We start from the raw sequence: 72,089 nt of genomic DNA, 5'->3' as shown, positions 1-72,089 counted from the left end.
TGACTAACGACTAGCATATGTATAAGTGTATGCGTAGGTTACAACTTCGTAACAATACAACTAAAAAAACAACACTTCATCGGTATCAGTATGTACTGTACATTTAAGTATATTATACTCGTAGTATAGTATCTGAATAATACAATTTTCATTCATGCTTATACTGTATAAGCAGTAACAGTTTAACCCATTGTTATGCACATCAGCATAAGAATATACAGTTTTTAATGTTAAAACACACCGTAAACTCCATACAAGTAAAGAGTTCACTTTATTATCTGACTTGTGACTGTATAATGTAACATGAGAGTGTCATTTAACTGAATATACATATGAATGCATTCCTCCCACACACATCTAACACATGTTAACACGCATCACAACTGTGTCCCTTCGGGTGGCACGTACTTTGTATGGAGCACCGAATCACCTGTACATTTTTATATTTATTATGTAACTAGTTAACAATGTCATACTTATAATTTTTAATGATTATATAAGCAGAGGTTGGCCCAAAATCAGTTTTATCCCTTTTTCATGCAGAATTTTACGAATTAATAGTTGAACTGGCTAAAAAAATGAGAAAAATACTGTTATGTGTTTTATGTAGACGTGTGTGTGTATACTGTGTGTCGTGTATTTTGTGTGTATAGAATTTCCCCTCGCATTTTTCGCATAGGCAGACGGACGGATTACGAAAATCTTCAGCTTAACCAATAAAACTTGGGACTTCTTATACTGGCAGCAGACCCAAGAAAGTATCATTTTACACGAGAAAATTTGTAGTTATACCTTAATACACTAGAGTGCAGACGTCTGAATATTTTCTTTTAAAGGGGGAACAGAAGTTTTTATGGTATAAAAAGGATATGAAGTAGCTAGTAATTACAGTCTGAAAAGATGAGGTTAGATGCCGATAACATCTACAACGATACACGTTTTATATGATTGCGTTTTATTCAAGCGGAAATAGGAAATCATAAAATAATATCTCCAAGGGCGATTTTCTTGTCAAAAGTACGAAATATTCTTCTATTGACATCTCTATTAAGCATAAAATCTCTCTCTTGTTACATAACACCAGAAAAACAAGAAAATTTTCCTAAAAAACTCGTCGTTTTTTCTTCCTGCTTCAAGTATATCCAGCGATTTTTCCCCGAGGCCAATTGTTTTAAATAATAAACAAATGAAATTTTCCGATCGTCTGCGCCAGTTTCGTTTAACATACGGGGTGGCCCAAAAGTGGATTAACCGACAAAGTTTAATTATTTCGAAGTTTCGTAGATGGGGGCGTTTAAGAGAAGAATCGAAATCAACTCAATTCAATTAGAAACTGTCGTTTTCTTACTCTTGATGTTGGTTAACCGAGGACCACCCTGTATTGTCTACAATTATAATTATTAAGAGTCTGTGTTTATCAGGAAAGCCAACAGAAAATAGTCTTTCTGTAAAGTTAAAAGTTGAGAATTAGACTCAGAAATTTGTAATTTCATAATTAAAATTTAGAAAGGCAAATTTTAGAAAGGGAAAATTAAAAAAGGGAATTTTAATAAGAGAAAATTAAGAAAGGGAATTTTAGAGGGGAAAAGTTAAAAGAAATTTGAAAGGAGAGAGAAATTTCAGAAGGGAAAAATTAAGAAAGGGAATTTCAGAAAGAAAAAATTAAGAAAGGGATTTTAGAAAGAAAAATTAACAAAGGGATTTTAGAAGGAAAAATTAAGAAAGGGATTTTAGAGGGAAAAAAATAAAGGGAATTTTAAAGGGGAAAAATTAAGAAAGGGAATTTTAGAGGGAGAAAAATAAAGGAATTTTAGAGGGAGAAAATTAACAAAGGAGAATTTTAGAGGGAGAAAATTAAGAAAGGGATTTTAGAAGGAAAAATTAAGAAAGGATTTTAGAGGAAAAAAATAAAAAGAATTTTAGAAGGGAAAAATTAAGAAAGGGAATTTCAGAAAAAAAAAATTAAGAAAGGGATTTTAGAGGGAGAAAATTAACAAAGGGATTTTAGAAGGAAAAATTAAGAAAGGGATTTTAGAGGGAAAAAAATAAAGGGAATTTTAAAGGGGAAAAATTAAGAAAGGGAATTTTAGAGGGAGAAAAATAAAGGAAATTTTAGAGGAGAAAATTAACAAAGGAAATTTTAGAGGGAGAAAATTAAGAAAGGGATTTTAGAAGGAAAAATTAAGAAAGGGATTTTAGAGGAAAAAAATAAAAAGAATTTTAGAAGGGAAAAATTAAGAAAGGAAATTTTAGAGAAGAAAAATTAAGAAAGGGATTTTAGAGGGAAAAAATTAATAAAGGGATTTTAGAGGGAAAAAATTAAAAAGGGAATTTTAGAGGAAAAAAATTAAGAAAGGGAATTTTAGAGGGGAAAAGTTAAGAAAGGGAATTTTAAAGGAAAGAGAAATTTCAAAAGGGAAAAATTGAAAAAGGGAATTTCAGAAGGAAAAAATTAAGAAAGAGAATTTTAGAGGGGAAAAATTAAGAAAAACAAATTTTAAAGGTGAAGAATTAACAGTAATTTTAGAAGTGAAAAATTCCAGAAAAGAAATTTTAGATATAAAATCGTTGTTTTCTAAATTTTTTCTAATTAAATGGTAACAGAAAATTTCTTAAACTGAAAAGTATAATAAAATTTTCGTATATTTTAATTAATATAAAATTATAGGAAACAAAATAAAACTTTTAAAATTGTAGTTTCCCCACCTCCTTTTTAATCTTATAATAGCATTTTCTTTTTGTTTTATTTAAAAAATTTTTGAAATTATTATTATAAAACCGAAAAATAAGTTATTCGTTTTGATGTGTAAAAATTCTGCGAAATGATATATTAAATAAAAATTGAAATCTTTCTATTTTTATGAAAGATTAAGTCATTTCTAAAATTAAATATTAAGTGAGAAGAAAGGGCCTTTCCCTTTCTATTTCTCGTTTTCTATTGTTAAATTTCCTATATTCTGTTATTAGAAAGCATTTCACTTTCACTGTTTCATTATTATTATTATTATTATTATTTTAATTTCGGACAGATAGGTAGAACAGCATTTTCTCTCTTGTTTTCTTCTAAAATTCAGAAAAATATTTAATTTTCCATTAAACAGAAACAAAAAAGTTACCTTATAAAAATATAAATAAATTCCTGTTTTTCTCTTACTTGTTGTAGCAAAACCTCTGAACGACGACCCTGACAAACACAGGAAAAATGGCCGTTGTTCGGAGGTGTACGTTGCTTGGAAATTATTATTTTACGCGCATTTTTGCGAAAAAAGTTTCCTGAAAAAAATGGCAGCGTTTATAGGTGTCCGCCATTACAGGTTCGACTGTACTTTTCTGGTTAGAGGAGTTTTTCAAAAATATTCATTTTTAGTAGTAAAAAACAGCATTTAAAACATACTACCACGCATTTGTGTGTGTTTTTGCAAATTAAAACCTGTCCGCTTATATAATTAGCTTCATTAATTTACTCGGTATTTAAATCAGTAACTTTATAGCCTTAAAATTGGATTTAGAAAAGGCACAAAAACAAATAAAACTGTTAAAAGTTAAAGATTTCAAGGCGATAAACACATTTATACACGAAAAAATGAAATTTTTAACGTGTAAAGACGTTTGTTACTCTAAAAAGGTGTGACGTCTAGATCGGCAGATAATGCGCCTACACTGTATAGTACATACGGGGGTTGGCATGCCAGTTGAAAGATAATTAACTTCAGTTTTATCGTGCATACCTGAAAAAATCTCACCCTTAATCATTAATTCATAACTACCAATCTCTCGCCGCCATTTTGTTAGTGTTAAAACATGGTTGCCTGCAACGGAATTTAAGTTATTCCTGTTTTTAATAACCCTCCCTTATCTGATGGTAAATAATTAAGTTATAAAATTACTACTTGTTGAATGGGTAGTGGGCTTTTCGACATGGTGGGTGTAACAGTTTAAGTATGCCCCGCCAGCTCAAAGCGGTTATTCATTTAAGCTGGTGTATATGCATGTTGCATTGGGTTTGGCATCGTTACGACGGTTAAAAAATAAGTAACACTGGTTATGCTTGTTATTTATAATACGTTTAAGTGAATAACATCTGTAAAAGAATTATAGACAATCGGTATTTTTCTAGAAGAGTCGAGGTCATCTGCTTCTACACTTCTAACATTAATGGATTTTGTAGCGAACAATGGATTCTTGTAATGTATACAATACGTACGTTTTTTCCTATACCACTGTATATAAATTACAGTCTCGATTATTATTTATACTGAAAGGTAGCCTAAACAAGTTGTAACCTCAGTTACGTTTTTAATATAAATTACTTTACCGAATTTTTTATGCTGTAAGCTATAAGGAGCCCTTTCCCTCAATCAAGTGATGATATATGTAAAAATGTTAGACCCTAAACTGCATCCAGTTTAGCTTATGCCTCTGATTTTCAAGTGTACAAGTGACAGTAGTCTGTGAAACGTTTAATTAATAATAAGTACAAGCTGCACACTGTATGCTGCTCCTAACCGTGGGCAAAACACTTACGCCTTTGTCACTCTTTCCACGTCACTACATTCACGTTACACTTACTAAGAATTAGAAAAGAACGCTTCTGAACACAGCCAATAAGGATCAAAAATTGTAATTTTCTATTATAAACAACCAGCAAGAAAATCAGTCTGTAAGTTTCCCTCAGTTCCTGGTCACGTTATACAACGTGTTACAAAAACAAAATTTAAGAAGGAACGCAGGGGTGGCCCTGTAATCACCAGAATACGCAACAGGAAACAGTTGGATGCACAGATAATAAATGGCAGAGTGCAAGAACTTAAGTGACACGTGATGGTGTAAACACTCTCCCGGCTTGTCTGGCGTTCTTTGTGACACATAAATGAAAAAAAGGGGGGAGAGATCACTCACCTGCAACGTCACCGAAAATATGACTACGTGGGCGTAACCGATAGATCTTCGATATTATTGATTGGTTCTAGCAGTCAGTCAACTCGGTAATTTCCTCATTGTGTGGGAAAAGTCGTCTCTCCATTCAATCGATGAGTTAAAAGGAGTGGAAAGGACGATCTGACGGTTCCCCTGATAATCAGTAGGCCTCTTTTCTTCCTCCTAATGTATTTTCCGTGTTCGACTCCGAACTGTGACATGTGTTCCTGCAGACCAGCTCCTCTTGTCGCCAGTTGGACATGGCTTTTCACTACAAGCGACACATTACTGTTTTTTGGGCTACTTGTTGTGTTCTCCGGTCCAAGCGAAGACATGTGTAAAGTTTTACTGTTCCTTATCGTCCCCCTATTTTCGTTCTCATTCCTCCCACTGTCGCCACTGACTTGACGAATTATACTCGACGTCAATTGTCATCAATTGAGTTTATCTAGAGGGAGTGACAGCCGAAAAAAAGCGACATGTCAAGCTAGATGCCCTATTAGATAGAGAAACCGAGAGTGAAAAATTAGGGGAAATATTTCCTTACATCATATATTTTCTCGTGTTTTTTTACACAATAGAAACTTGTGTATTTTGGTTTCAATCCTAGCTGTTTTTCAAATTTCGCAAATGAAAAGAATGATGGAAGCAATAAATCGTGAGCGTAATCGCCAGCGATTCAGCTACAAATCGCAAAATCGCTAGCGATTAAGCTTGCGATTTTTAGCATAAAACTGACACCAGTAAATAGTGATTTTTATCGCTAGCATTTGAGCACGCGATTTCTTGTATAAAACTGACACTAGTAAATAGTAATTTTCTCGCTAGCGATTTCGCGATACATCGCAAAATCGCTTGCGAGAAAATCATTATTAGTGTCAGTTTTATATTCTCTCCAGATAAGTAATCAAACTACTATCCTTTATAAACTCGACTAAACTATATCAGCAATGAATAAATACAGCAATTTATCGCAAAATCGCTTGCGAGAAAAATCACTACCTTTTTTGGTTTACGTAACTCCTAGCGATTTGTCGCATAATCTCAAGCTGTTTAATTATTGTTTTGAACATTTAATTTTAGTTACTTTTGTACAGTACTTGGTATAAAGAGTAGTTTATTAATTGCAAGAAACTGTTTCTCTTTTACACCACTTTACAAGCGAAATAGCTATTTTTCACTCCATTTTATCTTTCTGTATTTACAGAAACATTGATAAATCGCTAAATCGCTAGCGAATTAATTATTCTACTACGCTTAATTTAGTCGCTTTTCCAAGTGACTCAATGTATGCGAGAAACTGCTTACTTTCTCGCCATTTTCTTGGTATTTTAGCGTTGCATTAACAAAAAATTCGCTAATTTTTGTAGAATTTCAAGCAAACTGCGACCGACTCTCGCTAAGCGTGGCGGCGATTTCTGGACTCCATACTTTATCAAAAACTCGATTGAAAAAAGAAAAAAATAGCAAGAGATTGTTGTACAGTCATAAAAGAAAGAGAAATTTAGTCTTCTTTCTAGTTTTCCTGCCAATTTAATAACTAGTTACTTACGTAAGAAGACATTTGGAGAAAGTTTGCTTATTTTAGTACTTCTTAAGAGAGCTGCCAGCTGCTTAATTTCAGCTGCTTCTACACTAGTTACTCGGCTTTGTCTTACTAGATTAATGCTTTAAAATAAAATAATGCCTCTACTAAACCTATAATTATGTATAATACATAGTAAATTAATCAAAACTTTAATGCAAGTAAACAGTTGAATGTTTATTGATCTTTACGGCGCGACTGTATGACGCCTACGTTTTGCACTGCACTTTCAAAAGTTTCATTAAATTCTTACTACACACGTTTATATAGACACACCAAGTATGAAAAAATAAAAGCGAGAAAATCGCAGATGTAACCAACGATAACTTTTAAATCGCGAAAGCACGTTAAATCGCTTCTACTTGAATTACCTAGCGAGTAATTTAATTTTTTCTAAGAAATCGCGCGAAATAAGTGTAATTAAGTAATATTTTCGCTTCCTAAGTTAATAGCTTCAGCAGGAATTCAAGCGAAGTGGCTAAATACAGAGATAATCGCGAATGGCAAGTGAAGCACAGGAGCGGAGATAAAGAGGGGCATAAAATATAAATTTATACATTTAAAAATATAATAATATTCAATAAACAATGTTTAATTTATTTATTTTTAATTTATTTAATTGGATTTTGTCCATATTTTTTTGTGTTTTAATTTGAGGAAGACAAACAAGTCGCTTGCTGACTTCAGCTTTATGCCAGTTTATACAAACAAACAAACATGTTTTTCTTTTATGCCATGCAAATATTTGCCGTAAAAAATGCCATACGTCACTAAATGATTTACGATTATTTACTTAAAATTTAAGAAGTTTTATGCATAAAATTGACCTTATAACCTTAAAATTATATAATTTATAAATGGAAAGAGTAAACGAGTGGATAAAACCACTCAAGTGTTGGTCGTGGTTCGCGATTGATAACGTAGAGTTTCAGGGTTATTTTCACCTTTTAACACTTAAATAGGGTCTAGTTTCCCTATAGAAAGTCCTACCCCTTCGGTAATCATCCACGTGTCGCATTATAGTGTACAAACAAACAGAAGAGATCCTATAAGTCTTACCTTAGGTACTAATTTAGTACCTTATACGTCCTTTGTCACGGATAATACAACTAATCTCAAAGTTTCATCGAGCAAAATTTAGTTTAAACTAATAAAATTTTAACTTTTATAACCCCTTATGTACTGGTTACAATACCAAATGTACACTACAATTTAAAAAAAGGAATAATTGTCACTTCATAAGAATGTAAAAGTTTTAACTTATCTCGTTCTACAAGGCTATAAAATAACTATTAAAAGTATAGACTTGATTATAATCAATTCTGTGTAAAACAAACAAAAACATGCACTTTTATTGTATTTTACGAACAGAAGTTCATTTATATAAAGTAAAAAGCAGTACTAGTTTGAGTTTTTATTAATATGGAAGTGCGCTTTACAACTACTGTTGCACTCACTGTAGATGTGCCGTTAACAATAGTAAATTGTGGAAAACAGTAAAATTGTGGGCAGTAGGAAAATGTAGAAAATAGTAAATTGTGGGCAGGAAAATGTATAGACAGTCGTAAATTGTGCGAAGGAAAATGTGTAGACAGTAATAAATTGTGCGAAGGAATATGTATAGACAGTAGTAAATTGTGCGAAGGAAAATGTATAGACAGTAGTAAATTGTGCGAAGAAAAATGTGTAGACAGTAATAAATTGTGCGAAGGAAAATGTATAGACAGTAGTAAATTGTGCGAAGGAAAATGTATAGACAGTAGTAAATTGTGCGAAGGAAAATGTATAGACAGTAGTAAATTGTGCGAAGGAAAATGTGTAGACAGTAATAAATTGTGCGAAGGAAAATGTATAGACAGTAGTAAATTGTGCGAAGGAAAATGTGTAGACAGTAATAAATTGTGGGTAGGAAAAAGTGTAGACAGTAGTAAATTGTAGGCAGTAGAAAATAGTAAATTCTGAGCGTGGAAAAATGTAGAAAGTAGTAGATTGTGGATGTAGAAAAATGTAGAAAACAATAAATTGTGGGCAGTAGGAAAACGTAGACAGTAGGAAACTGCAAACAGAAATACATTTATAAAGAAAACTGTAGCAAATTATAGTATAAAAAAGTTAAAAAATTAATGATAGAGAAAAAGCACAAAAATAGAATAAAATTTATCACACTGTTGCACTCTTCCAAAGAGATCGCAACAGTGTAACAAATTTTATTACAATGTTTAAAGTGTTGCAGTGTGTTTAAAATTTTATAAAATATTAAATTTAAACTAAAACACACAAAACGTGCTTTAAAATACAGTAATAAAAAATTTAACAAGAGAAGTTTAGTACAGACATTTCGCTGCATCATTCTCAATATGAGTAATTTATGGATCACGTGTATTAGGAATTTTAAAAGATTTACAGAATCAGGTAAATTTTTCAGTTTTTACGTTACAATTCATGCGTGTAACTTATATATTTCAAACCAGATTTGCATAATTAATTAACACAGGAAGCCTGAATAATAATAGCCCAACTATAATTTAAACTTACACTTTAAGGATACAAGAAACTATGCTGAGAGTTTAGTCTTAAAAACTTGAGGCCTGCAAAGAAAACTGCAATTCCAGACCTTCAGTTGTTTTGCATATTTGTAAATTTTTGGACGTGACGATGAAACTGCAATCCAAAGCTGCGCTTAGACTATGGCCACGTTATTTAATAGCAAGATCGGTGGAGGCAAGTAGATAAGTTGTGTACGAGTCACGATTTAGTCATTGAATGACCAGAGGCGCAAAGTGTTATGAAGAACAGGGACGGGCTTTTCTTGGTAGATCGTTGGAGGAGGCCTCTCTCAAATCCAATGGAGTAAAACTATCATCATAAAGGTGGAGGGAGCATAAATTTATGTTTATCAAGTAGTGGTGCTGTGATTTTTACGACACAGAGGTACCTTTATTATGATTTCGTAGTGTGAAATGCAGTAGTATCGTAAGATGCAGTTATGATACTACAAAATCCTTGTTTTCAATTGTAAGAGATGCGAGATACTTAAGGATTTTGCAGGTTTACCAGCAGTGAGATAGATTGAGGGCCTGTTTGTTGTAATTTACAAGGCACAGGCCTGTAAAACTAAGTGGCCAGGAACTTTGTAACAGAATAGATCTGATTGATTTTATGCAAATTTATTGTCGAATTTTAAATTCCCTGAAGGTATAGTGGCTAAAACCAATGAATACTGATAGTTGGTTCACGCTTCATCAATATACAGTTTTTTGGAGTTTTCTGTGTTTACGTGTGAATATTTAAATATTGGCAGTTTTTCCGTTTACGATTTTAATTATCAACATGCGAGATAAACAATTGTTTCCTCTTAACTTTTGCATGAAAGCATACATAAAATTTGCATATGAAATTTATCATGTAAATTTCGAAGGCCTCAAAATAATATTACACTTATCTCGGAATATTATCTCATTGACGTCATTTTCTAGACTGAAACACGTATTATAAATCAAAAGGGAATTAATTATTTGACATATATAATACGTTAAAAACAAATATATTTGGAAAACTGCCTGCATTGTGGCAACACATACCACAAAGTATAAATATGATTACACTTCGGAAAGGAAAATTTTGACAATCGGGCGTGGTAGGTTTCGCAATTTCAAATATTTTTTCTTAAAAGGGGGAAATTTGTAACCCTTTGTGTTTATAAATCGCACTCTTTGTATTCATTGCACACCTTTTATGCATATACTTCACAGTCCTGTCACAGGAGGACATACGCATCACAGAAGATTACCATAAAGACCATTTTTAAACTGACTTACCATACACATAAGGTAGGTGGGTCTAAGAATAAAATAGTGAAAACTGTTTGTAGTTTAATACGTAAAAACATTTAAAAAAACAGTTGTAACCAGGGTTTTAACTATTCGAAATGTGTAAACCCGTTTGAAAAACAATCAGAAAACACTCTTCACACACCTAGAAAAATGTGGAGAGATGTTTCTGCAGCTCGTGACGTAACACCAATTATTTACAACCATTTATGTAAAAACTGTTTCGACTTAGACACTCGCTCTGGGATATAACTTTACAACACATAATATAACCTTTACGATATCACAAGTAACTTCGGGCCATCCGTTAATAATGTGTACAGTTCAAGAGGGAGGGGGTCGCAAAAAGTACATCATTGTAAACAATAGGTCGGAGGGGTTCAACAGTGGCTCAAAAAAATGCACGCGTAAGTAACGGACTGCCATTTGTAGTGTGATTTTCTAGTGTGATTACAATTGTGCAGCTTACGACACTACTGTACAAGTATGTCTTTACTTTATAGGATTTTTATAATGTCACAACCTAAACAGTAGTGAGACTGTACTAAACAGTATCACTAATGTCTCGAGTCTGGTCAGTAGTGTCGCAAGGCTGAACAATACTGTCGCGAGGCTGATTCGCCGATTAGCCTGCGACACTAATGCTTATATGATTTATTATTTACAAAAATCAGTCAACAATTTAATTGGGGATTAAACTATTAAAAAATAATATATTTTTGCAATTTGTTTCGAATTGTGTCCCGTTCTATAAATCACAGCACCGGGAGGGATGGAAATGCAAATTTTTAAAAACGAAAGTAATAGAATTTTTACTATTTCTCCTCCCCCCTTTCATAACCGCACACAGCAGAGAATATAAGAGTAAAACGCCCATAACACTCATCATTAATGGAGGTGCCGGAAAAGGTCAAATCTCCCATTTCAAAGTAATTACTTTTAATCACAAAATGACAAGTATCGACAAATGGAAATTAACTGACTCGAATTATTCTGTCGACGATTTAAAATGAATATTTTATGACTCTATTAATGGAATTGCTGCTGGAGATGGAATTCCGAGAATGGCTCCGAAAAAAAGGTTAAAAAAAAAAAAGCAGTAATGGTGGGTAGGGAGGAGAAAGAAAGAAAGGAAAGGAGGAAAAAAAAAGAGGAAGAGGCTGCTGTTAAACTTGTTTATAGTATATTTTGGCGAGAGTAGAAAATAAATGATCGGGAGGGATTCCACAGATGGGATTTGCTTCTTCATCAATAACTGTCTTGATTGAGGCACTTGATGATCTTTTTGTTGCTTGTTTCGGCTTTGGCTTGATGTACAAGGATTTGATTTAGTCGATTTACTGTTTGTTGGGGATGATGTGGTTAATTTTTCTCTTTAATCTTTCCCTCTCGGTTGAATTGCTGCTGTACAGAAGTGTATACCGTTTGAAAAATGCTTTACGATAAAGTTTTCTCATCGAGATTTTTAGAGAAATTTGGATTTAAATGGTATAAATCGTGGCAAATTTTGGAAGTTTCTTTTACTAGACAATTTTGTATTTTTTAAATTAAACGTGATCTACAGTACATTTGCAAATATTTTCTGCTACTTACATTTATTTAACGTTAAAAATATAAATATTTTTTTTACAATGTCAGCACTATTTTTAACTCCTGTATACTTTCTGCACACTCTTTTGTGCACTTTCTGACCACTCCTGGGTATTGTTCAGTCTCGTGCACTTTTTACTCTCCTGTGTACTTTCTGCTCATTCTCGTGCACTTTTTACACACTCTCCTGTGTACTTTCTGCCCATTCTCGTGCATTTTCTGCCCAATATCGTACAATTACTACTCACTACTGTACTTATTTTCTAAAAATTCGTGTTTAGAAATTTACAAAAATGGCATATATACCAGTACATACTCTTTGTATAAGTTTCTTAAACATTATCTCGTTTTGCTTAAATCACAACCGAAACTTCCAAAACGAAAAAAAACGAAGGTCAGAAATAAAGATTGAAATAATTTGATATAATTTAAATAATAAGTTTCCATAACAACAGTCCATTTTCCCTAAAATTTAAGGACATTTTTTATACTTTCCCTACAGCACTATTATTATTATTATTTAATTATTCATAAATTTGAAAAGACGTAATATTTACTACACTTTACACACACAAAAAGAAAGAAATTCGGTTATAAAATTAGAATTCGACCGTGTAAAAGGAGGACAAATTAAAAAATAAATAAATAAATAAATAAAGAAACGAGAAAAAGGAAGGTTGACGAAAGTTAATAAAAATTTAATTTATTCCCTTCATTTGCATGTGTTCACTTTTACGGAAAAGTCTGCAAAAGGATATTTTTAATTACAGGCCTTTTTTTGATTTATCATATGATGTACATGATTATTGAATTTTTGATTACTGATGTAAAACGAATTTTTGGAGCGGTGCCATTTTTAAACGACTGAAAATTGTCGTGATTTAAAAGTAAAACTATAATTAAAATTGAGTTATGTTTATGGTTGACTAAGTCAATTTGCTCCTTCCAGCAGAATCAGAAAGTTGGCTGACTAAAAAAAAAATGGCGCCATTAAAATTAGTTCATTATCCACTTAACGATAAACTATAAAAATATAGGAGCGTCACTTCAAAAAGGTTTTATTTCAAATACACCAACAATGATCGGGCTAAATTTTAAATAAATGATTATAGATTAGAAATAAATTTGGTACTTGAATTAGGCGTTTCTTCCAGTTTAATCTAAATTAATTAATTAAATATTATAATTATTAATTCTAATAAGAGATGGCGCCTAACTCTAGGCCAAATTTATTTCTAATCTATAATCATTTGTCTAAAATTTAGCCCGATCATTTACGACAGTTGTTGGTGTATTTGCTTATGATATCGGGTTTCGTTTGATGTAGGTTTTATGAAAGCGTGACCGGGGTGAGGCCCAGGAGGCCCTCTTACCTTTGTAAATAAATAAAGCTCTGTGGTACAGGGGTGAAGTGGGTTTGCACGTTGTAATTCGGGCCTCCTCCAATAACGGCTTTAGTTACGCTACTGTGTGAAAGATAGTTCAGCAAAGGTATTCGTTACTCTTATTGACTATCCATTTGGGCAGGGCTAACAATTAACTTTTGAAACGTAGCAATTATCTAGTATCAAATTTACTAATTAAAAATAGATTTGGCCCACTCACGCATTTAATAAATGGTCACTGCTTGATTTTATACTAAAGTTTATAGCTTAACTGAGGGTTAGTTACAGAATTTTATGTAGTTTCCTAATAAAAAAAAACGAGGTCTGGATGTATGTAATTTGTACGTGTACGTTGGAGTAAAGAAAATTCTTTACTCCAAGTCACACTTATCCATTATCATCTCCCCAATCCCAACGTTTAATAGAATGAGAAGATTAAGAATTCCAGGATTAAACACAAGGGGGAGAGAGTATAACAAAAGCTTTTTATCTAAAATAATCGTGGTTAAGAGGTAGATGCTTCTTCGTGTCATTAGATACCAGGTGGAAGAGAGTATACATTCCCTGTGGCATTCGAAAGGGAGATAAAGAAGTGCAGTTCGGTAGCAATGCTCTCCCTTAATTACACTTGAACGTGGTAGACAACTACACACCCCATACTTTACTATTGTACAAAAGTACACATGTATAATACTTAATACGCGGTTACGGACGAGTATACACGCCAATATTGTTACGCGCACTTAACACTAAAAAAAGCTTAAAAAATACGTACCCAAAACACATCCAACGCTTTACGTAAAACACCAGATTAACAGATACTTTATTTAATTCCGAATGACGTATTCGACGGTGTTATTGTTTGAATTACACATTTATTTACTTATTTTAACAAATGTTTTAAAAATTCGAATAGAATCTGTAAACACAAACGAAACGACTTAAAAATTCTTAAAAATGGCGCCCAATTTGGGCTTTACGCATAATTAATCACGCGATTCGATTAGTATTAGAGACTAGTTTCGAATTAACGTTTTGTTTTTTTTTTACGTTAAAACCACGATTTTTTTCGTAAACTTTCACTATACAGGGGTAGATGATGATAATTTATTAACGCAAAATATGTATATGAGGTTAGTCACGTGACTCGAGAATCGACGTCACGCTACCAGATGTCACTTCAGTCGTCATCGAATTCGCGTGAGGCACTATATCATGACAAATGCTGTTCATTCGCATGCAAGAAAAAGAATAAATTTTTATTCTTCTCTTTTTTATTTTTATTTTATTTCTCCCAATTTCCTCACGCTACTTGGATAAAGCTAACTTCTCAATCAGTCGGGCGTGGGGGCCACTTCTGCTCCCCTCCTCCATACTTTTTTTTTGCATTTTTATATTCAATATCGCCGAGTAATTTTTATTATTCTTTCCTAGTTACAAATTGAATTACACTTTTTTTTTTACAAATTACACAATTTACAAATTTTTCCTACACTTTTAATGCGGAAAAACTCTGGAAAATGCCCTCCTGTAAACATTTAAATCCCAGTGTTTACTTAGTGGAATGAAGAATTTGCAATTGGTAATTTCACACAGTAAAATCGCAATTACAATTTTCGAAAACTGTTATAATTGCTACCAGATGGCGATAATAACCACCAATAAGCGAACAGATTTTTTGAATTCAAATTTAACGGTTTTAACGGATTTCGGCAGCCATTTTACAGAATTTTAAGTAAAAAATTATATAAAATTCAGTAAAATCACGTTAAATTTTCTTATGTTAAATAAAGTACATCAAAGAATTTCGAATGGGACTGAAACTTCGTAGAAAATCAAGAATATATTTTGATCGCTGCTTTTCCGCTCGTACCGGGAAGCGGGAGGAGCGGGGAATCCTCCCAAATTCGAGTAAAGTAGGGGGAAATTCGGGCGAAACACAAAAATAAAAGAGATAAAAGATCGGACAGAGAAAGCGAAAAGGTAAATGGGTGCTTGTAATTTTATTTGTGCAAAATTTCGGGCATTTCTGCCCCCTTAACTAGAAAGCCCCTATACGACCGTATCTGTTGTTTCCTTTTTCAACCTTTAAAATGTCGAAAAAATCAATATGGCGCCAGAAAAGTTTCACATGATTAAAAAAAAAGAAGGTAGTGATATGCAATTTTAATAAACTACATGCAGGCAAAAATTGAATAAATTGTTAGCTTGTCTATCCTTTCGTTTTTGCTTCTATTAATAGAAATTTTTTCCACTTAAGTCTATGATTTTAATGAAAATTTAACCTTTAGTAGGTTAAGGTTTAATTGATCTGAATACATATTAATTTGAAATGTAATATATATTTTAATAACCGGGCATAATTATACCTTTCGATTGAAAGAAAAATATGAATAAATCTGACAGATATTAATGCGAAGCATAAAATTTTCATTAAAATATCTCGTTAAGAGTTATGGGGCCTAGTATAACTAATAACATTTTTAATTTCCTTCTTGTGAGAGATGCAAATATGCATATATGTGCCTTTAGTACACTTATGTACATATAAACTACACCTAACTTGATGTATTCTGCACGTTCTAATTAAGCACCCCCCTAATATCGTTTCTAGTTATGTGACTTCATTAACAGAACCGATATTAGGAGGCCCGAATCAGAACGTGCAAACCTAATTCTTGCCATTTATCATTGCGGTTGTAGATACAAGCGCTGTTATTTACGTGTTTACAGAAATAAGGGGCCCGGGCCCTTCTGGTTACGCTATTATCTCCACTCCCAGAAAAATTCAAAAACTGCACAGTATTCAGTTAAGTACAGTAGAAGCAAAGATAATTCGTACACCTTTCACTTATACATTTTGTCTTATTTATAACAGAAGAAATGCGTTCGAATAAATCTTTCTTGTAGTGTCTATAAGACACTTTATTGTTTAAGATATTCATTTTTAAATATTCTCTTTGTGTACCGTGAAGTATAGAATAACGAAGTATAAAATAAAGTTTTTCTCTTCCTTAAAATGAAATAATAAAATTAAAGGCATGTCACTTTTCGTATAGACACCCGACGTGGCTGCTTCACTATCAATGACAGGTTAAATAGATTTTCCATTTATATTAAGAAAGAAAAAAGTTTCGTCAGTCCTTATGTTTATTTTTCTGAATACTCTAAATTAAGCTTTCTTAATAGATCCTAATCTGAAAGAGTCATAACCCAAAAGAACCTAACACGAAGCGCTAAATCGACCCTTAATCTGCGAGATAAAGGCGGAAAAAATTGATTAAGGCGACGAAGAAGTTATCAATAGAGAAGGCAGAAGTGATGCTTCTGTGACAGAGACAGATGACCCGCATTTAGAATCGGGACAGATGGAAGGTGGTCGGTGACGATGACAATTTGCGACACACCTGTCTACCCCTGGGGAGGAACACTTTCGCCCGCAGTCATTTGTGAGGATGCGTGCTGAATACTTGATCAGAGTAATGACTCTTCCAACCAGGAGTAATTGGACGATCGTGCCTTCTCCATATCTGCACTTTTGACAGGTGTTTGTCTTGCGCAAGAACGCTTCCTGCTGTTAAAGCTCGCTAATTGGTCGCTTCACTTCTCCACCTCACTCAATAATCTATATGGCTCGGTACTTCAGCTATTTTATCTACAAGAGGCCCACTGAAATGATTGAGAAAATCTTAATGAGAGTTTACTCAAGTAAAAATTCCTTCTTCGCATTTTGCTTTCTGAATTTCACTTACGTCACAATTAACTTAACAGAACAGTGACGACATAATTGACCTTCAGCTAAAGAAAAAAAGTATTTGTGAATTAGAAATTAGCCATCGTCTAAAAATTATGTTACACCTTTCTTCGTTATTACCGAGGAAAATTGATCTGTGATGATAAGATGTTTGAAGGCCTTGGTGATCATAAAAAGTCTATCCTTATAATTAATAGAATCAGCAAGATCTCGGCCGATAAGACAAAATAATTTTTTAAAAAATTAATATTTTTCAATTTATAGAAAGTCTCGTTTTAAATGAATTTATTCATCTGAAACCACAATCGATAAGGATTTCATGGCCACCTTTGAACCGTTACAAATTAGAATTTATGGGACCGAAGCTGTTAAGGAGCCAACCTACCGCTCTAGGGGGACCCGGAATCAAATTCGGGAGGTCGAAATACCCTAGGAATTTCCCGGGAGTAAAGTCGGGCCCCGTATCTCAATATCATGCTGGGCCCTATCCTTCACCACCTTGGTTAAACCCACGGTAGGCTCGAAAAAGCCTTCTCAGTCCCCACAGAACAGAGAGTGTCCCTCTTAAAACATTAAATATTTCGAGGGAAATGAAACCGCAATCGATAAGGATTTCGTGACTACCTTTGTATCGTTTACGAATCAAATTTTTATGGGGCCAAGGCTGTTAAGGATTAAGCCTACCATTCTGGCGGATCCGGAATCGAATTCGAAAGTCAAAATATTCCGGGTATGAGGGCCCAGTCCTTCGCTATTCTCTCCATTGTGGGGCCTGGCTGAACCCACGACAAACGGCCCTCTTAGTGCCCACAAGAAGTGTGTCCTCCAAAAAGTTCGAATTTGCAGCAAGATCTTTTATAATTCTTCATTAAAATAATTTTATTTCTGAAATCGCCAATCTCCCCTGCCTTTTCTTCATGCGACTGGAAAACCCCTTCTTTCCTCGACACGACCGCAATCTACCAATAGAAGAGATTAAGCCCTTTAATCCTACGAAACAGGCAAGCAAACCATAATTCACCTGACGGGGGAGGAAGTAGAAACGATTGAGACCGAATGACATTCTTAATGGCAGAACATCGTTTGTACATGTCAATAAATAGAAAGATAGCAGTTGGGAGTGTGCACAGCATACAAACCAGAAAGAACTTAACTAATTGAGGACCACAGCTCGGGAGTGAATGTAAAACAGTTAGGTGTGGACTGCCGTGCTTCCTCTAATGCGTTTATCTTTACAAATTACATCTACATTTGATTGTTGGACATGTTACCGCAATCGTTGACAAAACTGCCCTTTTTCTCTTTGAAAAATGACCTTGTTTTTCGTGACAGATGGAGAAATATCGTGTTTGTGTTATTACTATTGCTGAGCTTCTCCCCTTTTCTGTGTAATTTAATTTATTTCTTGTTAATCGTATTGTAAATGCCCTGTTATTTTCGTTCCCACTTTTTCGCATTATTTCTCTGTACCTTTCCATTAAGAGAAAAGAATGATATGCCTCCGCTCTTGGGGCCCTTCAAACGATACTGTTCTAAAAGGGCAGAACTTGGCTCTTTGAAGCTTTAAAAGAGTGCACCCGACGAAATCAATCATCATTATTGCCTTCCTACCGAATACGCCCCTGTAGCAGCAGTTTAAAGTATCGTTTTCATTTGTAAGGGATGAACTTTTCAGTTATAAAAAAAAGGTCTAGGAAAATCCCTAAGGGCAAGAGAAAGTTGAAGAATCTTCCAAAGTCTACTTCGTGGATGATCTCAGCACTTCAGGTTCTTAAGGTGCATGAAACAGGTGAAAAAACAATAATTCTGTGAAAGCCCTTTATATAAGGATCTATCAGTACCAAAAGAAGACTTCAGAATATTTATCCTGAAACTTCTTATGGCACTGATTTATCCTTTCTGCCGGATACGCCCCTGTTGCAACAGTTTAGCATATTGTTTTCATTTGTAAGGGATGAGTTTTTCCGTTATAAAAAATTCTAGAAAAATCCTTAAGGGTAAGAGAAAGTTGAAGGATCTTCTAAAGTCTTCTTCGTGTGTGATCTCAGCACTTCAAGCTTTTTAGGTGCATAAAACGAGTGAAAAAACAACAATTTTCTGAAGGCTCTTTATAAGGATTCATCAGTACCATAAGAAGTTTTCAGGATATTTATCCTATGTTCAACATAGGGCCCTGAATACAAACTTAACAGATAGATTACTAAATGAATTATTTAGATAAAGGGCAATTTTAGTGTCAAAAGGGCGCACAAGCGCAAAGAAGGTTAACTTATAACTTACCAAATAGAAGTGGAGTGATTGCCGAGCCATTTAGAGTTATTAAACTCCATTAATTTTATTTAGGGAGAGAAAGATCTATCAAAAGGCGTGGTTGAGAGAGAACATCTCTTTAATTGAGAAGATTCATTTAGAAGTCTCCCTTCATGTAAATTTTGTCTGTCATCGGACGAAAATTGATTCGCAAACAGACCGCCTATGTCTTGTAATAAGCCCAGATTAGATTTTTCTCATTTGCGCCCCCTAGGTTGGCCCCCTTTCTGGTTAATAAAATTTTTCCAGCCTCCTCCCCTTCTTTAAACCTCTGACTCACGTGACATAATTGATTTCCCGTGTCTCCACCCCCCACCCGCGTCCGGTTATGACTTGACTCTGTGGGTCGTTCTTCCTTCTAGGAGGCCCTTCGCCGGTTTAGCAGTAGGATCACATGATACACAGCAGCAAGGGCATATAAAAACGCGACTTTATAAATACGTTTCGAAGGTTATCGCCTTGTTTTCTCAGATGAAAGAGCAGACAGTTTCCATGTGGGGGAGCAGTTTTGTAATTTTTCTGTAGTTTCCTGAAGGCCTAACACGAAACGAGCTTTGCAGCTCTCTGGCTCTTAAAAAAAAAGAGGAGAAAAAGCATTCTGGTAAAAGGGTAGCTAAAGTGCTCCACGGGTCTGTAGGTTCTTTTATCGATCCTTGCTCCCGCTGCACAAAATGCACGATTCGTGATCGGCTTGCATGATGCACAAGCAATGTCGAAGAATATGGGGAACGACCCAAATGCGCCTCGCAAACTTGTTAACAGTCAGAAACGCCCCTGAATTACAAATTCGGCCCTTATATATAGATATATAAGTTATCCATTCTTTAAAGTACACTTGATTTTTCTCAGTGTTCTCACATGCCACAAGGGGTACCACTTGGCCAAACGAGGCCATTAAATGATATCTTTAATGGAGCGCGAACCCTTATTAGAACCGCCTGGTGTTAAAATTTTTAAGATTTCTCTCACGCGTCACTTAAATATCCACGTTTTCTACGCGTAACCTTCAGTAAACTCGATTATACCAAGCCCATACGCCAGGTCATTGAAGGTTAGTTAAAGATCACCTTCCTCGAATTCGTACCACAGAAGTCGCGTCTATGTTACGTATGTCTTCAATAGAAATAACGTAAAAGGGTATACTTAGATTTATAAAGGTATTTAAGAAAGGATAATTTAAAAGTATGTAAAAATGTTTTAAAAAGGTAACAGGCAGGTAACATTAACATACGCGAAAAAACAGTAATAATGAATTACAGAAAGTTACACAATTAGTACACAAAGACACACAAGAAAGTGTAGCAGGTACACAAAGACATACAAAAAATGGTATAAAGGATAGAAGAAAAGATAAGACAAAAGTACCGAAAGGGTATCAAATATACAATAAACAACGATACAAATGCACACAGGTATACAAAAGACTGATACAAAGACACAAAATATACATAAAATGATAACACAATATAGGCGTAAGGATAAATCAAAGATACAAGAGTGAAGGTATCAAAGATATACAGGAGTAAGGGTAAATAAAAAATACACAGGAGTAAGAATAGTTCGAAGATATACATAAGTAAGGGTAAATTAAAGACATATAGGAATAAGGGTGAATTAGACATACAGGGATAAGGGTAAATTAAAGACATACAGGAGTAAGAATAGATCGAAGATATACATAAGTAAGGGTAAGTTAAAGACATACAGGAAGAAGGGTGAATTAGACATACAGGAATAAGAGTAAATAAAAAACGTAACCGCGTTAAGGTAAATGAACGATATACACTCATAAGGGTAAATTAAAGATATACATACAGTACGTAAACGGTAAATCAAATGTATACGCGCGTAACGGCAATATACACGCGTAACACAAATACGCGAGGGAAACAAAGTATAGAATACCAAACGCGCTTACTCACAGTGGCATTTCACGACACCACCGAAAAAACGTGACCTCAAAAAGAAAAAAAAACACGTGGAAAATAAACACACAAGACACTGACAGAGATATAATTTCTGGAGACGTTTATTAGTCTACACCTTGACTGAGTGATGACATAAATCACATTTTTTGTATTGTTTTTTTTCTGATTTTTTTTATCATGTGAATCTACACCAAACAAGGAGAAGTGCAGTAGGATCTACACTTACTCGATAACTTCTATAATATATGAACAATGAAAGCAAATCTCCTTGTGTGCTGAAGACCCCCTTTTTAGGGTCGTGCTATACACAATTATATAAACTCTATATTTACAAAAAAATTAATTCAATTAATTAATTAATTAAATTCTTCTGTGTATTTTTTTCCTCTCTCTCTCTCTCTCTCTTTTTAAATTTTTGCTTCCTAAACATAAAATTTTTGAATGTAAATAAACATATTTAATTTTTTTTTTTAAAGTTTATATCACAATAAACATTTCTTCAGCTTCGATTCTTCTGAACGAAACATTTTTATTTATTTATTTTTTTGTGTACTGACTCCTTCACAAAAAAGAAAAAATTTGAGCAAAAATTAAGTTGTTTACTGCACATATTTTTTCCCCGAAATCCCCCACCATTTTTCGTGAAGGGACTCCGGCCCCCCACCATGTTTACTTCTATTTTTTTTTTTTTTTTTTTTTTTTGCAAACGTTCCTTAAACTGCAGGATCACTAAAATAGGGAGAGAGAAGGGGTGAAAGAGGGAGATTAAAAGAGAGATTAAAATCGAGGTGTGGATAAGAATCACGAACGTCACTCACCTCTTAGTTATCAGGGGCCTAAAGGATGCTGGTTCGTATCCGCTGTTTATTGGATACGTGCGTGGTGGTGCCTGGTAGACATTAAGGTCGTTTAGTGGTCCTAAAAATAAAAAATAAATAAATAAATAAATTTCTTCGAAGAAATTCGAAGTTTCTTGTGAAGTACACGAAGTGCTTTACGTGTTAATAAATAGGGTTTTTGAGACTTTTACGAGGTTTTTTTTTTAATTGGTGTGTTTTTGGACGAAAAGGGTTTCAGATTGTTTTAGAAATTCGGTGCTTTTGGAGCATAAAATAATTTATTAGAGTGTAGGATTGTCTATTTTAAAGTCTGTCCACGATTTTTTTTCTATAGAAAATAGTTGTTAAATGGGTATTTTTAGAAACTTTAATTCACATGAAGTATTCCCAGTTTCCTTCACGTGCCTAACACCTAAACAGGGGCAAATTTCCCATAGAGATTTGCACCTCCCCCTCGAAAGGTGGCCCACGTCATGCCTTATTTCATCATTTTCGGATCCAGGTTCACGTATTTCAGAAAAAACAAAATGCGAAGTGTATGAACACATCTTTAACTCCAGGCTTATTACTCAGGCGAATTTTGGGCCTAGAGTACTCGTAGTTGCAATTCCAGTTTGGCACGACGAAACTAATGGGCCAAGACAGCATTTTTTGTGCTGGAAGTAGGAAGTTACGCGTAAACCTTCAGGTTTTAGTGCCTTTTGATAACAATCACTCGACAACAGGATGAGAAAAAATCGCGAGTGGAACCCACAAAATACACCTTTGTGCACCTGAAGGCGCTTCAGGTACACAGACTCGAAGAGATTACGTGATAAGAACCCACGACTTTATAGCTTTAGTAAGAAACACGCAAAGTGAGTGACTGCTTAATAAAAAAATTCAAAAGTTCCCCTCCTTTTTTAAGTGTCTACGATAGTGCTGTAGCAGCACGAAGCGTGTTACTACCAAACGTGACACTTCAGATGCTATCCAAGTAACAATAAAAGTCGATAGAGTAACAAGCAAAGTTCCAATCAATCAATTCTGATCGATGGAACTCTTAATTAACGTAACTTAAACCTTTCCTCTAACTTGTCACCCTAACAGTATCATACTAGATGCGTATACTACTAGAGTAATAATTTCGATAAATTATCTTAATCTTTCTGCGAAGGGGCGTGCTGTTACACAGTTTAACTTAAGATTAATTATCTGACAACCCAACAGGTGATAACACACTAACAATCTGTTACAGTAATAAATTTGATAGTGCGGACCCATTTGAACTGCTACAGTACATTAACACCAGCAAGACGGAAACTTGACTGGTTTTTTGGTGTGGTAGCATTGTTATTGTATCAACATTCAGCAGCACCATTTCCTCGTTAAGGATAACATACTAATGCATTAATAATTGATACATTAACCCTTTTAATATGCGATAAGTTTGGGCCAACGGCATGCTGTTACGGCACTAAAGATGAAAGATTAGTTCTTTCACACGGCATTTTTGCTTACTGCATTAATATACTACGACTTTAACAAGTGCAACAGTTAATACTTGCTGTAATTGCATCATTAGCACAAGCTGGCATGAAGCAGCACTAACACAATCTGGTATGATGCAGCACTAACACACTGTGGCATAAAACAGCATAACCTTTCATGCTGCTACAGAAGCAACGTGCTTGTTATGTAGAAAGATGGAAGCGTAAATATTGATCTCAGTTTGTGATACTGCATAGGAGACAGGGGATATTTTACTTTTATTAGAGTAAGTTACGCTTATGTTACGCGAAGTGTTACGAATTCTCAACGTTATCCTAACTCGGAGACTGTAAACACACATTCTATTGATAGTAATTTATGCTAATATATTAATATACTATTACAGTAACAAAGGTAATAAATCACATAACCTTAACGTGACACTACAGTTACAAGGCACGCATGTTAACAAACTTAAGTAATGCTACTATACGAACAAATTGGGATACTTACTGGGAGGACCGGGGTCGTCTTGGCAGTACCTGAGATTAGAAGTGGGCATAAGAGAGGGACAGTTGGCCATTTCCGCTTCCGGGGAATCCTTCAGCTCGTTCTTGACCCAGGGATAGCCTACCAAGACCGAATTTTCCAAATAGTGATCACTGGGAGACCTTCTCAATATGGGCGGACTGTTAGAGGTTGCCGTATGGGCCAAAGACCAGATTTTTGGACGTTCGGTAGTCAGGCAATCCGTACTCGAACCTAAGTAAGGGCCCAGAGGGAGTGTCTGACCCTCTGGATCACTGGAGGGTGACTCTGTGTACATGACTTTCGACTCTTCGTACTTTGACTCCTCATTTGTGCCTGTAAAGAAAGAGAGGGACACTTTAAAAACAAACACTTCATTTAACTGTTACGGTAACAACCGATAGCTATTGATTAATTAATGCAGTTAATAAGAAACTATTTAGTTGCTACTCTTTTGTATGCAACCAAAGTAGCATTTTTTAAATATTATTAACAAACCCGATAAATCTTATAGCCTCATTCAAACAGTTACTCTTTCCAGCTTCATTTATACAGTTACACTTACACCCTTTCCAGTCTCACTTAGTCACACCCACCGTTCCATCCTCACTATTTAGTCATAACTCAAAGTCTTTTCAAACCTTACTTAGTCACAATCAAATCATTTTCAGACTTACTTAAACAGTAACATTTACACACTTTCTAGCCTGACTTATATAGTGACCCTTAGACTTTTTCAGCCTTATTTAAATAGTTATTCTTACCCTCTTTCCAGCCTCACATAGTCACATTCGCTGACTTTCCAACCTCACTAATTCCCTTACAAGTCTCACGTATTTAGTTACACTCACCCCCTATCAAGCCTTAGTTAGGCAGCACACTCAAATCCTTTCAAATCTTTACTTAGGCAGTCACACTTACACCCTTTCTAGCCTCATTTAGTTACTCATGCTTTTTCTAGCCTCACTTAGACTTAATGCAAAATTTAATGGATGCTTATTTAATAGCTACTATTATAACAATACTAATATAATATTGTATTAAAGCCTCGCACGTTTCAATTTCTCTAATTTTTCCTAATGCAGCACGACTGCACGACACTTTCCACTTTCAATCCATCATCTCTCGGTTATACGTAACTAATACTTTAAACCTGTAGAAGCATCTCCATGCGATTAAACATTACAAATGACACATTTCATTATCACGTTGCACTTGTTCCAACAGCAGCATAAAAACCTCCCAACTACACGTCTCCGAACTATTTAAATTTAAACAAAATGGCTGACAAAACTGTAACACAACAGGGTAGCGCGTCTATTCTAGTACTAAAGGAGTATGGCATATAAGACTAATACTGCAGCGGCATCTGTTAAAATCCAGCTTTAGTAACACCTTTTAACAGAAAAAGACAGTTTAATGCCATTGACTAAGGTTTAGTATAACAACAACGTTAGTACTGTAATAGCGACAATATTGTAGATGCTTGCACAGTACTAAACCTTACAGTAGATGCCATATTGTTAGAGTTGTTGCTACAATGCTAAATCTGTAGGTGTTGCTATAGTACTAGACGCTGTAGTAGATATGCTATACTACTAAATGTTGTAGTAGATGTGCTATACTACTAAATGTTGTAGTAGATGTCATCTTGTAGGAGTTATTGCTGCAATACTAAATACTGTAGATGCTGCTACAGTACTAAACATTATAGTAAATGCTGCTATAGTACTAGACACTGTAGTAAATGCTGCTATAGTACTAGTACTATACTAGTAGATATGCTATACTACTAAATGCATTATGTCATGTAGTAGTTATTGCTACAGTACTAAACGTCTTAGTAGATACTTTTACAGTACTAAACATTGTAGTAGATGTCATGTTAAGTGGTTGTTGGCACAGTACTTAAATTTTGTAGATGCTGCTACAATAATAAACGTTCAAGTAGATGCCATTATAGTACTAGACACTGTATTAGATGTTCTATGCTACTAAACGTTGTAGTGATTACTGTTACAGTACTAAACGTTATAGTAGATGTTGCTGTTGTCGCGGAATAGCTTTCTTACTAAAGCAGCACATGCTCCAAACCACTTCGGCTCTTAAAGCAGCAGACGCCTTAACAACATTCAGCATTACAACAGTGTTTGACCCTAAACTAATTTCGCATCCACTCTATCAAATAGTTAAATATTTAAACACGTAGTAGCATTGACAGATGTTACAAAGGGATTTTTCAGGAGTCTCCCCCTTGTTCCTCTGGATCACCAGGAAGAAGTTTTTGGGGTTAATGATAGGCTTTGCTCTCATATGAGGTGTGTAATAGAGGTCAATACAACTTTCATGCCAGAAGAGAGACTAATACCTTAATAATACCCTAGAAGCATCCCGGGCTCGCTCCTCTTATCTAGCCAAGGAGAAAGACTATTTTGAATAAGAAACATAAAGTGGTGGCCAAGGGCCATAATGATAGGGGCAGTTTATGGGGAACTGTTCCATTGGAGAGAAAGTGCCAAGAAGGGAAAGTTTTGGAAGAATTTTAGGGAATGTTTCAGGATATCTTCAATTCTTTAAGATGTCTATTAACTACAATTTAACGGAGAACACAGAATTTTGGGAATATTTCTATTTGTTTAAGGCTATCCAGTAGTTAAGCTTTAAGAGGAATACAAAGAATTTGGGGATATTTTTAATGTTTGTAAAACTATCCAGTGGTCAGAGTTTAAGGAAGAGCAAATTCTCTTCTGATTTTGGGGATATTTTTAATTGTTTAGGACTATCTAGCACTTAGCCTTTAAAGGAGAAAACAAGGAATTTAGGGTTATTTTACAAGCATCAAGACTTAGACAGGGCAAGAACTGAAGGCTGTTATTAATCTTCGATTAAAAAAAGCTGGATGCTTCTAAAATACCCTGAAATTGCCTTCCCCTTTAAATTCTACGCACTAGAAAGTCTTAAATAATTAAAATATAGCCTTAAAAAGTCCTTAAAACTCTTTAAACTCTACTCTCTTACTAGCTTTCTCATTAGTAGGGTACTTTATGCACTGTATCTATCATTAGAAAGATGCTAACAAGGCAATTATTTATATTAAAATAGAAAGAAAGGAAGGTTAATATAGTAGGAGGCATAACATTGAAGAAAAGAGTTAAAAAAGAAGGCCCTAAGTTAAGAAAATAGAATAAAATTCTCTTCTAGGCTCTTTAACTCTTGAAAGCAGAATAGTATGCAGATCTACTAAACCGGGGTATGCTGTAGAGAGACACAAAAATGTCCTATAAAGAAGGCATAAAATTTAGAAAACGTATTAAAAATTAAATTATAAGTGGATATTTTAGGAAGTTAAATCCATTGTAACGTCTCGAAGTGTTACATCTTAAACAATAAGTTAACTCTGGATTTAACGCAACGTAATCAAATTATTACCTAAAGAAGCGCTAAAACGGGGGATCCAGCAAACAAAATTGGCATGCAAAATCGAATGGGCCAGAAATCTTTATGGGGGAAAGAAGAAATAATACAATACCTGAGATACCAGGCTTTAATCGAGGGAAAAAAACCCTCCAAATTGGGGGGGTTGCGGCTGCATCTTGAGCACCCCTAAACCCTTCCTCCCACGCAGACATAATCACTATCAGAAGGCGAAACAGCGCGCTACTTGTGACATGTATAAGAAATGGGTGCGAGAGAGCGATAGGTCAATGGAGTCAACTGATGAAGAATGGCGGAAAATGGTGCTAGCCACTAATCCCAACTAATACCTTACAAATCCGGCCTTCCTGCCCCTATGATTTGTTTGTGGCCGATCTTTGCTTCACCCCCCGATCGATGGCGGGTTATTGTTTCCCTGAATGGCAGAGGGTATTACCTTCCCTCATAACTGCAACCGTGATGGATGCGCTACGGGTCTCCATATTAGACACGTCATTGAGGGATTTCTGTCGGCTGAAGGGCTCCAGATTAGTTTCCTTCTATGATGGACGACTTAGGCTTGGTGTTCTGCTTCTCGACCCCGAGCCAATGGGCCTAAGTACACTTAAGGTCTGGCCCTAAATTTTGGAATAAACGCCCGAAGCACTAGCAGCAATTCAAGATTTCAAGTTAGAGCTGTGTCTTTATGGGTGTGAAGACTGCAAGTTTATCACTATTTTTTTCTTCCTAAACCTCCCTTTTCTTTTGAGTCTTTTTACTCAACATCTCAATCATCTGATCTTAGTGGAGGCCTGCCTGGCTTTCGTTTGATACCAGGCTTGCTAAATCAGGCTAATTTGAAGTACAGGCCCGTCATTTTGCTGCGAGAACTCGTACTTGCACATCTTTCTAGTTTTACGATCGCCTTCTCGAGCCTTTCTCTCTTAAATTTACGGCTAACACCGGTATAAAAAGCGATTCTGAGTCTTTAAAAATTAATTTAGAGGCTAAACAAATAAAAATCTGTAAAGGAATCAGGCTTATGCGAGTTATCTTTAGCGCATCATTCAATAGAACCAAGCTGATCTTGAATTATTTCGTGTTTTTCTGAGCCTGAACGGTAAAAAAATCGCCTTAAATTTAAAAATTAAAAAAAGAAAAAACTTCGGAAAGAGGCCTAAATGGTGTTTGGAAGGCCAAAAAACATTTTATTTTCCTTAAAGGCTGATAAAACTTTCGATATGTAAACTTCAATTAAGGTTAGTTAAATGTACTGTAAGCGGGGTATTATATTATAAGGCACCCTTAATATAACTGGCTTGAAAAGCTTTATAGAAAGTTTTAGGCTATGTAAATGCATTAAAATTTCAAGCCTTATTTTAAGATCAGATGTTTGGAGAGTTTAGTAAAGATAAAAAGGCTCTCGCGCGCATTCTTAAGCATATATTTAAAGGCTCTGCAACTACTTCTAAATTTAGAGTCTATGCCTCTTCTACACGCTCTTATATCGAGATTTAAAAGCTCTTTCACTTGCAGAGATTTAAAAATTCTCCTTAAAATAAGAATTAAAGGCTAAATTTATACAGTCAACTTACCCTCCCTCTCATCTTCACTATCGTCGCTGTCACTAGACTTCTTCTTGGACTCCCTTCCACTCGCAGCATTCTCCTGTTTGCATTCGTTCTCGGACCCTTCTGCTCCCTTATTACGAGGTTCCCACGTCATCTTGTTTTCTTTCTTCAATCTCCTTCTAGCATTAGCGAACCACGTGGATACCTGAGTCAACGTCATCTTGGTGATGATGGCCAACATGATCTTCTCACCTTTGGTGGGGTAAGGGTTCTTTCTGTGTTCGTAAAGCCACGCTTTGAGGGTGTTGGTTGTTTCCCTAGTAGCATTCTTCCTTCTGGCCACGCTATCCATGCTTCCATACCTGGTATACGTAATTATTGACGTTAAAAAGGGGGAAGGTTTGTCAACGTGTAATTAGGTTAAAGGCCCCCCGGGTAAAGCGCCTCCGATAAGGGATAAGTACTGCAGAATGGCACTTTTTTCTTCGGGTTTTAACCCGCGGCTAAAGAGGGTAAACCTCTGTCGTGGTATTTTACAGGAGTCGAAATTTTCCTATTTGTCAATGGAATTATTCATTACAACGTAACACAGGGCATGAATTGTATGTTACAGTGTTTTGTTCTTGGCGTTTTCTTAGCTTAAACTCTCTCGAAGGGGTTGTCTGAGGGTTATAAACCACTTTCGACACGAGGCCTAGGAAAAGATTTCAAGATTCTATTTGAATTTTATGGCATTCTGTCAAAGACATTAACCAAAAAATATCATTTAATGTTGTGACTTTAGAACATTTTTAGCACTCAAGGCTGTAAAACCTTTTTTATAGTAGAGAGCCTTTGCTGATTTAATCACATTTCTGCACCCTATAATAATAATAAGAAACTTCCAGGGCCTCCAGAAATTTAAGGTGAAGGCCCAAATTTCTATCCCTATATTAAAATCATTTTTGGTTAGGATCCTATAAGTAAAAGGACTCTGTAATTATACTAGATAAATTGATATATCTAGAACAAGTGGGCATTGTAAAGGTTCCATTTAAACACGTAGGGCCTCTCAGCTAAAATTGTAGCTTTACTTTAAAAAATTAAGCAGAAACTAAACCAATTAGATTATCGTCAAGGCCTACTCCATTATTTGTGAAAGGTGATTTTTCAGAACCTGTGGTTCTGGGTACACCAAGAAATGAATTGTTTAAGGTCAGAGATTCTCCTTTACAATTCTGCATGGTGTAGGCCTTTCTAGGCATTATAAAAGCCTAAACTATGCAGTATTATAAAGTGGGATCTATGGCACACAGAAGATTTAGATTTTCCCATAGAAAAAGTGTGAACACCCTAACAATTTATTCGGTTTTCTGGCTTTAAATAAGGCAAAAGAAGTCTGTTGCCAGGTAACCTGAGTGTTATCAGCACATTTAATTAGTAGAAATGCTCATTCCGGTTGTGTTCTCGAAGATGGGCATTGACTTCACGTTTACAAACTTCCCAAAAGTTAATTGTAAAGGTTTTTTTTCTTTCCTTTGGAGCAAACTTACCTTTCGCCGTAAGGTCCATAAGCAGCCAAAGCAGGATCGTATGTATAACATGTTGCCTGAGGTAGTGGAGTCCAGTTTCCAGGGCCATCTTTCATGTTGTAAGGACCAGGCTGAAGGAAAAGAAGAAAATGATCCGTGACAAATTTGTCGAATTTTTCGTTAAGGCTTGTTTATGTTTCGTTCTTTAATACCAACAAGAAAGATCTGTATCTTTTCTGTTCAGTCACACAGCTCGTCGGATCGGCCATTTATCTAAGCGTAGTCACTTGCGAGCCGTTTTCGCGCATTCAGACTACCAACTCGAAATTGCTTAAATCCGTGCGTAATTTATGTGACAGGTACAATCGAAATTCCCGTACGTTCCACATTGAAAGCGCATTTGGTAAATTATAAATAAGTCGCGTAACGGATTGCGCGTAATAAAACGTGTTTCGGGCACGCTGTTTCGAAGTTGGTCGGAAGGGATTGCTTGACGTTATGCTGTACAAATATGAGGCCTGTCGCGTGTGTAGGCGAAAAGGGCAATTCTCCAGCGATAGAATAAGGAGGTCACTTAAGACGAATGGAAGCTTGTCAGGCGACAATGTTTTGGGTGGTTCCAACAACCAAGCTAATTTAGTCTTTAATTACCATTAAGTCATCAAGCATTTTGCCATCGATGAGACCAATTGAGAACCGAACATAAGGCAACCGGACGTAAGTTTATCGAATTTCTTTCATAATATATGCAAATTAAGCCTGCTTTTAAGTCATTAAATACGTATAAACCACAATATAAGAACCTAAGTAAATTGTAATGGCATATAATGGAATTATCTTGCCGTAGCCTTAATGCTGCCTTATTTAAAGGTTTATGAGGCTGTTTCAAGTATACAGAACGTAAATTCGAGTCTGATTTGGGTTCTAGCGGATTTTTATAAGAGAAAATGCAATTAAGATTACTCGTAACCCGTAATATGCCTTGTTTTGCCCTTCTAAATTTCAAAATTTACGCATCTTACAGGCTTTTAAACTACGTTTAATTCTTTAAATGCCTCTTTAGAAGCTGGAAAGTACATAAATACATATTTAAAAAAGCATAAAACTGTGGTTTTCAAAGACATCATTTTACAAGCTATCCCTGAAACATGAGGGATCATTAATGTTCTCATACAATAGAAGACTTCTAATCGTACAAAAAAAGAAAAAAAAAGCAGGATAAAGTCTGGACAATCGATAAACATTCATGGAATGATTCACTTAGTTGACTCTGTACTCTTGCTAACAATCAATCTTCGATGCTGAACCCGTCTCACGTGATCAAAATTGAAACTTTAGTCATGCAAAATTTGAAATTGTAAAGCAATCATGGAAGGTAAGATCGAACGATCTTCTATATCACATTTAAATCGAGCCTTAGTCAAGCCTGAATTTACATTAAACTCAACTTTTACGGTACCCATATCAAGGCCTTGATTAAATAAGTAATGCCTAGGTTCGCTTAATCACATTAGAAAATGCCTGAAGCCTTCTATTTAGAGAACATTTTACTGCAGCCATTCATAAAGTAAGCCTGGCTGTAGGCCTTGGTACAGAGATGTAATTCTGAGCCTTATGTAGCTCAGTATTACAAGTCTAAATACTAAGGCCTACATAAAAGGTTTACTTAATGAATTACAGTCAAATTCTCTAATTACAAGGCTTCAGGCACTTTTGTTGTAATTAAGCGAGCCTTGATGTACTAAATGACAATAAATATAAAAGCATGAGTCCAGCCTACACCCCTGTATCCTATCATAAAGTAGCCTGTGGACCTAATTAAAAAATTTATTTTATGAAAACTATAGTAGAATCGCAAGGCCTTAATACAGGGATGGATTTAGGCGTGTACCCCTAAGTTATATTATATAAGAGGCTGTAAATAACAATAAATTTAAAAGCACGAGGCCTTAAACTGTAGTTTTGTTTAGATCCTACTCAATCAGTACGGGTTGAAGGATCGTGTCATAAAGTATCCAAAGTCCCATTTATAATTTATTTTATGAAAATTATGGTACAATTTAGTATTTACCATAAAAATTTATGACCTTTTATAGAAAAAAAAACTCCATTGATTTTGAGTTGAAAGCTCCTAAAATAACCGAAGGAAAGACACGAAAACGTTAAAAAATGCTGACCTTGGATCGATTAAAAAAAACAGCTCCAAAATGGTTTAAGGCTAGGAAAAACCTTTAAAAAAAATTAAATTTTTAAAAGTTTTCACTAAAAAATCTTCCAGTTTTATTGCCAGAATTTAATTTTATTGCTTACAACTATATGGGACTACATCAGCACTTCAAGGTCTCAATTATCTTAAAAGGATATCAAAAATCTATTGTTCTGTTGACGCCTGAATTTTAAATTTTATTAGAAATGTGCTTTTATACGTATATTTTTCGAAAAAAGACTTAAGTAAAGCCATAAAATTCACGACCAAGGTTATTTAATCTCTTGCGTGAAGAGCATTTAAAAAAATACAGTACCACACAAACAATAAACTCTCGCATGTAGCATTGCATAAATCTAATGATAATGCAATGTCATTCATTTAAAACTGTAACAACTGTACTGTACTAATGCCCTGATATTACTAAAGAGAAATTTCTTTATTACATTTTACTTTCTCCCCTGTTATATATAAAACGGCCAGGTAAGTATGGCGTGTGGTGTGAGGACTTTGTTCGCCTAATTTGAAGCTTAATAACTCCCGTGACTTTTGTCCAAAATTTATGAAATTTTTCAAGAAGGTTAGTGTGCTAAAAGGTGATGTTCGTAGAAATTTTCAGGAAAATCGTACTGTTCGTTCGGGAGATATGGCCCTCACCCTGTTTATATCTTCCGAGCCAATCCGATGACTTAAATGGTAACGGTAAGCAATTATTAGGGATGAAAACAAATAATGAATGTTTGGAAAGTCTAGTAGAAATGTTGTCAGCTTTTTTAAAAGTTGTTTATTGTAATTGTTGCTGTAACAGTATTTTTACAGTGTTGTTTTCTACACTGGGAGAATTTTGGCACTTGTTTCTGACTCGAAAAGAGCCAAAAATTGTTAAATAAATCACTTAAACAGATCAAAATAACACTTCTAAACAAATATCTATAGTGATTTTGTTATTGTAGTCGCATTTACGATACCGACGGGCGTTGTTTAATTAAAAGAAAATCTATTTTTCTCTCTCAATCTCTCGAAAATGTAAAGTTTGCTACAATTTCGTGACGAAATAAGATCGATGGATGGATTGCTACACCTTCAAGATAAAAGAAATAAAGAAAATTCATCAAGAAATGACTAATTTCACTTCTCTGTATGAAAAATTACTATTCACGAAGGCCTTAGCCATCTGTAATATGGCAAGGAGGCCACATAAATTCACAACAGGCCTTGACCTCTTATAGTAATTGCTAGACTAATAATTGTTGTAAACGTTTTTAATGGCCAAAGTTTCTGGTCTATAAAAATAATAGAAGGCATAAATTAGTTAGGTATCCAGGGAGACCATTTTGTTGTTCAAATATAGGGCTATAAAAATGCCTCTGAGGGAAACCTCGGATAAATATGCAAAAGCCTTAACATAATTCGCTTATAATCTCCTTTTAAGTTACTGTATTTAGCCTGAACGGTGTCGTAAATATAACAGAGGATAGGAAACTAACACAGGATTTAAAATTCAAATTTTTACAGTTAAATTGGCAGGAACTGTAATAAATTCTAAGCCTTTCATAGGATTCTCGGTTTGAGTGAATGTAATCTAATCCTTGTCAATCCTACTCTGTTGGACTTTTAAGGTGAACAAACTGTAGAACGGTCAATTGTCATTGTTCAGATCCATACTTGCTCACCCAAAATTGTCTAAATTTGCATTTATGAAAGGCTTTTCACGTAGGCTACTCATATTTCAGGCCTGAAAGTCTACAGTTCAAGTGTACAGTTGAATGTATTGTACAGTACCTATACACGAAGAAATTTATGCTGGTGTGTAACAGTCAGGCCTGATATTCATACATACACTAGCCATTATCAATGTAGCCAACGCACAAAGCAGAATTGTAACAGATTTCTGTAAGAGTTTCACAAGGTTTAAACATCTTACAAGGCAGTGGGGTTACACTTAATGAAACCCTCAAACTCCTCTCCAAAATATGCTTTATGGATGTGCTTAGTGGAATGGGCAAGTTACAGAAATCGTAAGCCAACAGAATATTCTACATTGAATTCCCCTAACAGTTTACGTGTTCTATAATGTTACATAGGGTAGTTACTTACCAAAGAAGAGTAGAAAGTTGGTGGATTGGTGCGAATGCGGTGACATGTTCAGGATAGGAAGGACTGTAAACTGCGAGGCCCGACGGCAGACGAGGGAAGGGAGACAACAGACGACTGTCATACGCACCGGACAGGGTGCAAACGGCTGGATTGGGCTGAGTTTCTCCTGGTTGGTAGCAGGAATTGGCCGGATGTTGTCCCGTCATCAGCAACTGTAAAACATAAGACGATCTCTCAAATGGTCCCGCTTCAACTTTCACTGGCTAACCCCCACTAGCTACTGCAGGTAAGTTTCATTGGAACACTTCTATCGAATGAAACTGCATGAAAATTGATAACTTCCTTATCATATTTGAGGAAAAATCACGAGGAATGCCCTCGAGGAATGAGAACTACTTAAGAAAAAACACACTTCGATGCAGTGCGTAAACCCTTTTAGGCCTTAGTATCTCGGGCCTTACACCAAGCTAATTCATGCTTCCTGATTAAAAAAGTAACGAAAGATATCCCTACAGAGTGATAGCTGATTTCAATGATAAGACTTATTTACTCAAAAATGATTAATGGTGCTTATATCCCAAGGCTCATGCCATACTTTAACATTTTGTATAATTTATAAAATGAATTTTATGAATTAAGCAAAGGGCATATCGCTTCGATAGATAACAATCTGTTAGACAGAATATGTCAACGATCTTGTTTACATTTTTATGCTACCAAAATGTTTTATGTTATCTCTAAACTCTGATTGTTTTTCTAATTCTACAAGTGTTGAATGTAATTTATATTCTCGAAAACCATTATTTTTAACCTTCTTAACCATTTTTTAAAGCTCCAAAAGGCAAAAAAGGGCGCAAAATTAGAAGAAATTTGCCTAAAATTGAAATCATTTGCTACAAGACAGTGCTCCGTGCAATAAAGTTTCCATACCTTAAAAGTTTTACTAGCGATAAACATTAATACAATTCCAAATTTCAATATTATACAATGCACATTATACGAAGAATTCAACAATACGCTTTCCCCATAATCATGTACAGTACGTTATTCGAAAAAAACAATTTATATTCTTGCAGTTAAGAACGGAAAAAAGAAGAGTTAAACAATAGTAAACAATAGTAAACACTAAACAATTTGAGGTGCAGTGAAAAAATATTCTGCAGGCATATATAAACCTAAACTTACCTGAGAAGAAGGGGGATAAGTATAGCCAAACTGGGGGTAGGACATGCTACGAAGCCCACGCTGGAGGGGCACCACCAGGCAAACACACCATCGAACACTTTGCTTTTTTCATACTATTGGTCAGATAGTTTAAAAAATTGGGTAAACTCGGCACTTTCAACTACTATCAGAGTCGCATTTATTCCCCTTTTACGGCGATTTATATCCCATGCTAAGAGTAATGTCCAGAGATGTGATGCTGCACTTGACGACTTGTTAACATGCGTGCCGCTTATCCATTGCTGGCTACTGTATCTGTCGCGATATCTTGGCCACTCCCCAGATCACGTGATTGGCAGCAGGAAGTAACGCCTCTGCACCGCCTCGCTACTACCTTATCGGTTTGTCGAGTTGTAAACAGTGAAATTTTTATCACTGTTGTGTCACTTTTACAGGCTTTGTTTGCTTGTAGTGTGGTAATGAGTTGTTTGGCGGTTTTCGCTGTTAGGTGACACACAGAAACGAATGAATTGGAGCTTAATAATTAACACCTTTTGGGCTTTTCTCAACTTTGTTAAAGTACCGAACAATATACAAAAAGATTCAGTTTTTTATTTTTTACAACAACACCCACTTTATATGGTGAAATCTGCAAGTTCTAACGTACACACAGCACAACTACACACACTTGTCTTCTGTGTGTAGTGTAGTGTTCGCAGAAGACAAGCATAAACAATACACTACTACCATCTACTGGTCATTTACACACTTCGAATATGGCACAACGCGTATATATACAGACAATTAGACTGTAACTACTGTTTAAGGTGTTAAAAAACTTAACTCAGAATAATACAGAATTTTTAGAAAAATTATCGAAAATTAATTAAAATATAAATAGATAAGTACATAAAACGAATTATTTCTTAAAAACTAAACAGAAATTTACATAATAATGCCAAGTTACCCGCTTAACACTTTAAAATGTAAAAAACATAACTCCCGCCATCTGTTGGCATCCGTTTGCATAATAATACAGTATTATTGCGGGATTGACATGCATTTTGAATTGGACGGATTTTTATTTTAAATTTCCTACAGGATATATTTCATACAGTTTATTTTATGCTTATGGAATTATATTAATCATTTAGATTGATGTAATTCTAATTACACGCATACATGTATAGAATATTATAATAAATAAATACATACACATGATATTTGCATAATTTTAATTTATGAAAAATAATTATCTGACGTAAATATTTTTGTAAGTACTTTAATTGTTATGTTTTTCTATATTTTGATAGTATCAGCAATTTAATGATAAGTACAGCATTGCAATTTTGAATTTGTAAATAATTTTATCATTATTATTATTATTCCTGAATAATTCTTGAATATAGAAAAGGCAGTGATTAAGTGTAAATATGAAAGAAAGTAAAGGTACTAATAAAACATTTGAAAATCACTATTATATTCTTAGATTATACAGCATTTTATTTATTCTAACCTTGCCATTCATGTAAAGCATGAAAATGCCATTATTTGTGTATGTAAATAGAGAAAATTTACGACACCCGAGAATTGCCTTGTTATAATTATAGTGTTCAGACAATATTAAATATCAAAAATATATAGTAGTAGTAAATGAAGGATGCAGAATAATAAAGAGAAATGAAAAGGGGAAAATTTCTGCTCCATCATTTTCAGGTGTGTTAATTTCCTTACCTCTTCTAATAAAATATATTTTATTATTGAATTTAACAATAGGTGAGAAAATCTTGATTACCTGAAATATACGTGTGAAAATTAATTTTCTAGAGATGCTATTAATAAAACGTTGCACGTGAGATGAAAACGTGAAGAAGATTATTATAGAAATTGTCTTATAACTGATTTTTTAATACTTTCTACTGGACTGATTACAATATTTTCATTCATAATGTCCTTTGAAACGTATACGTTAAGATTTCTAATCAGTAGCGTAACTAGAACCGAAATTTGAGGGGGTGAGTCAGAACGTGCAAGCTACATCCACCCCTATACCATTGTGGATAAAGAATAAACCCTTATATACTGAATATACGTGTATATGTAAAAGGGCCCGATTATGAATTGTACATTGCGCCCTAACATAAGTACTGTATTTGTTTGTGTTAAATTAAAAATAAAAATATCTTAACAATTCTAAGAAAACCTTAGGTAAACAATGTCTTTCCTCATACTTTGTATAGAAATTTTAAAAATATTTAAAATATTTTAAAATTTACGCGCATTTATTATTCATTATGTATTAACTTCTACGCCTCCTGGAAAAAATTTATCCGAGAAATATTTTATTTTTACACTTAAATGATTAATAGTGTAAAACATAAGTGGAGGGGGGTATTGGTAACTTAATGCGTTGAAAGGATATAAAGTTACTCAGTGGTTTTAACAGAAAACTATTGATTGCAAGAGCCATCTTGAAAAAAAGGGAGAACAGAAAGCCTCCCTGCACCACCCACTCTACTCATTTTAGCAAAACAATTCGAAAAACAATAAAAAACATCAATAAATTCCATGAGATCGATTTAACGCGACATACCAATCATCCAACATGTAAAATGACCTTTAGATGACCCTACACGATTTCATTAGCAATACCTATAAATAACCGCTCTTTCATTCTGTTCGGACACTAGAAATTCCGGACGATTGTGTAGTGGAACCATTAAAAATCAACGTTTAATGAAGGCGGGCATCGAGGCAAGTGTGAGCACGTGTAAAATGGGTAATTTATTATTTGTTTTATTTTTCTTTCAAATTTTTAATTGGACAAGGGGGTAGGTAAGACGATATACTCGTCGTGATTTCGTTTGCTTTACATGACAACTTGGAATCGAGTAGCACTTATAGGAATTAATGCCGTTTGATGCGTGTTTAAATTGTCAATCAAAGCGTTTGCATGTTCAAAGGCCATTAAGGGGTTGAAAATCTATCGGAAAATTGGTAGAAATTACACAGGCTTTCATTACAATGAAACTTTTTAAAAATTAATTTGTGCTGGTGTTCTTTGTTAATGATTCTTATAGTACTAATTATAAGGGCCTCCAAATTGAGTGAGCATGTATGGTTCCAGTAAGACTATAACGGAACTAAAAAGTTCAAGTTTCTGTCAAAGTCTTCTTACTAAAACTAAGATACTTCCAGGTTTTGTCAAAGCCTTATTAAAACTAAGATGCCTCCAGATCCTGTTAAAACCTTCTTAGTAAAACTAAGATTTCTCCAGGTTTTGTCAAAGCCTTCTTATTAAAACTAAGATGCCTCTTGGTTCTGAAAGCAATCTTACTAAAACTAAAAAACCTCCAGATTCTGTTAAAGCCTTCTTAAATGCCTCCAGATGCTGTTAAAGCCTGCTAACTAACACTAAGAAACCTCCAGATCCTGGTAAATCCATCTTACTAAAACTAAGAAGGCTCCATATCCTGGTAAAGCCTTTTTACTAAAACTAAAGACGCTCCGGTTTCTATGAAAGACTTTTTAGTTTTTTTGAGGTACCCCCAAACGTATCCATCTTTTTTAACTTCAATAAGTGTTCAAAATGCCTTAAAATTTAAAACAAATATTAGTTTTATTGTTGCTTAACCTGTTAAAGACAGATAATGGTCCAATTGTTAAGTTTCAGTAAAAAAGCTTTAGCAGAATCTGAACCCTTCTTAGATTTATTAAGAAGAGTTTTTCAGAATCTGGAGCCTTCTTAGTTTCTATATATGACTTGCAATAGCCTACTGTAAAATACCATTTTAAACTTGTCAATGTGTGTTAGAAAGGTTGTTAACATCAGAAATATTTAAGGCACTCACCTAATCCACATTGAACCTTACTTAAATGAGTAGATCCTAACAGAATTAAAATAAATCAGGCTGTCGTTGCCAAAGTATTTGTGTAAGTGGTAAACTACAGTTAGTGTTAGTGTACAGGTAAGTGGCAAAGAACTAGCAATTTGAAACAACCCAATGTAATTTAATCATTAAAACCTGTATACAAAGGCCAAGCAGGGGGGGGTTCGTTCGAAAGTAAAAACTTTGCGATATCGTTTAATTCGGTGCATAAAATCGCGCATAAGTCGCCCTCTTTCGATTTCGGTCACGTCTAACGAAAATAAGGCATACTTTCTAATGTCTAAACAGGGACATCAATCATGGGTGGCCCTCTCCCACGTGACCAGGCGGAGGGGGGTACGACGGCATGGGAATGGGTGGATCCGGCGAATAATTACTTCTTCCACGGAAATAAGTCTACATTCGCGTTTTTAACTTCATTAGTATGCGCTAGATGGCGCTTTGTTTGCTGGGTGTAAGGGTCTTAGTGCGCTTAGGGGGGAAACCCCTATCAATTTTATTTTCTTAAAACCTTATTAGGGAGTGTTAATAATCGTCGTCAGTTCAGACTGTGGAGTTAATCAAAATAACTTAACTAATTTTAATTAATTTTCTTTTTAAAAAATTGGGTATGCTGTTATAAGGGGGGTGGAATTTTAAAACATGAGTTAATAATTAGTTAATTCTTGGGGGGTGCCACCCAACACCGAAACCAGAAAGGCACGTGTTAATTTAATGTTCAAACTTAAACTGTTAACGTGTGCCCTTCTGAAACCTTCGAAAGCTCTGGTGCAACTCTCAGTGTAAGAGGAGTTTTTTGATGTTTGAATGGAATTAAAACCACCATAATTCTGCAAAAGTACCATTTTAAAATGATTTAGCGATACTTCCTCATATAACGACTTCTGGCAAGGGTGATCAAGAGGGGGCCAGCAAGTTCAAATACCTCCAAGCAATCGGCGTCACTCTCTGTTATGTTAATAACCATTTAAAGAATTGGCTCTTTACGTCACTTCTTCAAGTAAGACACTAAATTAATCAAGCGGTAAAATCCGCCATTTTCTGCCAAATTGTCTTGTTAATGTTAAATTAGTGTCGCATTGTCAGTCTCGCTACGTATTACTGTCATTTAATTGTGAGGGGTTGCGTAGCCAAAAAGTGTTCTCACACTCACTATGTTCGTCCCGTCACATACAGGGTGGTCCAAAACTCTTTTGAACTTAATGCTTACAGCCGAATCCCTGAATAACGGCCACTGTAGGAAATATAAAATGCCCGTTGTTCGGAAATTATTTTATATGCATTTTGAATGGAAACGTTCTTTAAACAAAATGACCGCCCTTAAATGGCGGCCATTATCGGAGGGAGTTTCACAATTTGGAATGCTGTCGTTATAAACTACAGTAATTGTTTTAACTGGCTTTTGGGTGAACGTGGGGGTTTTTTTTATGCCTTTATCTTATTATATTGTACTTTTTAATTTAAACTGTGTTAATTTATTTTATTTGTATTAAAGATTCTGTTCGAGTTTTATTACGCCGCAGAATGGCTGACGTTTAAATGTCATCACGCGTTAAAGATGTTTATTTAAATTAATTTGAAGCATTAAATAAATTTGTTTGCAAGTCATTTATTTTCTGTAGAAAATCAATGACTTGCAGAAAAGAAAGTTTGTTATTGTGTGTATATTCTTAGGAAAAAAAATTAAATATTATATTTTGTTAATATTATTATTTTAATTTCAGAGCATAAAAACCTTCTAGGCACTCTATAATCCTGCAGATATTTTGACCTCACGATCATACAGAACCATGGCACCATAAAGACCAATGCCATACGATCATGTGGCTCCTGATTGTGTCCTTACGACCATGGTATGGTTTGGTGTTTAAGCGTAAAATACACTTACACGCGAAGACTGATGCTTTAGCGTTTTTATGATCAAATAGCCCCTTTTCATTTACACACCATACCACCATAGAAGCATAAAGACTGATGTTTTTGTTACTGTAATTACTTCAATAAAAGAAGTGGAATTAATTTAATAAGTTCAAGACCTGCAGTAGTTAATGACCGAACAGAACAGGATTTAAAGAAAAGGAAGCAAAATCTTAGATAACCACTTTTAAACTGGTCTTTTATTTACTTTTTTCATAATACCCCACTTTGTTCGGACAGATAAACGCATATAATTATTTCTATCCATCTATCTATAGTTCATTTTATCATTAAATAGCGATTAGAAGATAGCTGATGTAATTGTTATATCCTTTAACTTCGGACAGGTATTCTTACCCTTGGGCACAAAATGGCGGATTATATCTCGCTTTGTCTTTTTATTCTCCTTATCTCGAAGTAATCCGCGCAAGAAAAAGAAAAAAAAAAGAAGCGGCACGAGGAGTCGACTCGAAATTTGCATAATTTCTAACCGAACTCACGCGACTCCACGAGCTTGTTAATTACAAACGTTCTTTCCCATCACGCAATTGTCATTTTCCGCGCGTTCTCGTACTTCGTCCCTGATTGGTCGGTTTCAAATTTATTCTCCGACCGTTAGACGATTATCCGCCAATAATTAAGGATAATTTACAAATTTGAATACACAAGTCCAGTTGTGTTTGCATATTCACGGTGATGGCTGCTACGAAGAAATGGAAAAAAAAAAGTATGGTGCTGTATACATTTTTCTTGATGTGTAATTATCAATTTCGACCTTATCTATGTTCCGCGAGGGTACATAACACGTGACTTTTTAAATATAATAGAATTTTATATTATACGCTTACAAGGGGATTATTAATCGACTTATAATGGTGACGATGACCTTTTGGATTTGAGAGTTACTGGATATAATCACTATGGCATTGGTGGGTTATAGCTTTACGGGGACCGGGCAAATTTGAATTAGAGGGCATCGCGTATAGACATTTTCTTATAAAAGATTGGTTTGGGGCTCCTGTTGGTGGGTGCCCCAGAAAATCGCCGTTTTTGCCTAGAGAATAACACCCCATTGCGCTATAGAATACAATTATGCAATGATGCTCTGATACTTTTCTTACACACATAGCTCCTGATATTACTTATAAACGCATATACACTTGCATACAGGAAATTATGCTCTCTTGAAGCACTTGTGCTAAGACATACCATAACTGAGGGAGCCATGGCCCCCTTATACACGTGTATATAAGAGTATGCTCTCCATCAGCAGCAATATTGGCCACACCCACGCTAGTACCGGGGTGAATTTAAGTTTGCAAGTTTTAATTCACACGAATTGCTTAATTGTAAATATTTGGCATTGCACGCTACCGTCTAAAAAACAATTAAAAACACTATAACAGTTAGGTAAGAGCTTTTTACGGCCCGGATGTGAAGTCATTTATGATCAGGTGACCTAAGCAATAGGTGCCAGCAGAAATTTCGACAGTTGTAAGCTTTTATTACTCGCACGTGACCTATCAGGAACGAAATTCGGTAGTTGTTAGCGAGTCACGTGACGAGAAATCAGCGCATTTTAGACGAAAAGAAAAAAACACTGCGTACTCTTATTATACGGATGGGTAGCTCAGTTCCGATAAATCTTGCTCACTGTCAACTGATGGCCTAACAGCTTATTCACGTGAAGAAGTTTCGCTGTTTCCGCCCGCAAATTTGGAGGCCCCATCGTTTCACTGCACTTAATTATCTATCCCTAATCACCGGTTTGTTCTCCAACGTGAGTTGCCTCCCTACAAGGCCAGGAAAAAAAGAGAAAAAGGTAACTTCTATCCCTTTCGTTCCTCGGAGGAGGGAGACTGTCACGTGACCGAGCAGACATTTGAACGCTGATGTCAAACAGATTAATGTTAACAGATGTCTCTCTAAAAGGCGTGTAATTTTTGAACGGTGTGTCATCGTGGTAGATGCAGAGATTATTTTTTAACATTTATAAATTAAATTAATAATAAATTATTTAAAACTAAATAAAGATTTACTTAAAAAAAAGTTAAATATATATTTTTTAAAGTAAAATCTCGGATGTTTTGTTTCCTCTTTTTGCTAATAGATGGCTCTTGCTAACTATGCTATGCAGTACGCAGTTTTATGTCCACACGAGAAGTGGAGCCAGGTGACGTCACCGGAAGTTTGGACAAAGTTTGCTGATCTCGCGGTTAATTACACGACAGATCGGATGAGACAGAAAGTGAGAAATTATGCAAAATTTTTGACCCAAAATCGGCATCCTGTTGGGATGGCGATTTTGGGTCCCAATAGGATGCAGATTTTGGGCTTATTAACATATTTAGCATACAAGTAAAGCATATAACAGCTTATACACTTATTATTATCTCTGGCATGGCCATCTTTGATGTGTTACACTCTACACCGAACGATTTGAGAGTGTATAATCTTAATCTTGTAATTTAGTGGCATATCCGCGCCCTAAAGACGACTTTCACTGCTTACTGAAGTATTTCTCACTGAAAGAACGTAATGAGGTCAGTGAGAAAGCGAGAATGAAATGAGAGACAGCAGAAACCCCAAAGGATGTTCGGTTTCACATTCTTCATAGTTAGCTATATAAATCAAACTTTCTACAGTTTATAAACATTTAATTTGTTTTATTCACGTCATTTATCAACCTGTCTTCCACGGCCACCATTGGGACCTGAAAGTTTAAGCTGAAGTCAAACTTACACAAATCAAATCCAGTTGCTGACGTTATTACATTTATCACTAGTCTGTGAATATCAAATTACAGGATAAAAATTGAGCAACAATTTGTTAAGTGGTATCTGTCTGTAATGCTCTTATATCTCAAAAATTAATTGTATGCAATAATATTAAAGTTCGAAATAAATATACGCGTACAGGTGATATATCAGTTGCAGTATTAATATACACAACGTACGCCTTAAAATTTGAGTATGTACTGTACGTGTATATAATCATACACAGCAGTTGTAAGGTATATATATATTTCATATAACATATATACAGTTATTTGTATGCAAACTGAATACAGGTAGGTAGAGATGTATACAGTTCGTTTGATAACAATAATAATAACAGAGATAAAATAAATTGTACATGTAAACTTTATGAAAAAAGTTAGTACTGTCTCCTATACATACGTATTTTCATGTATAGTATTTTAACAAAAATGCTGCATATCATAGCAGGTACTGTCTTCCATGCCTGACCACCTACTATAAGACACCTGTTTTTATGGTACACCATGTATTTTACTTTGTAGTAGTAGCAGCAGCATTTTGCCTACATTTGAATTATATTGAAACGTATGCAACATGCCGCTACTACTGAAAAGTAGAGTTGTAGGCAAGAGAAGCAAGTACAAGTTAAGTCGTTTTCAAGGTCACCACTATCAAAAGTAATAATTCATTCAGCCATATTTGATTTGCATATGAAACGTAATATGCAAAATATCAAGTAGGCTACAAAAGTATTTTGTAGCCTAGTAAAGTACAGTGTTATCTAACACTGTACTTTAGTACAAGATGAGTTGACGTATGCCACCCTTTTTAAAATTAATGTACTTTACGAGTTATTTATTATTTTTAATAAATTATGCAATCTTAGTGTGGAAAGACTTGACAACTGAAAATATATGAATGTATCTTGGCCGAAATTTCAATTAGTTTTACGACAATAAATTAACAAACAGGTTGTTACACAGTAAACAAGTTTAATTAATTTGTTTTGGAAATTTCAAAGAAAATTATACTTTTTTCTGGAATTTAATTTACTAATTTAGAATAAAAATTGCTAAAACACTCGAGCAATATCGAGAACTTTATAATATAAATAACAATTAATTAATAAAGAGTGATTTAAACGAGCTCTATGAAACGTTACTTAAGAAACCACGCTGTATAAAATGAAATCTGTACAAGTAACACACGAGATAACGGTTAAAAAATTTAATTTATCACATAAAAAATCAAAGTTTTAATAAAAATAGACTTATCTCGAAATCTGACCAAATAAAAAATCCAAGAAAAAATAAAATCAAACCTCGATATAACGCGATTTATTCCCAAATAGCGCCACTCTCTTATAGCGCCAGTAAATTATTAAATAAACATAAACACTACTTGATATAATTCTTGTTATTTGAGTTACTTCAATTTAGCGCTATTTTCAGAAGCGTTAAATCGACGTTTTACCGTATTTTTTATGTCAAAGAAATGCAAATAATGAGCTTAATTTCTAGCCGCAAGAGGGCATTGTATTATAAAAAGACAGCGGAAGACACGAATTCTATTGTTACTTCGGTTACAGTACACTGGAATTCTCGTGAATTAATTCAAATATAAAAATATTTAATTATAAAAAACAACATTGTATTGTTTATTAATATTTGTAGTGTTAATTAACTTAATAAAACTTAAGTACGCAATAAAACTAGCTACGTAAATAAACAAGAGAGTAGCTAGTAGCGCCATCTGGAGACATTTATAAAAACTTTCGACTGATAAAGAAAAATGAATAATTAAACCTTTATTAAAAGTTTTATTATTGTTAAAATTGTTATTATTTAATTGCTAATTAATATTAATAAGAAAGGAATTATAAAACCGAATTAACGAGTTTTTGAAAAATTAACAGAGTTTTATGAATAGCGTAAAAAAAGCTGCTGCAGGTGGTGATATGACATATGCTAATTATCCGATTTTATGACTTTTGATACTGATTTAATTATTTAAATTAAATATCTTTAAGTAAATTAGTAGCAAAGTAATTGCTTTATTAAAATATCGTTACAAGGATAGTGTTTTTGTAAAAATTAATTAAATTTTGGGTACATGAATATTTATACACCAGAAATATTATTAATTCTTCCTGTATTTAAGTTCATCAACGTGTAGTGTATTAAATTTCATTGTGAGAAAGGTAAGCGTTTCTTCTTTATTGTTTTGAATAAGTTAAGTGATCTGATTTGAGGTTGTTACGCGTAACGTACAGTTGCACGCACACTTTCGGGGGCAGGGTTTACGCGGTGGTGAGGAAGGGGAGCGTGCGTTACACGGTTTGGTCTGGGATGGGTGTGTTACGCGTTGAGAAGAATCTTATGTACGAAGTGTTACCAACTGTTTTAATAACACTTACGTATCCAATTGTTAGCGTTACAGCTGGAATGTTAGTGATTAAGAACATTAAAAGCTTAACAAGGAGACAGTTATAGAGGGTAAGAACCGCATTGGAAGACGGGAAAACCAATAGCTTCGCATTGTTCCATTGTCTTGTTTAGTTTGCCAGTTCACATCTGTTAAGTTGTCAGCGACCACCAGGATATCTGTTGACAGCTTGGATCCGATTCTGACGAATTAGGTTTTGTCACACAACACAATGGAAGGAAGATAGAAATTAAGAGAATTGCAGCTCTCTTAAACAAGTACTTGTCTTTAATCTCATAATGAGAAAATTTGCTGCTTCTATACTATTCGATTGTAAGCAGCAGGGGCGTATCCAAGTAGGGGGTACTTCTACAGCACCCCATTAATACCGAAGCAATCAGTTTTGTTACTCTGAAATAAAAGTAAATATAACAACTCATATCGCATGATTTTGATTAAGAAGCTAAAATAATTCTAGAGTAATCAGTAAGAGTGTGTGAAAAAACCATAGGGGTACATACCTTGGTCCTCCTAAATCTGCGTGAAGGAGCACCCACTGGATAAGACACTGGTAGGTAGATTGGAAGATTTATGAAAAACTTATTACATACTCGGGCGTTCTAAGCATAAAATTTAGAACTTTCCCAGCTTTTTTTGTCTGTCTGTAACGCCTTCCCGAAGAAACCATGATGTTATATGGGAATTTTATTGAATTTGAGTTTATAAGGATACTTCTAGCTATTAAGAGGTCACGTTTCATGGATAAGGTATCCTTTTTTTGAGTTTATGACATTTTCTTAGATCTGGGTCCGTGATATTTTATTAACTCTGGTTTCGAGCTACCCGTAACATTTCGTTGATGATTAGATGACTGCACGAGCTGACATTTTCTATGCTTATGGTAAATTTTATTATATTTAAATGACTTAATTCTGTACTTCGTATGGTGATCGGTCAAATTTTGACCGTCCCAAAGTTTCTGCGTTTCTCGACGTTTTCGCCTTCCAGAAGCACAAAAAAGTAATAGACAAATCCCTCACAAATTCTGTGTGTGGGGGCATGTCGGCATCTATTTTCTATTATATCTCAACACTGGACGAACTAAAAATTCTTAAATTTGGCAGGATTCTTTCTATATAGGAGGCATTGATGCTGTTAAATTTTGATGGTTAAAGGTCAGGGGATTGGGGAGATAGAGGTCATATCATATTTAGAGTAGAGTCAGACAATGAAAATTTTACTCGTTATTAGCATTTTCAATTTCTGTATAAAATCACTCCTATCCCGAAAGTGAGCCTTGGCCTTTTTATAATAATTAATAATATAAAAATTATTTTTTAATAACATTCGAATTACATCCTTGTGTTTTTGCTTGTGTTCAGCTCTCAAGTAAGTAGATTAAATGCCGAAATGAATTCGTGTGAATTTATCTGTGCTTCCTCTGTTTATAAACAAGGCCAAGTTCTCCAAACATGCTAAATTTGCATTTATTGGCCCACATTTCTTTTTTTTACTTTAAACCTCTCATTGCCCCACCTTTTTCTCTTGATAGAAAATCCTGATACATCTGGATGCCATACAACCGGTTAGGCCCTTTTCCAGGACACGTGTGAAGTGTCATACTCGACTGCATTCTCAACAGCTTCCCAAAAATAATTTTTTTTTTCCTTCTCTGAGGAAGGAAATGTAACTCGTTTTAAGTTCTTTCTAGAAAAACTTTTTAAATTCTAATTTTGGAACACGTGAAAATAGCGTAATTTCTTCTCTCGCTGTTTCCACCCCTCTGCTCACGATTAGAATTTGGCATTTATCATTTTGATTGCTGCTAAGAAGTTGGTTAGGTTCTACTACTAGTGATTTCTGTAAGGTCTGCCACTAAGTAATAGGCCTAATTTCTGTCTGGGCTGCTCTAAAATCGAAGAAGCTAGGAATATTTTTACAGCATCGGTGTGTCACGCTGAACAGCTTAAAGTGATTCGTAAAGGCCTAAATTCCACGATGTAGAGGCAGCACATTATTATTATAAGGGTAGAAGTTTAGCCCTGAGGGGAAGGTGTTTTTGTTGCGGGGGCGGGCGCATCCTTTCCAGAGCCGGAACGCGTTAATGGATAAACGTGACAATATGAGGTCTGTAACACTTCTTTTGACCTCGGCTGCAAGGCTAGCCTTCCTTTTTTCCCCTCTTTTTTTAAGTAACGAGAAGAGCAATAGAGGAGAGGGCCCGATGCAGAATGTCAAGAAAAGTTGTCGAACAAAGGGAAGAAGTGTCTAGCCAAAAGCTAGAAAAGGTGAGGGTAACAAATGGACTACAGCATCGATACATGTAGCACATTTTACACGTTTATTTCGCTATCCCACAGGACAACAGAAGTGTATTGGGACTCACTGCATATCCCACATGGCTGCGCCCTACAAGCTTTTGCAATATAAGAACTGGATCGATGCATTTTTCTCCCTACTTTTAGAAACTTATCTAAATCCGCTGGTGATGCTCCCCTTTTTCTAATATCGGAGAGCACGTGATTGGAATTTTGGCCCCCCGTGAAAATAATTTTGGAGAAAACGTGATAAATTGTCATCTTCCGGATATCTCTCCTGACAGGTCGTACATGTCGGGATGAGTTTATGAGATCGCGGGTTCGGACCCTATTTGCGGTGTTCTAGAAAACTGCAGTGCTTCCACAGATACAGGAGTATTTCCGAATGTAGAAATTCCCCATTTGTATACACGAGTATATACATAAAGTGCTTTAGGAGCGTTGCAATAAATCATGTTCAAGCGTGATGATTTAATACTATGTTGCTACTTTGTACTAAAGCAAGGATACAGAATAAACGTGAAGGCAAAAAAAGAGAATGTTTTATGGTGTTATTCAGTCTGAACAAGTAAAAAATATGACTAAGATGAATTATGTACAAACAAACTTGAAAATATTATAATCCTACATAAATAAACCTTGAGGAAATTTAAGTAATAGCCTTAAACAAATAAACAATCTCACGTCTAGTTCTTTTACTATTGTTTATACACTGGTCAATGGTAATTTTTATTATTATTATTATTATTATTATTATTATTTTATTCTAGTAGTATGAAGCGTCACTACTGCAGAATTGCTGAACGTGAAAGCGTGTTACAAATGCTGATGAAATTCAAAATATGCAAATGTTTCGAGCGTGTTTGCGAAAGGAATACGAAAAATGTCCAATAAATTACACTGGCAAGTTACAAAAATGATTCCAAATTTTTAAAATTTGTGTCTTTGTGACGATGTAGTGTGACGTTTTGACATCAGTCGTGCGGATTATCACTACTTAAATTCGATTTCCCGTGCGTTACCCGAGCAGTAATAGAATAAACTACAAGTGAAGTTACAAGCAATGAACGTGTTATGCGTTACGCCAAGTTAATCGCACTCGATACGTCTCTAAATTGCGCGAATTTTTATCTGATCGTTTCGCGTTACACGTGGTTACACCAACGTTTCTACTACGTTGTCCTATGGACTAGAAGGGTCCTCACCGACGGGGGGCCTCAAACCAATTTTTTATTAAAAAAAAAATAAGTATTTTCCAACAGAGAGCTGTCTGAAGTCAACACTATACACGAAGCCCCCTAATTCAAATTCGCCTGGGTCCCACGAAGCTGGTTATTTCTATTAAGCCCGCTGTACTCCACATACGTCACACGACTAGTAATTGAACGACAATACCACAAAGGCGCTAGAGTTTGGCGGGGAAAAATGTGGTGTTTCCGGGGGTCTTTTTTGAATTTGACAAGTATAATATAACTCGTTTTCTTAAACTCTTCCCGTTGTCTAGGGAGGAGAAGGCTATACCGATTTATGAAGTGACTTTTCATCTGCTACTGCACGCTCGGATAGATGCACTTCTCCCTAATCCAGAAGCATCACCACAGATACAGAACCTCCTAGGGCTCTTTACTCATTTATCTCTCTCTCCTGCGGGTGTCCCAACCGTCTTCCCTTCTTTCATGCTCGGATTAGTGGTGACTACGTTGAAAGTGGATAGTGGAAACTGTTGAAAGATGACTCCACCTTCCCCCCTCTACGCTCTAGAAAATAGCAGCCCCGTGTATCCTACACCAGAAAATTGGTAAAATGCTATAAACTCTGGTACGGTAGAATAAAAATTTTTAAGGTTTATTTATACTGCCTTTAAGTACTTTTTCGGGACAGTTGCCGTAATTTGAAATCGCCGCTCTTTGGTGGTGAAGATCTCGCATGGTTCCCTCGCATCAGCACAAAATGCTGATGCGGTGCTGCGACGGGGGAAAGCTGAGTAAAAAAACGCGCAGCAATGAATAAATTTTGAAAATAAAAGGATGCAAAACGAAAAATATTCAAACTTCCTATGTAAATTTCGAGGTAGGACCACGGGAATCATTCGGAATTATTAAAATTTTATAGATTATGTAAAGTACAGGGGTGGTTCTGTAGTAATTTTAATGTGATTATGAGTTAGGACTCAACTGACAGTTTCAGTAGTAACGATAATAACAATAACTACTAGTACCAGTTCTTCTAGTAGTAACACTACTAGAAGAACTATCACTAGGTTCAGCACTATCAGGACTAGTACTAGCATTAGCACGCAGACATAGTAGTGACACTACTAGAGAATCGGAACCAGTAGGTCTATGATTGACACAAGTAGAACTATAATTCACTCTAGTAGGGCTAGGATCGCTCTTGTAGGGCTGGAATCGGCTCTAGTAAAGTTAAGATCCGTACTAATAGAACTAGGTTTGGAAGTGTAGACCTACGATCTGCGCTAGTACAGCTAGGATCGGAAGTATAGAGCTATAATTGACACTAGTAGGTCTATGATTGACACAAGTAGAACTATAATTCACTCTAGTAGGGCTAGGATCGTTCTAGTAGGGCTGGAATCGGCTCTAGTAAAGTTAGGATCCGTACTAATAGAACTAGGTTTGGAAGTGTAGACCTACGATCTGCACTAGTACAGCTAGGATCGGAAGTATAGAGCTATAATTGATACTAGTAGGTCTATGATTGACACGAGTAGAACTATAATTCACTCTAGTAGGGCTAGGATCGTTCTAGTAGGGCTGGAATCGGCTCTAGTAAAGTTAGGATCCGTACTAATAGAACTAGGTTTGGAAGTGGAGACCTAGGATCTGCGCTAGTACAGCTAGGATCGGAAGTATAGAACTATAATTGACACTAGTAGGTCTATGATTGACACAGTAGAACTATAATTCACTCTAGTAGGGTTGGAATCGGCTCTAGTAAAGTTAGGATCCGTACTAATAGAACTAGGTTTGGAAGTGTAGACCTACGATCTGCGCTAGTACAGCTAGGATCGGAAGTATAGAACTATAATTGACACTAGTAGGACTAGGTTTGACACAAGTAGGACTATAATTCGCACTTGTAGAGCTAGGATAGACTCTAGTAAGGCTAGAATCGGCTCTTGTAGGGTTAGGATCGGTACTAATACAGCTAGGTTTATAAGTATAGACCTAGGATCTGCACTAGTACAGATAGGATCTGAAGTATAGAGCTAGAATTGGCACTAGTAGGAACGACGTTAGTAGTACTAGAACTAATAGTAACATTACTAGAACTAAACTAATAATTTATTAATAGTTAATGCATAGCATAAACCTTTTAACGTTAATAAATTGATTTTTATTGAGTTATACATTCCAGATAATCTACGTTTCTAGAATTTAATTATCTAGAACGAGTTAAAATATAAGCATGAGTAGCTTCTCTTCTTTCTTAAGGTATTGGAACGCAAAAATATGCTCCCACTGCATGAAAAATTTAGGAATGTAGGTCTTAAACTTGAATTTAATAATATAAATAATAAACAAGACACGTATAATCTAATCTGCATCTTGTACAAATGAAATTTTTTGTAGGGAAGGAGGAAAACTGGAACCACGTTCCGAAGGATTACAGGAAAAGTTATTACGAGAAATTCATCAGGAATAAAGTTAACTTTTCAGGTAAGCATATTTTTTATATGCTTCATTTAACATGGGAATTTTTATTAATAATGTAAAATTTCTGAGGCATAGAATCTAGAATTGTTTCACATGATTAGGAAAATTTCTTAGGCATAAATTTAGCGGAGAACAACAAGTCAATTGAAAGATTCTCGAGATATTTTTCATGTAATTGTAACATTTTACAAAAAGCTTTGGTAAAATATTTTATTAAATAAACCATAATTCTTAGGAAAAGTAAGGGTAGATCAGCATTTAGAACATTCATTAAATGTACATAAGCTATAGTAAGAACATTGATTAAGCATGGGATAAAGTAGGAAGAACACAAATTACGTGTAAAGCTGGAGGTAGAAAGAACACAAATTATGCGTAAAGCTGGAGGTAGAAAGAACACAAATTATGCGTAAAGCTGGAGGTAGGAAGAACACAAATTATGTGTAAAGCTGGAGGTAGGAAGAACACAAATTATGCGTAAAGCTGGAGGTAGGAAGAACACAAATTATGTGTAAAGCTGGAGGTAGGAAGAACACAAATTATGCGTAAAGCTGGAGGTAGGAAGAACACAAATTATGTGTAAAGCTGGAGGTAGGAAGAACACAAATTATGTGTAAAGCTGGAGGTAGGAAGAACACAAATTATGCGTAAAGCTGGAGGTAGGAAGAACACAAATTATGTGTAAAGCTGGAGGTAGAAAGAACACAAATTATGCGTAAAGCTGGAGGTAGGAAAAACACAAATTATGTGTAAAGCTGGGGGTAGGAAGAACACAAATTATGTGTAAAGCTGGAGGTAGGAAGAACACAAATTATGCGTAAAGCTGGAGGTAGGAAGAACACAAATTATGTGTAAAGCTGGAGGTAGGAAGAACACAAATTATGTGTAAAGCTGGAGGTAGAAAGAACACAAATTATGCGTAAAGCTGGAGGTAGGAAAAACACAAATTATGTGTAAAGCTGGGGGTAGGAAGAACACAAATTATGTGTAAAGCTGGAGGTAGGAAGAACACAAATTATGTGTAAAGCTGGGGGTAGGAAGAACACAAATTATGTGTAAAGCTGGAGGTAGGAAGAACACAAATTTTGTGTAAAGCTGGAGGTAGGAAGAACACAAATTATGTGTAAAGCTGGGGGTAAGAAGAACACAAATTATGTGTAAAGCTGGAGGTAGGAAGAACACAAATTAGATGTAAAAATGAAGCTAAGAACAACATAAATTAGGTGTGGAACTGAGAATGGGGATAACACAGATTAACGTGGAACAGAAGATAAAGAGAACATAAATTGAGCATGGAACAGAAAGCAAGGACCTAAATTAACTTGGAACAAATGGTAGGAAGACCTAAATTAAACAAAGAAGAAAAAATAGAAAGAACATATACTAGTATATAGACAGAAAGCTAATATAACATAAATTAATTTTACACTCAGCAGAAAGAAAATAATTTAAAAATTAAAGAATCAAATTTAGGACCCCTATTACTTTGAAATAAAAAGATCAATAAATATTTGTAAGCATACTTTTAGGCATAAAATAGAAAACTGAGACGTTTTTCCTTGTATACAAAGAAAACTTTTTCTGGTAAACAGAAAGTTTTCAGTTTAATTTTCTGGATATCCACAAAGGAATTCCCGCATTCTACGTGGAACGTTTTAAAGAAGGATACTTGTCCTATCTGCATGGGAATGTCCTTAGGACGATAAACCGTTAGCGTGTCTACAGACGTCTGGTTCCTCAGCAGTTACCGGATCACACTTTTGTTCCCCCACAATGGATCTGTTTACTACATTATGATGTCTGTTAAAGCGATCAATCCGAGTCACATAAGTACCCATCGCAGAGCTAACTGCAGCACCAAAATTACTTTTAAGCACCATATTGGAATTACATGTTGGAAAGAATCCAATTTCCTTTTTTTCCTTTGTCTTATAAACGTCTACGAGTCTTTATATCTTTAGAAAATTCACAATATCAGAATTGATTTTTTTCTATATTTTCTTCTATATTCATCTTCACCCCCTGATTAACCTTATAAATAGATTCATAAAGTATAGTTTTTTAGGCCTTCTGTTTATATTTATAGATAATGCCCACATCTATCGTGTAGATTATAAATATAAGGGTACATATAAAGATTTACAGATCAGATCTGTGTGCGATAAGATGACCAATCTAGTTTTATAGAAACAAGTGGGATAGTTTGTTCTGCACACATAGCTAGCATATTACTGAGATAAGAGCATAAAAATAGAGTATGGGGGTTGCCTTTAGGTGTGACTTATCTTCTATTGCCTAGTAGAAATGAGGCCTAAGCAGGCACTTATAGTAGCAGCATACTTAATATTGTGTTAATATCAAGTCTTGTTGCCTAGTGAGGCTTAAATATGCAGTAACACTGCACTTGATATAGGATAAAAAGGGATGAATGTAAAGGAATTTGCATAAATTTTGTCTTTTCTTTTGCATGAAAATCTGTTGTCGAATAACAAGTAGACTGGCCAGCAATCTCGTTATACTTCCAAGCATCTTTAAAGGCCTGTAAGAGGCCTGTGTATACTATAACCATCCCACAATACTTATGCTTGTGTAATATGGACTAACCAGCAGTCAGAATTATGGACCAGTTATATAATATCATACATCTTCAGAGGCCTGCAAGAGGCCTGTTTTTACTAAAGCCAACCCACAACAGTTACTAACGCGTGTATAATTGTTACACGGGAGTTTGCACGAGTCATAACCATCCCAGATTTACGCAAGAAAGACTTATATCAGAAAACATAATAGAAAACACGATAGGACGGAAGGGAAAAAAAATGGAGAACGTTAAATGGGGGGAAGCAAACCAATCAGCGCAACGCCGAGAGAGCAAGATAAGCATAACGATCGACACGGAGAACATCTCCATTCAAATCAATGGAAAGCATGTCACAATATCTGAAAAGGAAATTAATAAATGCCGAGCAGAAGAGATTTGTATCGATGGATTCAAGTAATCAAAGATGGCCCGTATCATTACCGTCTGTCCGTCCTCTTTCTTGTCTTCTCCCTGATTGGATCCGCCCAAACCTTGTCCTTTGCCAGACTGGCCTGACAGACCTCAACAACCGGCGGCCCTTATCCCCAAACAAAATTAACCATGTCAACATCGGCAAGCAATTACTAAAACTTACAATATGAATTTCCGCCCTCCTTTTGTTACTACGTCAGCATCTTGGCCCGTTTTGTTTCATAAGTAGCCATCGCTACCCAACAGGTAGTTTTTCTTCACCTGTTACTACTATCGGGAGAAAAAAAATTCCCCCTGTACGCAAGGAAGAGCACACTGCAGTGTCTTTCCTCCTGTATATTTACAGGCCATACAATGATTTAGGCCTGTATTAACTAAGTGTAATTTTTAACGACCTAACAGAAGGCCTAGCCTGTAGGGGTGGAGAAAAAAGGCTACGTTTTCTGGTTTAGTGGGATACGGGTGGATCTTTTATGGAAGAGTGGCTCCTATTTAGTTGAAATAAATCCATCCAGTCGGGTACGAACCCGCGACTAACTGCAAGCCTTAAGCCTTCACGCCTGCATATTTTATCCTTAGAGGAGAGCTTTATATAAACTACCGCGCGCTTCATTAACACAACTTAACTGTTCCTAAAAGTAGTGTCCCCAGAGACTGTGTGAAGAGGAACGACCCAGCACTTTTATGAACTTGTCAGGTGCAGAAAGTGCAAATGTCAGTTAACCTTTTTTTTTCTCCTCCTGTTCCCTGTCGATAGTGACGAAAGAAAGAAAGATTACCTGCGATGATAATTCATATCACGCACTACGTTTTTATCAACTCGCTTCGATATTGTTATCACTTAATGGACGATTACTCCGAGTAACTTCTCTTCTGCGGACAAACCCCCCCTAACGAAACTTCACGCGCGTGAGACCTTCTATCTAATCAAGTTTGCATGTAACGATAAATCCTATTAGAATCGCCGTAACTCGATACTGCGAATGAATTGCAATCGTACTGAGTAGCGAGGTTTCTTTGGTGCAGCAAACCTCAATACTATGCAAGATGATCCGCAGTACAGGTACTTATTGAGGTTTCTAGTACTAAAGTACGAGCTGAGTACTGAGGTTTTCTAGTTCACAATACTGAAAAGCGTGGTTTATTTAGTGTCATAAACCTCAGTACTCTGCCAGAAAACCGTAATAAGAAAATTAGGAACCTCAGTCGTTACACACTAACGCTGTTAATCTGGCAGAGTAGTGAGACGTCTGGCACTACAGAAACCTCACCATTTAGTCAGTATTGTGAATTAGGAACCTCAGTAGTCCGCTTGTAGTTTAATAATAGAAACTGCAGTTCATCTAGCAGAGCACTGCGTTAAAGAAACCTCGTTATTGGGTATTGTGATGCATCTAGAAGATTACAGGGGTTTTTGGTACTACAGAAACCCCTGTAATCTGCTAGATGAACCTCTGTAGAATACATAATAGGAGTACAGGGGGTATGTATTGTTATTCATTAGTAACTGTAGGATTTATTACGAGAATCATTATCATGGTTTCACTTATCACCAGGCAAATTAAATATTCAATCTGACTTAATTAGTATAATATCTGACTAATGGATCAATTCCGTAACAGCGATTCTTTCCCTCGTTATTACGTATTTTGTTCCTATTTTTAAATCGTAATAACGGGGTTTTTTTACAATGAAACTTTATAGGGAGCTTTCTATTAAATTTTGCTTGATTTTTGAATAAAAATTCATTCGCTTATAACGTTTTATAACCGCTTCTTAAATCGCGGTTTTAAATTCGCAAATTTTAGTTTTCTCGTCTAAAATGAGGAAAAATTATTATTAATATTTACGTTATACAAACTTTTAGCAAAACTTTATTCGTTATAACGAGGGAATTGCATAGTTTAATGCATAAATACTTCGTTTAATTGGGGAAGTTTCCAAAAATTTTCTCGTTATAACGTGGCCGCGTAAGTAGTAAACTTAATATAATGTTAGATGTTAAGCTTTCTCTTATAACGAGGTCTGGCGATTCACGTTTATACGCTGAAAAGGCATTTTTCTCGGGATAACTTTATGTGAAAGTAATTTGCCTTTCTTTTTTCTTCTTTTCTTTTTAGTGGCAATGGGAAAGGAACCCGAAAACCGACGTCTTTTCGCAGAAATGCAGTTAAAATACACCCCGAAAAAACGCAGAAAATCACCTCAAAATAACAATTTAATTGGAAACTTATCTCAAACTCCATCAGTGAATAACCTGTGTCGCCTTTATTTTTATCTTTCTTTCGCTCCTTTCTCCTTGCTCCACCGAAATGACACTTACACTTCACGGAAAAGGAACCACAAAAAATAAATAAATAATAAATAAATAAAAAATCACGTTTCGGCATCTTTATTTTCGGGTGGAGAAACTTTAGTGTTCAGTAAAGAAGAACGGAAAATGACCACCGTGAGGTCATTACTGCGGTTAAAGTCCGCCATCTTGGCGCCTTCATTTATAGATAAGGTTCGATCACGTGAACAAGGTGTAGGGGGACATCCTGCCGGGCCTTCTTGACGTCCCCACAACTGTCATTTGCGTCTGACCATAATTATTAGGCGCTAAATACTCCTCCATCTCTTATCAGCAGGGGGGTGGGAAGAGTTGAAACGACCTCCGACCCTCGTAAAAAACAGTCTAATTATTAATACTTTGTATGACCTATAGCTTACAGGTAAGTTATCGTATGTCACTCTCGTTTTATGTCCGTCACGTGATGCGAAATTCACCCCATAACTGAAGTGGGTTTTACGAATGAAAGGCACAAACACACACACACACCCTCACGCATCTTGCGATATTAAAGGCTATTATAAACCTGAATAATGTGCCTGTAGTGATAGGAATGAGCCTGTAGGTAAACAGACTCATTTCTCTTATGTAAGGTTCGGGGTCGTGTGAGGAACCATGATAAATTTTGGGAGGGAGAGGTGAAGCTGTGTTTTCTGTTCTCTAGGGTTTCTTTGTAACTTATTTTAAGTTTTAATAAAAGAACAATATGCAAAATTTCTATAAGCCTACTTTATTTTATGTTTCTGTGCCTTTAACGCCTAATTTTAGCTTTTCCGGAGCCTTAATTTCTCCGTTCTGACTGTTCTCCTCCATGAGCTGTATCTTCTGGTTCGGCATTTTCTTCACAAGTTTAGCCTTATTTTGTTGGGTGAGCCTTAATTTCGATTTAAATCACTTCTAATTTTCGTCTAGAGCCTTAATTTCTCAGAAAATATACAAACATTGGAAATTTTTATTTGGTTTTATAAATGAGTTCGATTTTATTACCGCAGGCTACAAGGTGGTTTAAGACCTCGAGGCCTTAAACCACGAGGTTGAGGCTTGAGGTCTTACGCTTTTCACTTATAGGCGGTCTCTCCTTCTACCAAATAAAACGTTAATTTGTGCCTCAACAAAACCTAAATCCAACTATTTGTCAGGGATTAAACCTTATTTTTTGGCAAAAATATACAATAATTCCGGTGTTAGAACCTCTAGGAACCAATAAATAATAATGGTATATTGTTAATTATGTTCAAACACAGTCTAGGAGCTGACAACGTCCTACAAAGATAGCTTTTGAGTGTCCTTCCGATAAGTTAACAGTTGAAACCAAATCCAGTTAATAAGGTTATCTTTAGCCCCAGGTCCTGACCACACACAAGTTTTTTGTTCCCAGGACAACTTCTCCAATATCTTCTACCTTATCAGCCCTCAAAATTGCTCAAACAACTAAGAGACGGGGCCAAAAAAAAAGTTATTGTTTAGTGTTTAAAAATACACATCAAAGTATTGGTGCAATTGAATTTCACGCTTCTTGTAATCGAGAAGAAATGGAAGAGCGGCAATACGTGGGGTGTTTTTATAATTAATCACCGAAAAATTTCGCGAGGAATCACGCGAAAAGACTTATTTGGGAAATAACCGAGTGGTTGGGTGAAAGAACATCGTTTTTCTTGAAGAAAATAGATTAAGTCGAGTCAGTCGCGCGTTACGGGTGGTAACACAAATCAATCGTTTCGGGGGGTGGGAGATGCGAAAATTCGATAAAACGCTTTAAAAAAGAGTGAAAGGAGACGTTGTAAATTCTCTTCTTTATAAAGGAAAAAGCTAATTTAATTTGTCAACCGTCCCCTTAAAAGTTTGTAATCCACTTAGTGAGGTGCACTTCATCTTGGTTTGCAGGTGTTCGCGTGTCATTCTACATCTGGAGTCACATCCGAGCAACAGTTACCATTGAAGAAAAAGGGAAGAACAAGGCCAAGGCAGGTGTAAAAGTGATTTTAGAAGGTCCTCCACAACATGATTGAATATCGTGTCTCGGTCGAACATGGCAGCGTTGAGTGATGCACGATCCTGGGTGGAGCCCGGTCTTGACCAAAGAATACACTTAACAAAAGGTGCAACATGCGACTCTTTCACCCCCTACGCTTCCCCCGGGAGAAGAGAGGAACACTTTAAAAAAAAAACACGTGGTGAATTGGTTAGTAGAGACGTCTCCAATTCGGGGTCGTGTACACTTGTGATGCATATATCAGGTGTAATGACTTCTCCTTGTGCAGCTGCTGTCTTAATGTGGATAACAAAGAAGTGGCTTTGGGGGGGAATACCAGGAGCGGTTGTAAAGTCGAGTGGAAGTTTGACCTTTTAACACGTTACTTAGCTTTAAAATTCTGCAGGGGTTCGCTGGTGCCAAAAAAACCTTTCCCGAAGGCTTAATTAGTAGATGAATCAAAGGCATTTTTTTGCGTGGTTTGAAGGTGCGGAGATGGGTTTGTTAATGTTTTAAGTGGGCTCTAAAGACTCAAATCGGAGCCTTAACCTGGGAGTCTCTTATAAACAGAGCCTGTGTCTTATTTCTATATTAAAATCAGGCTATAATTCGAACTTAAGCTAGTAAACAGTAAGTAAAACTGTTTTAATTTTAAGGCTCAGAGTATAATTACCCGACAATTTATTATAAATTAAGATTAAGCTGAGTTCTTTTATGATTAAAGCTCACTACAAAATTCATTTTATGAGTCTTTGGTGCTTATTTTCAGGCATTTACGATCCGAACAAGCCTAGTTTTTAGCCTACTTTTTTCATTTACACGCACAGAAGCCACATGTGATACCAGGAGAAGGGTGGTTTGGACGATCAAAAAACGTTTTATATCGAAGGGGATCGAGTGTCATACGAGATAAAAAATTGTTTACGCGTTTAGATAACATAAAAACTGATCCCGAGACCTCTTTACCCCCTAAAAAATGCACCTTTTTTAGGGGGAAAATAACACAAGAAAGGAGGCAATATTTGGCGTTTTTCTTGCTGTTGACGAAGTAGTGACGAGTCATTGATGATTATCTTCCTCCCTGATGCAATACAAAACGTTCTGAATATCAAGACACGTAAGTAGAGTTACAAATTATACACGAAAAAGGCCTCCAACAAACCGCAAAGATTTTATCAGTCTCCCCCCCAAAAAAAACCAGTCGATGATTGCTCTTACGAGGGCAGATGTTCCAAGGACATCTGCCAAAAAATGAATATCTCTACCGCTTCTACAGGAAGACAGATTTAGACCCCTAAATATTGTTTAAGGGGTTGGCAGGAGGACCTACTTATAGCTACATTTTTAGAATTTTGTGTACCTAACACCCGCATCTTCGATGCTATATAGAACCTGATACCCTCATCCTCAATGTAGAATATTAGAGATTTGTCTTAATAAAAAAGGCCTCTTTGCAGATTTAGATGTGATGAATACTATAGAAGGCCCTTCGCACGTTTACTTTTTGGTTCCAGATGTATATTGTTTTACGCTAAGGTGCTATATGGGCCCACCTGGCGTTAGTTTATTAGAGTGCAGAGGCCTAAGTAGCTATGCCTGCTAATTACGGAAGGCCTAAATTACTTGTGAATTATATATTATAGAAAGTAAATCACAGGCGCCACAATTGTTAGCTGATACGTTTTATGCCTTACATTACCAAGTGGGCCTATAACTAATGTACATTTGCCAACATTCGGTGGTTCTTTGCATAGAAAGGCTCTTCAACCAGAACCTTTCGTGCCTTTTGCAGCTAAAGGAGACTTTGAAAATGTACCAGAGGTCCTTCAACAAACAAGGAAGTTCTGACGCAATGTATCGTCTCCAGGATCCCCTGAAATTCCCTAATGGGAGTTATGAGTTGACAACCAACGAGAAGATTAAGAGTTTGACAAAAAGTCCTGTTTAAAATCAACCCTCCACTGTCGTTTTTGTCAACCGGAAGAGGCCAGGATTATAAATTAATAGAAGGCTTCATTGCACTCTTCGTTTTTCTTTCTTGGTGCCTGCTCCTACTTTGCAACGATTGCTACCCCCATTTTGATTTATTAGTTTCCCTTCAATGGTTACCGATTACAGAAAAACTCTCAGAATAGGGATATTTCTGCCTCGGGGGCCTTCTATTTCCGATTCTGAAGTTAAATTTAGACCCCCCCTCACGTTATGCACATCGATAATCCATGCTAGAATGGCTCCTCGTCTTATACGTCCTCGTAAGTGCGAGGCCGCAACGACAGAAAAGACGACATTTCAACTTTCTAGGGCCTTCGAAAGGGTATAAAATCGTAAGAAGCGCGGCCTTCCTGGACTGGATTTTAGTCTCTCAGGCTATCAGATAGGAAGCTGGAAACTAACACTAACACGTGGTATTTTTCTCAGAGGCCTCTGTCCACCCCATAATAGGAAGATATGCGGTTTCGGATGGCGTATAGAAGCATAATAGTCTACTATCCGAAAGGCCCTAAAATTGTAAAAACGTGGCCTTCCTGAATTAGAACGTTTCCTCATCTTACAAGGCCTGGAAAGTGCCAGGTTAGACCAAATACGGCAGAAGAGGCGCCATTTTAATCTTCTAGGGCCTCCGAGAGGCCCTAAATACGTAAAAAGTGGCCTTTCCGGATTGGATTGGCTTATTTTGAGCATGAATCGGAACCTTTATCAGATAGGGAGCTCGAAACTAACACGTGGCGTTTTTCACAGGGGCCTTTGTCCACCCGCCGACGAGACCTCATAATAGGAAAATATGCGGTTTCGGATGGCGTATAGAAGCATAATAGGCTACTTAACTATTAAACAAACTTATACAGTAACATTAGACATCACATGTCATCGCATCGACCTCACAAGGGGGTGAAAGGATACCACAAAACAGATGGCAGAAGCCACGAAAGATTGAGTTACTTCATCACAGGGGGAAGGGGGCGTTTTTTTAGTGTCCTATCGACCATCCTTTAGTACAGACATTCGGACAGGCGGATTTTTTAGCGTTTATAAATCGATAAGAAAGTGATTATCAAGTGTTTTCAGTGGGTCTTTAATCTTTAATGTACCAATTGGTAACGAGGAAGATAATAGATGAATGCTCTAATGCAAAAACGTGAGGGAAGGGAGAAGCATATTCGTTGAAGCATCACCCAGACGTGTTTGGAATACGTGATAAAATTTAAAATAGAAAATCGATCAAGTTGTAAACGCCAAAGGGTATATCGGCATTAAATTGTTAAAAATAGGGGGCGAAATTTACTTTTCAAAAGGCTTTCTCACTTCCTTATGTAGGCCTTACAACCCCTCTTACTAAAAAGACTTTCTAACTAAGCTCTAACAGCCCTTTTCTTACTGCTACGAGCCTTTGTTATTAATTTTGCAAGGCTCTGCCCTCGTAAAATTCCACACGTTCAGGCTTTCGAGCGTGTCTTCTATAAAACTAGCGTCTTCTTCTATAACTAATAGCGTAGTAAGTGGTTTGAGTACACACGGTCGAGCATTTTTCTTGATCTTATTAGCCTTTATAGTTTTATAAGGCTTTCTATTATAAACCAACCCTTAACAGTATATCGTTACTAACGTAAAAAACGGAAGAAAAATTTACATGTTTCAAAGGCTTTTTGACCCTTCTATAAGCCTTATCTCTTTAAATCTTCACCCTTATCACTTACTGCTACAAGCCTTCTATTCTCTTACTGCTACAAGCCTTTCTGGTTTTTGTTTTGCAAGCCTTCCTGTTAAATGCCAACCTTAAAGCTAAGCCTTCGTGAAATTCAAGCGTTCAGGCTTTCACAAAACTAGCCTTTATTCTAAAACCACTTAGGCTGCTAGTAGTAGAGAAACACAGCCGAGCTTTTTTCTTGATATCCTTAGTCTTTACATTCATACTTTTTATTAGGCTTTCTATTAGAAAGTAAGCTTTCAGGCTTCAAGGATAAGAAACTTCCTTGCTCGTGTTAGCCTTTAAATTCTTAGTTTTACAAGCCTTTCTCTTTGAGATTAAATTTCTGCTAAATGTCCAAGTTTTAAGGTTCAAATTTTTCTTTAGAACGTTAGAATTTATCACACAAGAAGCATTAGCCACCTTAACAAGAAGAATATGCCTATTAATAACGAACAAAGAAGAGATTAAGGCTCAAAACACATGTTACCTTACCGAAGGCTCTTATTAACGTTATCGAAAGCCATTTATTAGCCTTTAATTTATATTAAAACCAGTTAAATCCGTGATAAATTGCGCTAGAATTTATCACGTGAGAAGCATTACACACCCCTCCCTAACAAGAACTAAAGGCCTATTAATAAGGAACAAAGGTGAGAGTTCTCTCAGGAGAATCAACCAGCCCAGAATTCACACAAATGAGAAGAATGCCCAACGCTTAGCGTCACATATGAGGCCTGTACTCATATTTTAAAGGTTAATGAAGCAGGCAGAAAGTGGGGTAGCCAACATTAATTGTTCGGTTAGTAGTGTATGCAGTTAGATAGATGACGAGTAGGTGTCAATTGGGAAACAAGCCCACTATTTATATCTTCCCCTGACAGTTTCTCATCTGAGAGAATAGATGATCGCTTCCAATGCAAAGTCTCCACCCACCACACGCATTCATCTAGCACACCACCCATCCATCTTCTGTCTAATATTATCCCAATTTGATCTATGAATCACAATACCAGGGCTCCTTCTCCTATTAAACCCCAACTTCCGGGCCTTAAAATTAATTTCTGATACCTTTCGCCTGATAGATTCAAGTGTACTTACGTCTCCTATCTGTTTGACACCCCTTCTGAATGCGTCGAAGGCCGCCCTACTTGAAGGCCTTAGAAAGATTTTTATCTATAATACCAGGAGGATAATCTTTTTATTTTCGAAGGCCCTAAAGGCCTGTTTGAATATACGTTATGTGAGGCATCTGCATTTATTCAGAAGGGGAGAAAGTCAGACTACTCATCCATTTCTCGTCTAATATTATCCCAATTTGATCTATGAATTACAATACGAGGGCTCCTCGCCCTATTAAACTCGACTTCCGGGCCTTAAAATTAATTTTTGACACCCTTCGTCTGATAAAAGTGCTGAAAGGACACCGGTTCTTAAATGGTCTTTAAATGAAATAAAAGCTCTGTCGTTTGAAAGCCTTGAAGGCCCTAAAGGCCCCTTTGAATGTACAGAAATGTTCTGCAGGGCCTCTGAATTTGTTCAGAATGTAAGATTAAAGTTTAAGCTGTGCCCTTTTGAAAAAAATGTAAGCTATGCCATCTAATTCCAATTTTTTCGGGGGGTCGAGGGTCCAGTTAGTTGTATTTATTAACTTTCTTCGACTGGGGGCCCGAAAACCTATCTGAAAACAACGAAGAGGCTCTAAAACCGAGAGCAAAGCCCTCCTAAAGGGGGAGGGGGAAGAAGTCTTACTTGTAACAGAAAGCGAAGGGTGATGAGGTCACTTCTGACACACCACACTTGTGTTTCTTACGAAAATATGAAAACCAGACTGAAGAGGGGATGCCCCACGATGCATTAGTGCGAGGAGGGGGCATATCTGACGTAATTAACATGCAGACAGACACCTCGAGATTGTCGAGGTGTCTGTCCGCTTGTTAATTGTCGAGGTGTCATGCCAACGTTCCGCAATTAACAAGTTACCGGAGGTGCGCACTATACGCCGCATACCCGGCAAGTGTGCATGTTTTTATAAGTAGAAAGAACGCACACTTCACACACATATATATGAGAGAATACCTGTTTATTGTCTCAACTCACCTGTGCAGCACGACCAAGGATTCTATATAAGTTTCTTATACAGGTTTTTTTTTATATGTCCGTTTTCCTCCACAAAACCGGATTTTATATATATATTTTTATATATATACACACGCACACACACACACACATACACAAAGTGCGGAAGGGGGATGGAGGCCTGCAGTTTTTCAGGACGTGTCCTGTTTAGGAACTTTCAAATTTCCGGCACTAGAGGGATCGTAATTCGTGGCGGCTGTCCTCAATCTGTTTAATGAATCACTGCCTGTCGGCGGGTTCGAGTTCGCGGTCACGTGACACCAGGCACTGGGGTTGGTCTTGCTGCTGTGGTGGTCCGAGGTGGCCATGTCGACGATCGACCAAATTCGCGGTTTCGTGGGCACCTTGCTGTCTGTTTGGTGGCTCGAATGGCCCTCTTCTGTTGACAAACTGGAGCAGGATCGTTTGCTTTCTTGCTCTTCCTTCTTCTCTTCCTCCCCTTTAAATCAGAAAAAATGGCGAGTGAGTCAGGCGAAAATTACTTATCCTGACTTAAAGGGCATGCTTATCTCCTATCCTGAGTGTCTGTATTGGGTGTATCCAGAAAAAATAGCGGGTATTAAGTATCTAAAGACTTACCATCCAGGCGTTTGTGCCTGAAGATAAAACATCTGCTTCTTCTAGAATTAATTGTTTTGGAGGGTATCTATATACAGAAATTAAGGCTGTGCCTCCTAAAAGAGGTACTTGTATGCAGAAATTAAGGCTGAGCTTTTCTCCTATAACCAAACTACAGATGCATTTGTATCTATAATTAAGGCTACACTTGCCTCCTAGACCTGAACTACAGAGGTATTTTATCTATAAATTAAGGCTACACTTGATTCCTAGGATTAACTAGAAAAATATGCTTAGCCAGAGTTAAGGTTTCTCTAATCTCCTAGGATTAGTGAGTATACAGGTGTTTGTATCCTAGGATTACAGCTGTATTTGTATCCAAGAAAATAACATTCATACTGGTTGTTAAGGCATTTGTATTCTGAAGTAAAAGTTGCACCTGCTCCTGTACGTAAAATATTCCTACTAATTTTGCTCTGGCATATGAAAAATCCTAGTATTTAGATCCTACTTTGTACAACTATGCTAGTAAAAATTCAACAATACTCACAGGCATGCTGACGTGCTCTAGTTCGATATAAATTGTTCCAATGAAGAAATATTTTCTCCCAAGAATGAGGATGCAAACCGTAACCAATCCTAGGATCTTATTTCTTAGGAATTCTTAATTCTATCCTGTGTGTTGTCGTAAATTATCCAGGAATACGACTGCTCCTCCCAACCTATCCTGAATAACCCTGAAAGTTGTAAGTTATAGTGATGCTGCAAGCAAAACGTGAGCATTTTCCTGATCAGTTGCGTCATCAGAAAGGTGCTGACAGCATCACGAAAGTCCTGAATATAAAGTGCTGAACCTAACCTATGTACAAATTACGTTCGTATCCTGCATTGAAAGCGTTTTATCCTGGAAAAAAGGAGCATTTGGGCGCTATGTATCCTGTGTAGATGTCTGCGTCGTCGTTATCCTATTTTGGTGCCTCATTTGCTATGCCTAATTCAATAGCATCACATAAAATTCCAACTTTTATATATCAATGCACTCCTATTATAAAGATGGTATTGTATCCTAAAATGCAAAGAAGCAGTCTACTGCTCCTGCACACTCTACAGCACACTCTAGTGCTCCTGTATACGTTGCGGCACACTCTACTGCTCCTTTATATCTTACGGCACTTTCTAGTGCTCCTGTGTACCTTACGACACACTTTAGTGCTCCTTTGTCTCTTTCATACAGTCTAGTGATCCTTCGCATCCTGTGCAGATATTGTCTACACAGGATACAATAGCATCTTTATAATAAGAGTAAACGTGAAGCTATTGAACCAGGCATGCCAATGGAACCACCAAAAAAAAAAAGGATAATGACTACATTCTACAAGGCGTGAATGTATCAATTAATAATAAGAAAATAATAATCTAGATGAGGAGGAAGATAGTTTCAGTCGAATTACAAGAGACTAATTAAGAAACTAATTTTTCACGGAATAAAAAAAAAAATACTTATTAACTCTTAAACGTGACGGACAGACATCCTGCAGAGCTAAAGGTAAAAGAATTCTTCCCTTACCTTCATCCTCGGAGTGGCATTCCTTATCGTCATCATCATCTTCGCATCTGCTACGCGGTTCCCACGTCATCTTGTTCTCCTTCTTCAGCCTCCTTCTGGCATTGGCAAACCACGTGGACACTTGCGTCAACGTCATTTTGGTGATGATGGCCAGCATGATCTTCTCCCCTTTGGTGGGGTAAGGGTTCTTCCTGTGCTCGTTCAACCAGGCCTTCAAGGTGCTGGTTGTTTCTCTGGTAGCATTCTTCCTTCTGGCCACGTTCAAGTCCATGTTGTAGCTGCAGTGGTATAATTTTTTTTAACTTTAAATCGTGCTAAAAGGGGTGCTGCATGCTTAAAAACTACGTGCTAGTTAGTAATTTTTGCTTCTGTAGCAGCATCCTGACATTGTTTACGTGTCTAATGTCAGCTTCAAATCGTCATGCAGCACCATTCTGGCATAGTTTACGTGTCTAATGTCAGCTTCACATCGTCATGCAGCACCATTCTGGCATAGTTTACGTGTCTAATGTCAGCTTCACATCGTCATGCAGCACCATTCTGGCATAGTTTACGTGTCTAATGTCAGCTTCACATCGTCATGCAGCACCATTCTGGCATAGTTTACGTGTCTAATGTCAGCTTCACATCGTCATGCAGCACCATTCTGGCATAGTTTACGTGTCTAATGTCAGCTTCAGTCATCGTGTAACAGCATCCCGACAGTTTCTGTGTGTAAAGTGGGCTTTAAATCATACTTTTTGTTTCTCTAGCAGCATCCGGAAAGTCTAACGGGTTCTAAAGATGTGGTCTAAATCCAAAAATATGAACAAGTATGCTCATTTAGCTTGTATTTTAATACTCTAGTAGCATTAGCAGCTTATATGCAGCTTATGAAAGGGCGTTCACATGCCAACGCACCCGTAAATATTGGATCGAATTTACATAATTCACTACAAAACCAGTAATTGCAGCACCCACCGACCCTATATAGCGGCTTTATCATCGTTATAACTGGGCAAAGCTTAATTTCTTCTTACGAGAGTGACAATTTTCTGAGAAAGTATTAAAGGGCCTACGACGCCTGGGCCTAAAAATACACACATAGTTTATCTAAACGGTAATAAATAAGGTCGAGAAGCCACTTAAATTTGGAGACTGGGGGAGGGTATTGGGGAAAGAAAGCGCGTGACACTTACAGTAAAGAGGGGGGCGTAATATCGGGGCTTACACCCACAATCGGGGGAGGGAAACACTTCCTTTATATCAATTGACAAAAACCAATGCTGCTAGGCGAACAATCACGCGGAAAGAATGGAAGTTGACTCCACGTTCTCCCCTTTGTGGGTTGGGTGTGACCCCGGGTGCAGCTGCCCCTATACCATTCACCAACCTCCAAATCAATTTCTGCTGTCAACTGCGGCCCTCGCAGGCGATTGTGCGATTGTCCGCGCGCACTGTCATCGCTTCTCCACGTCCCCGCACATTCGTCATTCCACCCCCTCCCCCAGCCGAACGCGTCCGCGAGTCCGTACGGCGCGCCAGGTGACGAAAGGTCAAATGTCACGAGTGTTTACTTACCCCGTGACGAAAGGGTACGCCACCCCCGTTGGGTCGTAGGGGGTGTAGATCGGGCAGCACAGGCTCCTCCAACCCTCTTGGCTTTCCTTGGCGGCAACACCCTAGAGGAATGGGAAGAAATTCGGGTGTGAGTGTGACAAGATGCAGGTGGACCCACGACGCGTCACGTGACTGCCGAAATTTTCTTAGAAATTGCCCATAATCAAGGCGTTGCTGTACCGCTGCAGCGTGAAAGCACCCCCTTGAGAGGAGATAAGTTGGAAGGTGAAGGTTCAACTTATCTCCTGCGAAATTCCCAATTTCTGCACCCCCTAAAAAATGAAATTTAGAAGAATTCGGCGTAAACAGGGCCAAAACTTCTCAAAATTTTCTGAAGATTCTACCTCGACATAGCGAAAATCGTAGAGAAAGGGCTCAAATTGCCCTCAAAATATTACAAAGGAAACCTGTTAAATATTCGCAAATAACGTCTCTTAAACCTCTAAATAGTGAATGTTTTGTAAAAATATATTCGAAAATAAAGTACTTTAAACCTTTAAGTAGTGAAATTTTTTGCTAAAACTATTAAATATTCGTAAATAACGTGTCTTAAACCTCTAAATAAGGAATTTTTTGTTAAAAATATCCGAAAATAACGTTTTTTAAACCCGTAAATAGCGAATGTTTCTTAATTAGCTAAAGGTTCACAAAATCTCTAAATATCGAATTTTTTGAAGCGTTATCTACCAGAAAAACCCGCATAAAGCGCATCTTCAAACATTTTATATTTAGTAAACTATATACACAAGAAAAAATTAAGTATTTAGAGTAAGCTTTGAAATGTTATTACGAGGATTATCTTGTCGTAAATCTAAAAATCTTTGTGTCTCTAAAAAGACCACAAACGCTTGAAAAGTTCATAAATTTCACGATATAACCGATATTTATCGTCTAAAAAACCTCGTAAAACCGTTTCTGAAGACGTTAGATTCATAAAACATCAAAAAAGTCACCCGTGTATAGCGCCATTCCGCAGCGAAGAACGTCAGAAAATGAAAGAAAATTTCACGATATAACCGATATTTATCGTCTAAAAAACCTCGTAAAACCGTTTCTGAAGACGTTAGATTCATAAAACATCAAAAAAGTCACCCGTGTATAGCGCCATTCCGCAGCGAAGAACGTCAGAAAATGAAAGAAATAATTTACAAAATTACTCGATTTTATAAAAATTTCACTCAAATTTCACTCAAAATAGCATCAATAATCGAACCTCGATATAGCGAATTCTTTCAAAAAAACACAAAGAGAACGAGTTGATCACGGTACAAATTTATTCGTTACTTTAAAATGCTTAAATACAATACATCGAGAACAAACCCTTATATAACGAATTTTTATAAATAACAACTAAAAGATAAGAGAATCATCACGTATGGCTTATAAGATGAAGAATCGATATACTGAACATGTGAAGATTAAGTTAAAGTGACCTTTATATAACGTTCTTAAAGGCAATTCAAAATAACACCGGAAATAACCTCTATATAACGAACAGTTGGAAAAAATAAGCGAAGTTTTTGTACTTATTATATTGCACTTATAAGATTGCAAATAAAAAATTAAAGATAAATGCCGGAGAAACTGCTTAAAATACTCAATATGGCATCGAAGATAAACCTCTATATAGTGATCCCCCCCCAAAAAAACAAAAACAAATTGAATTCTTGGTACCTTTAATGTGATTTTAAAACGGAAAATTTGGTAAGTATACAAAAATAAATCTAGATACATAAAATATCGAAATTAAACCCCTATATAGCGAATGTTTCGATAAAATCGAGGCGAAGAGAAGCCTTGATTCCATCGCTATATGCGGCTTCAGAAACCTAAAATTAAAAACGAAGGGACAAATACAATTATGAAATTAAAAGACAGACACTTGAGGCATTTTGAAATATTCAAAATTTCATGGGAAATTAACCCGCATATAGCGAAATAATAAAAAAAAAAAAAAACTAAAGAACAAGATAACGCCTTGGTGCTGTTGGTATGGTGCTTTAAAGAACAAATAGAAATTTAAAATCACAAAAATTAAAGATAAACGCTTAAAACACACCGACATATTCGAAATAACGCCAAAATCGAACCCCTATATAGCGAAATAAGAAAAAGATAAGCCTTGGCATGGCTTACGGAA

General features: G+C 36.0%; 3 protein-coding genes across 5 annotated transcripts in view; 1 reads left to right on the top strand and 2 right to left on the bottom strand.

The window, feature by feature from the left end:
* The first annotated feature begins 7,924 nt into the window (after positions 1-7,924).
* Positions 7,925-8,440, top strand: LOC136969815 (uncharacterized). The gene is made up of 2 exons (XM_067264090.1): positions 7,925-7,960; positions 8,018-8,440. Exons 1-2 carry the CDS (start codon positions 7,925-7,927, stop codon positions 8,438-8,440), a joined length of 459 nt encoding a protein of 152 aa, XP_067120191.1.
* Positions 8,441-21,378: 12,938 nt separating this feature from the next.
* Positions 21,379-36,423, bottom strand: LOC136969791 (iroquois-class homeodomain protein IRX-4-like). Its single transcript, XM_067264048.1, has 7 exons — positions 36,121-36,423; positions 34,936-35,147; positions 30,654-30,763; positions 29,146-29,483; positions 24,122-24,472; positions 22,118-22,217; positions 21,379-22,028 (listed from the first exon to the last, which is right to left on the bottom strand). The coding sequence occupies exons 3-7, from the start codon at positions 30,746-30,748 to the stop codon at positions 22,013-22,015; spliced, it is 900 nt and encodes a 299-aa protein (XP_067120149.1). The 5' UTR covers positions 30,749-30,763; positions 34,936-35,147; positions 36,121-36,423; the 3' UTR covers positions 21,379-22,012.
* A 29,729-nt stretch (positions 36,424-66,152) lies between these two features.
* Positions 66,153-72,089, bottom strand: part of LOC136969789 (homeobox protein caupolican-like) — a 16,080-nt gene continuing 10,143 nt past the window's right edge. For all 3 annotated transcript variants that reach the window (XM_067264047.1, XM_067264046.1, XM_067264045.1), the window contains exons 3-5: positions 69,911-70,011; positions 68,351-68,628; positions 66,153-66,664 (exon numbers count right to left, since the gene is read on the bottom strand). In XM_067264047.1, the coding sequence (XP_067120148.1) occupies positions 66,357-66,664; positions 68,351-68,628; positions 69,911-70,011 (687 nt within the window). In that variant the 3' untranslated portion in view covers positions 66,153-66,356. The remainder of the gene's footprint in view (positions 66,665-68,350; positions 68,629-69,910; positions 70,012-72,089) is intronic.

This window comes from Centruroides vittatus, unplaced genomic scaffold (genome assembly GCF_030686945.1).
Source record: "Centruroides vittatus isolate TY-2023 unplaced genomic scaffold, ASM3068694v2 contig_181, whole genome shotgun sequence".
Taxonomy (NCBI): domain Eukaryota; kingdom Metazoa; phylum Arthropoda; class Arachnida; order Scorpiones; family Buthidae; genus Centruroides; species Centruroides vittatus.
The sequence above is the reverse complement of the archived record's forward strand: the minus strand, read 5'-3'. Positions and strand labels throughout refer to the sequence as shown.

Coding starts and splice junctions, on each gene's coding strand:
- LOC136969791 (XM_067264048.1), bottom strand. CDS start 30,748: ATGAAAGATGGCCCTGGAAACTGGACTCCACTACCTCAGGCAACATGT. Junction 24,473..29,145: donor TAGTGAAGATGAGAGGGAGG/GTAAGTTGACTG, acceptor CTTTCTTTACAG/GCACAAATGAGGAGTCAAAG. Junction 22,218..24,121: donor AGACGACCCCGGTCCTCCCA/GTAAGTATCCCA, acceptor TTTTATTTTTAG/GACCACTAAACGACCTTAAT.
- LOC136969815 (XM_067264090.1), top strand. CDS start 7,925: ATGGAAGTGCGCTTTACAACTACTGTTGCACTCACT. Junction 7,961..8,017: donor CAACTACTGTTGCACTCACT/GTAGATGTGCCG, acceptor TGTGGGCAGTAG/GAAAATGTAGAAAATAGTAA.